The 72,089-nt window shown below is 33.8% G+C and overlaps 6 protein-coding genes across 8 annotated transcripts in view; all 6 read right to left on the reverse strand.

The window, feature by feature from the left end:
• Positions 1–4,518: 4,518 nt before the first annotated feature.
• LOC131602068 (F-box protein SKIP16) lies at positions 4,519–8,586 on the reverse strand. The gene is made up of 5 exons (XM_058874066.1): positions 8,298–8,586; positions 7,288–8,016; positions 6,701–6,919; positions 5,803–5,909; positions 4,519–4,928 (listed from the first exon to the last, which is right to left on the reverse strand). Exons 1-5 carry the CDS (start codon positions 8,499–8,501, stop codon positions 4,850–4,852), a joined length of 1,338 nt encoding a protein of 445 aa, XP_058730049.1. The 5' UTR covers positions 8,502–8,586; the 3' UTR covers positions 4,519–4,849.
• Positions 8,587–14,629: 6,043 nt separating this feature from the next.
• LOC131602069 (flowering time control protein FPA) lies at positions 14,630–24,046 on the reverse strand. 3 transcript variants are annotated; one of them, XM_058874068.1, is made up of 6 exons: positions 23,591–24,046; positions 20,497–20,742; positions 19,821–19,901; positions 18,663–19,591; positions 16,820–18,146; positions 14,630–14,888 (listed from the first exon to the last, which is right to left on the reverse strand). In XM_058874068.1, exons 1-5 carry the CDS (start codon positions 23,882–23,884, stop codon positions 16,832–16,834), a joined length of 2,865 nt encoding a protein of 954 aa, XP_058730051.1. In that variant the 5' UTR covers positions 23,885–24,046; the 3' UTR covers positions 14,630–14,888; positions 16,820–16,831. The 3 variants fall into 3 exon arrangements, with proteins under 3 accessions (XP_058730051.1, XP_058730050.1, XP_058730052.1); XM_058874067.1 differs by having other exon boundaries at positions 18,663–19,606; XM_058874069.1 differs by lacking the exon at positions 23,591–24,046 and adding an exon at positions 20,917–23,417 and having other exon boundaries at positions 18,663–19,606.
• A 9,762-nt stretch (positions 24,047–33,808) lies between these two features.
• LOC131605194 (uncharacterized) lies at positions 33,809–34,596 on the reverse strand. The gene is made up of 3 exons (XM_058877581.1): positions 34,441–34,596; positions 34,299–34,343; positions 33,809–34,219 (listed from the first exon to the last, which is right to left on the reverse strand). Exons 1-3 carry the CDS (start codon positions 34,594–34,596, stop codon positions 33,809–33,811), a joined length of 612 nt encoding a protein of 203 aa, XP_058733564.1.
• A 6,117-nt stretch (positions 34,597–40,713) lies between these two features.
• Positions 40,714–47,591, reverse strand: LOC131602070 (3beta-hydroxysteroid-dehydrogenase/decarboxylase). The gene is made up of 13 exons (XM_058874070.1): positions 47,392–47,591; positions 47,028–47,282; positions 46,827–46,919; positions 46,614–46,738; positions 46,318–46,488; positions 45,380–45,496; positions 45,214–45,293; positions 44,608–44,803; positions 43,988–44,105; positions 43,100–43,274; positions 42,520–42,676; positions 41,413–41,479; positions 40,714–41,330 (listed from the first exon to the last, which is right to left on the reverse strand). Exons 2-13 carry the CDS (start codon positions 47,272–47,274, stop codon positions 41,137–41,139), a joined length of 1,740 nt encoding a protein of 579 aa, XP_058730053.1. The 5' UTR covers positions 47,275–47,282; positions 47,392–47,591; the 3' UTR covers positions 40,714–41,136.
• A 747-nt stretch (positions 47,592–48,338) lies between these two features.
• On the reverse strand, positions 48,339–52,181 carry LOC131602071 (probable hydroxyacylglutathione hydrolase 2, chloroplastic). The gene is made up of 8 exons (XM_058874071.1): positions 51,832–52,181; positions 51,420–51,602; positions 51,133–51,336; positions 50,889–51,012; positions 50,002–50,102; positions 49,134–49,208; positions 48,940–49,038; positions 48,339–48,643 (listed from the first exon to the last, which is right to left on the reverse strand). The coding sequence occupies exons 1-8, from the start codon at positions 51,844–51,846 to the stop codon at positions 48,497–48,499; spliced, it is 948 nt and encodes a 315-aa protein (XP_058730054.1). The 5' UTR covers positions 51,847–52,181; the 3' UTR covers positions 48,339–48,496.
• Positions 52,182–70,737: 18,556 nt separating this feature from the next.
• The window catches only part of LOC131602072 (calreticulin-3-like), an 8,283-nt gene continuing 6,931 nt past the window's right edge, over positions 70,738–72,089 (reverse strand). The window contains exons 12-14 of the mRNA XM_058874072.1: positions 71,932–72,015; positions 71,688–71,723; positions 70,738–71,003 (exon numbers count right to left, since the gene is read on the reverse strand). Coding sequence (XP_058730055.1) covers positions 70,992–71,003; positions 71,688–71,723; positions 71,932–72,015 — 132 coding nt within the window. The 3' untranslated portion in view covers positions 70,738–70,991. The remainder of the gene's footprint in view (positions 71,004–71,687; positions 71,724–71,931; positions 72,016–72,089) is intronic.

The following is a 72,089-nucleotide window of genomic DNA, read 5'->3' on the forward strand; positions in this document are numbered from 1 at the left end:
AGCATGGTTTTGGCTATTCTCAAGGGAAATCTTAGAAAGACGAAGATTTTTGGGTAACCTTTGGAGTTATCTAAGAGAATTGGGAAACACTTGTTTACACCTTGGATTTGGGTTATTCATATATTGAAGGTTGGGTTATTCATATATTGAAGGTTGAAGAGGTTGGGAAACACTTGGATAGAAAATAGTGTTAATTTTTGGGCACCAAAGTTGTTCCTGGGAACGTGAAGGCAAAGGCTATTATTCTGTTATATTATCTGCATACGAATTATTATTGATGTGGACCATTTATTTTGGTTGCTATTATTCTTTTACTCACAAATTTATATTGAATTTTGTCGTAATTCACAACAAGTGGTGTCGTGAGCGTGGAGCAAAGAGGTATTGTTTACAAGTGAGCACCATGGTTAGATGGGAGATCGAGAAATTTTTCGGTAACAACGACTTCGGGTTGTGAAAAATTAAGAAGCAAGAAATTTTAATTCAAGAGAAGTGTATCGATATTTTGAAGAGTGAAGCATTGATGCCTGTAGGACTTACACAGGTACAAAATATAGTGGTATTGGATAAGGTTATGAGTGCTATTATCTTGTGCCTCGGGGAAAAAGTTCTAAGAGAAGTCGCCAGGGAGCAAACTCCGGTTGCTATGTGGGCAAAACTTGAATTATTGACAAAGTCTTTGGCTCACAGGTTGTATCTGAGACGACAACTATATTCATTCCGAATGGTGGAGAACAAATCCATAGCTGAATAGCTTACAAAATTTCACAAGATTATTGATGATCTTGAGAATATTGAAGTGAAGATTGATGATGAGGACAAGGCTTGTTGAGTTCATTATCCATATCTTTGGAGCATTTTAAGGATGCCCTTTTTTATGGTAAGGAAGGTACTATTACTTTGGATGAAGTCCAGACGGCGGTGAAATCCAAAGAATTTTCAAAGTCGAAAGATTAGAAGATTGAAGATAGTGGTGAAGGCTTAAATGTGTCAAGAGAATGAGGTGAGCGTAAAGGGATGTCCAAATCAAATAGGTCTGAAAAGTCAAAGGTAAAATGTTTTAATTATTTTAAAATCGGTCACTTTAAAAGAGATTGTCCTGAGACAAAGGTCAATGGAGATTCTGTTCAAGCTGCAGTTGCATTGAGTTAAGAAAGTTATGAGGATACCGATGTACTAGTAGTATCGAGTTTGGAAACTGAAGATAGTTGGGTCATTGACTCAGGTTGCTCTTATCACATGTCTCCAAGAATATAATACTTTGAAACTTTGAAGATGGTGCAAGGTGGAGTAGTTCGCCTTGGTGATAATAACGCATGCAAGGTTCATGGTATTGGTACAGTCAGATTTAAAATGTTTGATGACTGTGAACTTCTTATTCAAAATGTGAGGTATGTTCTAGAACTCGAGCGAAATTTGTTATCTATAAGTATGTTTGATGATCTAGGCTATTGTACTAGAGTTGAACATGTAGTGTTGATTTCGCGTGATGAAGTGATTATTGCTAAAGATTCTAAAATATGTGGTATATATTTAAGAAGATGCAAATATTGTCATACATTCATCAGTAACTAGTGGAGGCTTTCATGACAAGGAAGAACTGTGGGATTTGAGTTTAAGGCGTTATTAATGCCTTGAGAAAATTTCAGAGGAGTATAATGAATTTTGCAGGAATCAAGGGATAAAAATGCATGTTACAACTGAGTTATTATTGAGTTTTTGGGGAAGAGCTGAAGATAAAACAACATACTTAATTGGTAGAGAATTTCTTCAGAGGGAGAATAGTGAAAACCAAGGGAGAAACCTAGGAGAAACTATAATAAAGAAAACTCAGTTTGAGGTGGAGTTTCCTACTATGAATACTAGTAGGAGTGAGGGAACGACTACAGAGATCTCTGATTATCATTTAACTCATGATAAGGTAAAGAGGGTTATTGTAGCATCTCAAAGGGACGATTATGCTAGTTTTGAATATTATGTTTTAATGTGGCTGAAGGACTGCAAAATAAAAGAAGAAAAACTTCAGGGAGGCATTTGAAAATAGGTGGAGTCAAGGATGGTTGAAAAATCATACTTGTAGGCTTGTTAAATTATATAGAAAGAAAATGGTAACTTGAAACAAGTGGATGCAAGTGGAAAGATCAAGATTTAAGGGTTGTTTGAATTTGATCAGGATTATTGATTAGAGTTTCAACTTGGTAGAGAGCAATAATGTTGTTGATGGTTAAATTGGTATCAACACGGTTTAAAGTCAAGGTGGAGATTGTTGAAGTATGTCTTAAAACTTTTGTTGATGAAGAGAAAGAAAACATGTTTTGAGATTTCCAAAAATCAGAAAGCCGAAAAGTAATCTGGTTCGAGCGATTTACGGATATCGAGTTCGATCAGTTCGGTTCATTCATCCATTCATTAATGTTAAAATATTTTATATTAAATTGGAGATCATATAAATTAATATAAAAAGATATTATGAGATATTTATAATATTGTAAAAGATATTATAAGATATATATATATATATATATTAATAATAGTCTAAGAGATATTATAAGATTATAATAATATCTTTTATTCTAACAATTAACGAGATATGATTTGGGATTTGTTATGAATTTTTTGGATTTTGGTTATTATAAATATGTATCTCTTATGTTATTATAGTGTGACAATCTTAGAGCTTACAGCAACAAGGGAAAGCAAAGGTTTAAAGGCATAGCATAGGGTTTTTAGAAAACCTTTGGAGTTATCTAAGGGAATTGGGGAATTAGGAAACATTTGCTTACATCTTGGGTTTGGGTTATTCATATATTGAAGGTTGAAGATGTTGGAAACACTTGGGTAGAAAATAGGGTTAATTTTCAGGGTTGTTCTTGGGAACGTGAAGGCAAAGGCTATTTTCTTGTAACTCATCTGTAATCTCTTGTAACAATTTTCTGAGTATAGTGAATTGGATAGTTGCTCTCTCCCCCAGAGTAGATCGTTTGATCGAATTGGGTAAACAAACATTCGTCTGTTTCTCGCCTTATTCAGTTATATTATCTGTGTACAAATTATTATTGTTGTAGACCATTTATTTTGGTTGCTACTATTCTTTACCTCACAAATTAATATTGAATTTTGTCGTAATCCACAACAAGATTCACAACAGTCTTAATATAATTGGTGCACATGGGTGATTTTATTGCATTTGAAACAATCTTTCTAAAATTGAGAAAATTTAGTTTTTACGAGGAAATACATAGGTTGTTTTAGAAACCCCCTTCAAGAAATATGTGATTTTGGTGTACTCATGCTAATTCAAAGGGAATTGTTAATTTCATCTAAGTGGTGAAAAAACACTCACCGAAAAATTTAAAAATGTCTTTTTAATTCTGAAAATGCTTCTCCAAATGCACTTTGCATCTCACCAAATCACGCCCACTTGAATCTTACCTCATATTTTTTCAACATTGATTTCAGAGATTCATCTCTGAAACCATTTCATGTACCACATATGCATTCTTCAAAGAAACGTCGTTTTTTGTCATAACCTGATCCAAAGATGCATTTTTCGTATTCACACTAAACAGAATCCAAAGATGCATCTTCAGAACCACACCAGACAGTAATTTCTAACTCTTTTTTTTAGAGATTCTCAGATGAAATTGACGATATATTATAACTATAATATCATTTTCAATTTTGTATAAATTAAACCATACACTTTCGGAATAATATGAAAATGACATATAAATTAATAAATTTGAAGTACACACCGAAGTCAAAATAAGATAGAACCAAAAATAGTGCTTCTAATACAAATACTATATACTACTGCATATGACGGATTCGGGCCCCTTGTTCCTAGGTTTCCTCCTGTACTGTAGTGTCTCCTCCATCATAGCATCTAGAACGTCTCTCACCTTAGAGAAATTCGAAAAGAGTCCTCTGTCTAAACCTGTCTGTCCAATCTTCATGATACAACGACATATAGGCAACACATCAACAACATGATCTACCCTAACATGCTCCTCCTTTAGTATTTCCTAATGAGCTGACCTAGGTGGATCTCTCGTAGCATCCGCTGTCATATAAGGATGTAATTTCTTGAAATACCGTTGGATGTAGCCGTGTATAGCACTTCCGTCGCTAGGAACTATGTTACTCTGTGTCTCATCCGATACCAAATAATTAAAATAATCATCAAACATGATATCCATATTTCTACGTCATAGTGGGAGGAGCAAACTCGGAAGGGTCTCTGTGAATAAACCGTATGTAGCCAAATTACCACATGCCGCGCTCAAGAAGTTGAGGACACGTGCCTTGTCTCACGGTGATCAACATAAATATATGGAAGTGTATATCCAGCTGTCATGCGGTGATCAACCTCTAGGAATTGTGTGCCTAATCAAAGATTAATGCAGTAATACATCCATTTATTTTCTTTTGGGATGCAATAATAATATATCGACTTAGACAAGTACATGGAATTCAATCATATGTTTTACACTAACAGTAGATTGGATTCCCATAATATGAACAACAATACTTAATACTTCCATTTATGCATGCATTGCTCATACATTCAGACATCGAATTATTGTAACAAAGTTAGGAGACAAACCAGAGGTTGCGAGAAGTACCATATTACTAACCCTACAAATATATAGATAAATACATAGGGAAATAGTGCATTAGCAAGTTAAACTCTCGACAGCCAAGCATCTTATTTTACAAAGTAACATCATGCCCTCAAATCATCTCAAAGCTGCAATTAATCTTATTATACAAAGTAACATGATGCACTCAAATCATCCCAGAGCTGCAATTAACCATTAGAGATAGCTGAACCCCTTCACAAAGCAAATCAGAAAATATAGTCTGGCAGCTGAAGAGGGAAACGTGCAACTGTAGCTAGGAATGGATCTCCTCTTGGGTCTACCAATCTGAAATAAGACAAACAAAAACAACAGACATTAGATCATCGAGTCATCGACAATAGCAATTGAGTATGAAATTCACACCCCATGCCTCGGAATTCGGAAAGATTAAGGTTTGAATAGTGGGCATATCCCAAATGTTACATTTACTTAAATTTCATCCACACCGGCCAAGATAACTTCTCACCCATGAACAAAAGGAAGAAAAAAGATATGGACTTAATGATACTCATACTGCTAATAGCTAGTAATGAAATCCTGCTTATCAGTGAAGAAGGTAAACAAGTGATACTAACCCTAGAGGTCGACTTGACACCATAAGGATGTCGAAACATCATTGACCATAACCTTGTTTAAACCAAAAAAATACCATTAAGGCACATACTTCAATTTTCGGAAAATCTTATGCTTCCCAGCCCAATCCATCATTTATAACCAACTTAGCTTTCCTAAAGTCCCTAACAAGCAGCTATGTGTAATTCTCTTTCAGTGAAATTTTAATTTCATCCCAAGAGTTCAACCAGGTATCTTCACCCCCTACCCACCCATGGCTCAACAATCACATGCAGACAATTTTTTAGTAAGCCTTGAAAAAAACATCTCATGCATCAGATAAAAATGGGTTTCATTTTTTAAGCAAAGATAAAAGAGAGAGAATTACTCATCTCAGAATATGCAATTGTATTCTGTTTTTCATTGATAGTAACAAAACTGTTACAAGAGTTTAAGACTTTTACCTGACATTTGCATGTCATAGAAAATTCATCAAACCCCAACATATAGACTTCTATGTTGTCTAACTAATCAATGAAATTAAAATCAAATGGGAATGCCAACAGTGATAATAATAATAATAATAAATAATAAAAGAAAAGCATACCTTCCAGGTACAAAGGTAAATGAACCTTCAACGGTACCAGATGATGTTGGTAGAGATGCGCAACTCTGATAAACAAATTCTTTCTCACCTGGACGCAAAAGTGGGTACTGCAAAGACATTTATAAAAGTGAGTAGTTTTACCACTTCATTCAACTATAAATACTTAAATTCGAAAAGATGAAGACGGTTTTCTTGGTTTTCTAATAAAAGTTCTAAGATGCACTTCCATAACTACAAATAATAGGCCTTAACTCTCTAGAAACACCAAATAATCAGTACAATGTTTATGAGCCTTGCAAGGTTGAACTTGAGGAAGACTCATCTTCTAGCAAGCTATAAATCGCCAGTTCAACTGAGCTATCATTGAAGACACTCAACTAAAAATACATGCACCAAATATGAAAGCTCAAGAATTTTACGAGTCTTAGGGTTGCAACATCACGCGAGGCAACTATAGAGTGCCATTGCATAATTTTCTAGATATCCTAAAACTGATTCCCAGTTGGAAGAGAAACTTAAACTTCTGATTGTATAGCTTAACACAACAGAATACATGCAATCTTTTTATTAGAATCCAACAATCAGAACTTGATCAGTTAGAATGAACTTGGATCAACTTTTTCGTTTAAATTTTGATCTTAAAATGTGTAAAATCCAAGAGAAGCCGATGCAACTAAGTTAGTGCCCAAGAATCGAGGACCTACATAGCTAATATCTTGTCATAGATTTCAAGACAATTGATGCTGCTGAAATATAGGTATTACGAACTAATCCAGGAAGATAAACTATGATAGTGTAACATAAAATCGAAGATATTTAATATATTTTAAACAGACAGTACAATATAAAAATAATTACAATAAGGAAAATGATACTGGAGGGAAAAGGGGATTTATACCATTCCTATAACAGCTTCTCCATCGACATCAGATACTACAACATCATTAGCATGAATGATCCAGTGCCTCCAATACAGCTGGCAAGAGCGGTATGACATTCCATTGATCTCGCATCCTTGAGGTTGTAAGGACAAGCGGATGGAATAAGAAAATAGGTACTTCTCACGGTCATCTTGAACATCAACCAACTCAGGGATAACCAACGCAGAGGCACGAACCTCAAGAAATAAAACATACTTATAAGTCTTCACGTGAAAATTAATCACAAATAACCAACACTCATAAAAGTATCCAATGGTCATGAGAAATTGAGCAAGAACAAGTGAGTTGGAATATCCCATGCAACGCCAAAAAACCAAAAACCATCAACTGTTCTCTATTCAATGCAGCAAATTTCGGAAATTTCGATACAATAGAAATGGTAAAACATCATGGAGGCATGGTGTAACATGCTAATACAAATCTCATGCATCTCAATATGACTAGGAAAACCCCATCAAATATTATCACATAATTGTTCTTTTTCATGCCATAACAAACAAAGCTAATAGTGCAAGCACAAGGGTTAAAATATACACTCTCCTACCTGCACACCGTTGGTTACAGCAGTTGAACAGAGAGGGGATTCTTCTGGGAAAAGATTAATGCTTTTGTCATTTCCTTCTTCAATCAGTTTGATAAAGCCACGTTGTAAACGGCGACCATGTTCTTCTAACCACAGTAGCATGGCATCCTGTATATTTTCGCCATCCAACTCATGATGCAAACTAATCAAATTATGAGGAACACACGGCATCATGTCTCTATTGGTAAGAAGATTCCTGGTCCCAACATACAGTTGACCATTGGTACAGTTTAAGAAAAAAAACTTCTCACTATACGTGGACGAAGCAGCCACAAGAACATACTTAGACCTTCTTAAAAATCCCAAATTCTGCGAAATTTGCTGAGTCTCTTGGATTACTTGACTAATTGGTAACAAATAAACATTCACCAAATGATCATAGAAGGAGTAACCTCCGATTATCCCCAAACTAGTACCAAAGGTGTCGGTATCAATATCAAGATCTAGCTTTCCGATCTCTTGCCCATTATGAAAACGGTAAAGAATCCTCGTAGGAAGAGGCAATTTAACATGTAAAACATCCTCCAACTCCTGAATCTCAGCTTCCGTCGCACCTTCACAAAGAGTGTCCTTAGCTTCCGGAAAATTATCGGCGAGCCACGTTTTTATATTGTCCCAACACCTTTTCACACGCTTAACAAGCGACCAAGGATACATAACAAAAGCTTCTCTCCATGTTTGATAAGCTTCCTGCACAACAACAACAAAAAACAGTATGTTTAATTTCAAGCTGTAACAAAACTAATCAGCACCAACTCTTCAAATTGAAGACTGTTTGTCTAAAACAACATTGAGAATCTGTTATAAATCTGTTACAAATCTGTTATAAATCTGTTACAAGTCTGTTACGAGTTTGTTACGATTCAGTTACGAATTTGTTACATGTCTATAATTAATGTAATTTGAAAACAAGAGCTGTAATTATTAGTAGCAATAAATGAAATGAAGAAAAAGGATTGAGAAAGTGGGACCTTGAAGGAAGGGAGAGGGTTTCCGAGATGATCAATTGGTTGAGTGAGAGAGAGTTCAGTGGAGCAGATTTTGAACCAGAGAGAGTCATCGGAAGTGAAAGACCTAAACCTGTTGCTGACACAGGAAACGGTGGCAATGTCTTCGGGTTTTAGATTTTCCATAATCATGTGAATCGCTAAATCACCAACCGATTCCAAATCCATTTTTCTGATCAATCGCTCTTTTTTTCGCCAAAATGTATCTTGCTCACAAGTGCGTTCTGATCCTTCTATTCTACTAGTACGTATTAATTAATACTCGCTGTAAATAAAAGGTTATGCTAAATAAATATTTCAAATTTATTTTAATTTGTTTTAAACTTTGTTTCGGATTATAAATCTTTTATTTTTATTTTTTATTTCGATATTTGATTTTGAAAATGATATATTTTTCACACTCTTCTACATGTGAAAGAACTTACAAAAAAAATCTATTAACTCACAACTCATGTTAAGATAGTACACCTAGATCCTGTGGCTGAGATTACACCACCTTATCGTGTGGCTATTTTCTTATCCACAACTTTGTATATATACTACACTCTACCTTTTATTCTAAAAATCAAATCCTTTTGATTCAATAAAGTGTGGTAAAGTTGGTAGTTTTTCCAACTGTTTTCTGTTACGTTTTACTCATATTCTGTTATCATCTTCTTCTTCAATATGGTATCAATGCGCTTGTGAATCCATGGCTCCTCGCAATACCACCACCTCCGGTGGCAGCTCCACCGCAGATCATATATCTGATCCTACAAGTCCTTACTATGTTCATCCCAGCGACGGTCCTGCATCCGTTTCCATCACCCCTGTTCTCAATGGCTCCAATTACCATAGTTGGGCACGTTCAATGCGTCGTGCTCTTGGAGGCAAAATGAAGTATGATTTCATAGATGGAACGATTCCCGTACCGGTCGACACATTCGATTCGAGTTTTCGCGCTTGGAACCGCTGTAATATGCTTGTTCATTCATGGATTATGCGATCTGTTTCTGAATCCATCGGCCAATCCATCGTCTTCATGGAAAACGCCATTGATGTGTGGAACGACCTCAAAGAAAGATTTGCACAAGGCGATCTTGTTCGCGTTTCGGAGTTACAACAAGAAATCTACGCCTTGAAACAAGAAAATCGAAAGGTAACTGAATTCTTTTCACATCTCAAGATTCTTTGGGAGGAATTAGAAGTATACATGCCTGTTCCTAATTGCAGTTGCCGCATTCGATGTTCTTGCGAAGCTATGCGCACTGCCAGATTCAATCACAATCTTTTGCATGTTATCCGTTTTTTAACTGGATTGAATGAAGAATTTAACATGGTCAAGTCTCAGATTTTACTGCTAGATCCATTACCACCTTTAAACAAGATATTTTCTATGGTGATTCAACATGAACGACAACTCAATCCCATTCCCAGTACTTCTGATGATCCTAAGGTCCTAGCCAATGCTGCTGAGAATCGAAAATACATGGCTAGAAATCCCAAATATGAACAAAGAGTATGCACCTTTTGTGGTAAAATTGGACATACAGTCGATACTTGTTACAAAAAGCACGGAGTTCCCCCACACTTGCAGCGAAATTCTAGCTCCACTGCCCATAATGTCAACTCCAATGGCTCGGATGATACAAGTTCAGCAGAAGAATCACAGATTGTAACTCAATCTGCATCTCAACTCACCACTGAGCAATACAATAACTTGATGTCTTTACTTAAGTCTTCAACCATCAATAATTCCAATCAGGTAACAGCAGCACATCCAGCTGTTGCCAATCCAGGTAATCTATTTGTTTCATCATCCTTTGCTAACCACATTGCTCATGATTCCTGGATTATCGATTCAGGTGCTAGTGACCACATTTGTGGCTCTATTCATTGGTTCCATTCTTACCATGATATAAATCCTGTTCACATTAAATTACCAAATGGTAACTTTGCTGTTGCTAAACAGATTGGTACTACAAAATTCACCAATCATCTTTGTATCACCAATGTCCTTTTTGTTCCACAGTTCTCTTTGAATCTGATTTCTGTTTCCAAATTATGTCACGATATGCCTTGCATTGTTAATTTCACTAATCTCACTTGTTCTATTCAGGATCCTCAATCCTTGAAGATGATTGGTTCGGCTGAATTCATTGATGGGCTTTATCACCTTAATCTGCAAGATAAGCTCCACCCAGCCATACAACCTTCTGCTTATAATATGGTCACTATACCTGACACTGCTTTATGGCACTTTAGGTTAGGCCACATTTCCAATCCTAGGCTAGCCTTGTTAAAGTCTGACTTTCCTTATATTGTAGTAGATCACAAAAGTGTTTGTGATATATGTCACATGGCAAGACACAAAAATTTACCTTACCATACTAGGATATTCAGACTCTGACTGGGCAGGGTGCTTAGACTCCAGAAAATCCATCTCTGGATACTGTTTTTTCATTGGGGCTTCTCTAATCTCTTGGCGTGCCAAGAAACAACAAACCATCTCCCGGTCTTCGTCTGAGGCGGAGTACAGAGCACTTTCCACTGCTACCTGTGAATTGATTTGGTTATTGAAGCTGCTCCATGATCTAAACATCACACCAACAAGACAATCTGTTCTTTACTGTGATAATCAAAGCGCTCTCCACATTGCTTCAAACCCAGTTTTTCACGAAAGAACCAAGCACCTTGATATCGATTGCCACTTGGTTCGGGAAAAGGTTCAAGATGGAACTCTTCGGCTACTTCCTATTACCCCCCAAGAGCAGTTGGCTGACTTTCTTACTAAGGCTTTGGCAGCTCCTAAGTTCAATATGTTCATCTCCAAGCTTGGCATGATAGACATCTACAATGCTCAGCTTGAGGGAGGCTGTTAAGATAGTACACCTAGATCCTATGGCTGAGATTACACCACCTTATCGTGTGGCTATTTTCTTATCCACAACTTTGTATATATACTACACTCTCCCTTTTATTCTAAAAATCAAATCCTTTTGATTCAATAAAGTGTGGTAAAGTTGGTAGTTTTTCCAACTGTTTTCTGTTACGTTTTACTCATATTCTGTTATCATCTTCTTCTTCAATAACTCATCAATAAAAAATCATTTAAATTTATCAATGGTGCTATTAACTCTGCAGTCACTTTCACGGCAGAGAATCCAAATTCCAAAACTTTACACAAAATTAAAATTAAAGATAAAAACTATAAATTTAAAACAAAATCTATTTTATCATTATAATAAAAATAATAATTTGAAGAGTTTAAAAAATTATTAATTAGATTTTATTTAGATTCACATCTAATTTTAAATCATTAAAATTCAAGATGTTACAGAAGACAAAATAAGAAGAATATTTGGATTACTCTCAAACTCTTTGATATAATAGGAAAATTTTATTATGTATGCGATCAATTGTTCTTCTACCTTTATAAATATAAGTTTGAATTAAAATATCCTTGTATAAGTACTTAGATTACAATTTTTTTTCATTTTTTCCATTTCATTTACCTGCACCCCGAGTGTAAAAAACCAGAGAACACAACAGTTATTCTTTCGAACTATCCAAATCTCAAACCAAAGAACAAGGAAAGGAGACATCTGGTTGATAATTCACTCAAATCGAATAACTTACAAGTGAGTTACCCTGTTTTAAATCGTTCATTTCTACCAACCGTATAACATAGTAAAAGGTTTTCCATTTTTCAAATACTCAAATCGGATGACTTATGATGGTGTTCTCCGGTTCTAGTTTTTTTTTTGTTTCAGATAACTTCCTCATATGTCATTTGGTTCTCATTTTGTTACTTTTTTAGTGATTTGCAAAACAGATGGCCTGAGCGACGGGAGTATGCAACAAAGGGAAGGACGACAATGTCGACAAGCGGTTGAGGATGGAGAAGGACATCAGAGGGTTGCTCTTGAGGCTAGACTGCAGCACCCGAGGTTCCCTAGAGGACCGACCGATATGTCTCTTCTGTTGAGGAATTAGGGTTACGTTGCTCGGCATTTATGGTTCGGTGAGATAAGTTAATCTTGTCATTTATTGTTGAATCATTTTTATTATAAGTACTTATATTTTATAGCATCAATACTATAAATTCTTTTGAGGAAATACAATCGAAGTAAGAATTAAAAGTTGTTACACATGGCAACAAATTGATATGATGGGTTCCACATAGTCTCCCATTGGTGATAAAGTCTTGGTTGACTAACTCTGGTCTATCCTCCTAATGTTGACACACTTGATGTGGATGTTGAGTTGATTTGATATAACGTGAGCGTGATGGATGTGATCGATTGGCTTTTTTGCTACCACCTAATATGATGTTGATGATGGTTACTTCGACCGATACTATAGGGTGTCACATCCTCGTTAGGTAGCACCACCTCGGGATAAGCTGAGAGAAGTCATGGCTCTTGTCTATGACGAAGGACCGTCAGATCAGAGGTTAGCTTTTATTTCACATGAGTTTCATCGTTATTTGCAGAGTCACGAGGCAGATGAGGATGACGATGAGTTCGCCGAGATATTTTGGTAACTACGTGTAACTCATGGCGGACTAGTACCTAGGGGCATACCAATTACTTATGACGATGAGTCTGACACATGACATTTTTTACTTCTTTATTATTTTTTAGACTTGTGTATTATCTTAAGACTTATGTGTTATTTTGAGACTTATGTAATTTGAGACTTATGCAATTTGAGACTTATGCATTATGTTACTTTTGCGTTTTAAGACTTATGCAATAGAATTTAAAATATAACATGAAGTCATATGGCAATATAATCCAAACTATAACATGAAGTCAAATGTCAATATAATCCAAAATATAACATGAAGTTAAATGTTAATATGATCCAAAATATAACAACCGCATTACAATTATAATCCAACATATTAAGGCACTACAAGTGTAAGGTGCTGCCAATATTGTAACTGTATAACAAATCCTACCAACCAAGAAGTCACATCTCCCGTGCGAAATTTCTTCCAATTCAATGTGATCGCTGGCAACGCAAAACCTTCATTCATGTTTACCTGGATAGAAAAGAAATAAGTAAGGCATGAATAAAAATAAGTAATTAACTTAACATATTTGAATATTTAACTACCTAAAAGGAGATAATACTTATGTTGGACGTGGTATTGAGATTGCTACGATGATGACTAAATAGACAAAACAAGAATCGAGCAATGAAGAAGTGGTGATAAGTTAAGCGATTGGTTTTAAATATATAAGAGATGGAGGAAACCATATGGGATGGTTTGGATTTTCGCTCCAACATTCATCATGATTCTGTTAGAAAATTAATGACATGTTGTCCAAGCATGTGCATGATAAAGGACCAAATCAAATTGTTTATGCCAAGGAATATGAGTTAACTAAGGTCGTTTGATTAGCAACCTTCAAAATGAACCATTAAATGGAAAGCCTTAATTATTTTCAATCACATAATTGTAATTTCTTTCCCCAACATTTTAAAGTAAAAAAGGTCACAATGTCACAGAGTAACATCACATTCTTAATGACTTCGCACTTACAGATCTCGTGTTTGAGGGGTTAAGTTTATAATTTCTTGACCTTACAAACTTCATGCGTAAGAGATTGTGAATCTCATATATCTCCTTAATCATTTTATCCTTCACGCACGAGAGATCTTAAATTAGGTTCAACGTTAGACCACATGCTTGCCACGTGGGCTACATACATCACCATGTAATAGAATTTTCTCAATCCACCACCACCACGAACCCTAATTATGCAATTAAGCAGAGTCGACCTAGTCAAAGTTAACAAAATAGCCAAGACATATCCCATTAAGTATTAGACATAGCATGTCCCATTAAGTATTAGAAGGCTATATATACCTACCTAAAGGCATAGGGATAATTTTTTTTTTTACAAATCATAGTGTCATAAAGACCTCTTGATTTACACATCTCTTAAAGAACTCTTGCTTGACATATCTAAAACATGATCACTACAAATTATAAGTAGAACAACTACAATAGCAAATAATTTTTTAAGTATATAAAATTTATCAATTTAATTATGACTACTAGAATGCTAGAAATTAAATTTACAGATTTAATAAACCCCAAAAATGAAATTGATGAATTTTACCTAGTTTAAAAACAAATTTATCATATTTATACAATTGAGAGATTAAATTGGAGTGACAAATAATTTAATGATTAATTTTATAATTTATTCCAATTTTAATAGTTACAACAAAATGACACACAAAGTAACTAGAGAAAATCGCAATCGGTTTCCAATTGATATGGAAAAAATGGAATATAATTAAACAAAAACAAAAATAAAATAAATAAAAAATCAATTTCCATCTTACAATTTGATAGTTTGTAGATAGAACATATGCTAACCAAAAAATAAATAACACAAATATCCTTATTAGAAAATAAGATTTTAGAAATCTCGGCCGAATTCGTCAAATACTCGTTCGTCACCTTTGTCCCAAGCGTACAAGCGTCTCTCTGACCACACAACCTACGCGTCCATTCATTTAGCGTACAAAAATAATAAATGATTTTTCGCAAACCTGTTCAAAAAAAGTAATCTCGTTATTACCCAGAAACTATTTTACAATGTAAACAAATCATTATTAACTAGATAGTTATGTTAAAATGCGTAGAACCATTGTTAATTGACTTTCTTCCCACGTAAATTGGTTGTAATCTATATCATTCATTATTTTTTTGAAGAAAACTATTAAGAATTTTTAACTCCCATCTCCAATGCTACAAACTCAATAGGTTATTTGATACAAAGCCGGGTTTAACAAATTGGTTCGTATATATACGGAACTAACCCACATTGGTTTCTTTTACTTTTTAGTTATCAAGAAAACAGATATTTGTGGTTCCGAGTTTCATCGAAAGCTAAATAAATTCTAATCAAATTTGTTCACTTTTCTTTCAAAACTTACTTTAAATTATGAATTATTCAAATGTGCAAAAAGCCAAATAGAACAGGCTTGGTAAATGACAGAAACTTGGTTGCCAGATTCAATATTTTTCTAAAAACAACAAGAGTTTGTAGCAGATTCAATATTTATCTCTTTGTCACAGATACGCATTCGAAACAGCCTTGAAGGACAAACACTAACAGCACTGAGGACCGTTCGAAGAGCACGCAAAAATGAGGAGCAATTTTCATTTTACTTATTAATTTATTATTATACAATCTGATACACTCTTGTTTTTTAAGTTTTGTAAAATCTATTGAAATTGCCTCTGTTAATTTTCAGAGGGAAAGCTTATCAGTAAGTTTTATAAAATCTATGGCCTGTTAACTTAAGTTGGACTTTATATTTAGGAGTTAAGTTTAACTCAGCACATTCCAAAGGTATAGACTGCAATAATGAGACTAACCGCGTGAATATTTTAGAATATCCTTAAATTTCCGAAGTGAAGTTAGGACTTCAAGTTGGAAAAAAACGCTCAAATAAGTTGGAAAATTCATTAGGATTAGATTCACAGTCGCTATAAATTTCAGTTCGCATTATAGTTGAGTAAACAATGGCACCTTAAAGATACAAATTTAACCTGAGCAAATTATCTTCCAATAATCTTTAGAAGCACATTTAAGATCCTTACATAGTGCAAATTACACCTTACAGTAAAATTACACCTAAAAACTATCTTCCCAAGAGGGAGAAAAACAGGGGAGTTCACAGCCTATGTGGTTAAAAAATAATGGGATACAAAACTGAGAAGCAAAAGTAATTATCATGCATGTACATTAGAGCAGTGTTCAAAAATCTATGCAGAGACTTTATGTCACAATATTGTCATCTATGAGCAAGTTCAATTAAGATGGCAAACTAGAGAAATAATATAAACAAAGAGACAATATGATCAAAAAAGAAAATGAATAGAGCATAGGATAAAACTCAAAGCATAGTAAATCTAAATTAATCACAAATAAGCTGATACTGAATGAAGTACTTGCTACAACTATAGTAAGTTAAATTTTTGTGAATACTAAAGGAATTGGTACAGAGTTAATGTTTTGAAATTTGTAAATTCAGTCAGATTGATAACAGTTCTACCAAAGACTAGCAATGTTAGTTTGGTGTAAAATTATGTGAAAGGATGCAAAACCAAGTACATTATTCAATCCTCCTAACATGGCTTTGGACCATAACAGTTCATACTTTGTAGGTACTATATTCTATTTGTAGGTACTAAATTCTTATACTTAATAATTTTATACTACTCAAGTATATAGTTTACATGATGCAGGTTTAGAGCCCGCAGATCATTTACACTAACAGTTGCATCAAGCTATGTAACCAGAAATTCATATGTAACATAGTTACATGTTTCTGACAACAAGAATTTGGGAAAAGAATGTAAATATGGTCAGAATTTCTTTTGTTAAAAAATCCAGCTAAGGTAACTGAATAGCAGGGATGATCTATAAAGGATATCACTAGATCAAAAGAATTAACTGTGGGGTGTAACTTACAGAAAACAATTATCATTGTTGATTTCCTGGCCCATGTTCTCCTTGTGTTTGCTGCTGCTGTATTTGGAGTAGAAGATTGGCAGCAAACTGTAACGTTGACTGGTATCTCTGGTTCTTATCAGCCTCCAATTCTGGGGTGCCTTGACTAACTCCAAACGCAGGATGTTGCTGAATGGGAGGATTAGAGTTTATTTGGTCTGCTGTATATTGCATGACAGGTTGATGCGGAGGATTTGTGCTGCTAGGTTGCTGGAAAGGCTGAGAGTTATTATTAGGTTGCTGGAAAGGCTGGGGGTTATTATTAGGTTGTTGGAAAGCCTGAGAATTGGGGGGAACCTCAGCCTGATACTGATGACTGAAATGGGGGGATGCAGGTACATGTCCACTTTGACTAGGCGTAACAAAATTTGACATGTGTCTAGATGAAACAACTCCTTGCAGTTGCTGGCTAAGAGCACTGTCTTGAGTATGAGAACTTCCAGAAAACACTTGAGAAGTGTGACCAGGAGCTGATGCTGGCGGATAAGGCTGAAAATGAGCATTGTGACTGTTATACATATTCCTAAACTGCTGAGGTGGATGAATGGATTGATCTGCAATTTGATGATCCTGTTTCCATAATTGAGATTGGTTTCCATCATTAGGTGCCACAGGAGGAAATGGAGGCTTTACCGTTGAGGAGCCTACAGCCGACTTGGCGCCATCAATAGCAGATGATTGCGCATTTGTTGGAAGAAAAGAAGCTAAAGTCGCAATAAGCTCTGGTGTTAATGCGACTCCAGCTTGAGACCCAGAAGCAGTATTTGGAGCATAATCTGGAGCTGCAGATTGAACTGAAGGCCCACCTATAGGTGGATATACTTGCTTAGCAGGAAGCTTAGAATCTTCATGCAACATTCTGTTGTAGTCCATCGGTAAAACCCGGTCATCCTTTGCAGGATTCATATCATAGTCAGCCTGTGAAGGAGGAAACTGCTGCATATATTGATTAGACGGTGGTGTAGGCGTTTGTGAAGAGTGGTGCACAGGCACACCACTTGGTACTGGTGCAAACTTTAGAACGACACCATATAAACGTTCAGGTCCATTGACTTTCAAAACTTTTGTCAGGAAATCAGAAGGTGGTACCAAGAATAAAGTTGTATTGCCAAATTTGGCAACACCAGCACGATTTTTTGCACCAAGGTAGCGTAAGAATTCAGTGTACGCAGAAAAATCATCTTCGCTATCAGGCAGAAAGAAAACAATCTCAAAGTCAATTGCATCTGCATAGTGCTTTGCGAGTACATCCAATCCTGTCCTAGCTGAGCAATCAACAATTTCTGGACTGCAGTAAAAGAATAAAACAAACTTTAATACAGCCTCCAAACAAGATCCTCAAGACAGGTATACCTTTTGACTGATATGGCAAGACTGTTTTCAAGGAAAAAGTAAATGGGCCCATTTCTGAAAACTATGGGGCAATTGCTTTTATTTTAGAAAACACAAAGAGCTTGTTGGTTACCTTACCAAAAATAAATAACGTTAAGAATAGTCATTTTTAGAAATAAAAGTAAGGAGCAATAATAACAGCATTCTTCCTACTGATACAATGAACAAGTTTATACTAGAAAAGCTAGTTTGAAACACAAACAAATAAAATTCATAAAACCTAAATATTCCCCTTAGAAAATATATGATACGCTAATGAAATACCATCTGTTACGAGAGTTTTCCAGCAATAAGGGATGGAGAGGTAAAATGCAAAAGAAGGCAGCAGAAAGAAACTTATTGGAACAAAAAGTCCTCTTTCATATTTACCCAATTAAATTAAAACATAAAAAACCGTTAAAATTATACTCACAGCTCTGTCCCTATTCCTTTCCCAATAGGGATGCATCTAGCATGACAAACAGGAGATCCTCCTTTTGCAATAAGTCCACGCCATATATGATCCATATCACCTGGTGGGACAGAAGCATGTACTCCACCTGTTATCCTCGAGCCTCCTGGACCAAGAATACCCCTTCCATGAATGTCAGCATATGGAGCCTCATCATTACGTAATGTACCGTCTATCCTAGACCGCTTAGAATCTCTTGAAATGTTGTTTACATCAAGTACATCCCATGCACCAGAGGCTGATCTTGCAGGAAGCCGAGAACCAGTTGCAGGAGAAGAAAGCAACCCTGGTGCAGGAGGAGATGGCCTTTTCCAGTTTGGACCCATCTTATTTGTCAAGCTACTATCCTGAAATTTGTGTAAAGTACTACTCTCGTTAAAATCCGGGCCAGAAACAACAGATCCAGGACCACCTTGAGGACCAAAAGGCCGCATTGGCATGTTTGGACCAACAATACCACCAGTTGGCAAATGTCCAGGAAAATTATTTGGAACCATAGGACGATTATGACCGAAAAAATCCATTTGTAACGGTCCATATGGATGCTCATTTAGGAATAAATCAGGTCTTGGCCCATTACTACCAGGATAGAAGCCAGGGTAATCTTTGCCATGTACCTGGTCACCGTTGGAATAATTGATCGTTATGCGAGGATCATTGAAAAGGCGTCCTTGAAGGCCCTCTTTTGCACGTCGGGCTTCATCAACACTTCTAAATTCAACAAATGAATAATGCCTTGAAGGAAAACTCTTGATATTCTCAATTTCACCAAATAGAATCATGGCATTGTGGAGCATTTGCTCATCAATCTGAACATTGGGAGGATAACCGATCCACAAAATATTATTAGGTTGACCATCACCCTTCCTCCCCATTTGAGGTTGTGAATTCTGTTGACACGAGAACTATTTTTTATAAGTAAGACTAATAAAATTCAAGATACCAAAATAAAGAAAACATCAGCCATTATACAAGTAGGTGCATGCAAGTCCTAAAATTGTATGGTTTTTTAAATGGCAACACATCATATCAAACAAGGCAATGACAAATGACAAATAAATCAACAGGATTAATGCATGATTCACATCCAATTAGATGCACATAGCACAGCATTCTCACCAGTGGCCTTTTTTGTCCAGAATAGAAATCAGTAGGTCCCGAGCTTTTTCCTTGGAATTGCCCATAATCAAGAAATTGATCCTACAGAAAACAGAAAAGGAAATATTAGACATATTAAAACAAACAAAAGAGCAAAAATTACAAGCAGAAACAAATAAATGTTAGGCAACCCTCTTGGTTAGTAATATAGTCACAATAGGGAGAGAATATGATAGGTTACAAATAAGAGGGAGGGAAGGGAAAGTTCCAGGTCTCTCCAATGTCCAAGTGTATTAGAGTTTTTTCTCAATGAACATCACTTTTATTCTATATATTCCGAATCAGTGGCTAACACGGAATCCACCAATTTCTAAAAAACATCAATGAAAAAGTAATTGGAATGAAACTAATATATTACATCCAAAACACTACTAACCAAATCAGACAAACAAACCTTACGACACAATCAATCAAAGTCAATTTTAAAATGTAAAAAGCTTCACAAAGAGGTAGTTCACTCATATATGAATTATTTATTAACACAAAAAATTCCAGAATAAGCCATTTTCAAAAAGGTTGTTGAAATTATAGATCCTACCATTAGACATCAGGATGTGTGTACAACAATAAGCAACTAATTAACATAAGGAAGTTGAAGAACAAGAAACAAAAACAGCATTCTGAAATACAGACTTACTTTTCTTGTAGAATGTGAACGGAGGAAGTCAACACGAATATTTTCCCCACCAATACGTTTTCCATTCATGATTTTCATTGCCTGAATGGCATCGTCCAAATTGAAAAATTCAACACATGCAGTATTTCTGTCTCTGAGGAACTTGTAATCCTCGATTTTACCAAACTTCCGGAAGTCGGCTTCTAAGTCTTCCTTTGTAACAGCTGGGCTAATGCCACCCACCCAAAGCTGTTTGCATGGCTTTGCCTGAAAATAACAGCATTTTTGGTTAAACACAAATTAAAAGGCAACCATCACTTCTTAATTTAGCAGCACTCACTTCAAATTTAACAGTCAAATTGTTGAAAAGAAATTCATATCTTTAGGTGGCCAAGAATAAATAAATAAATAAAAATGGGTAGAAAAGGGAAAATATGGCACCATTGATCCATATGGTCGACTCCACCTAGTGCGAAAAGGCTATACATATGACATAGTTAAGGAAAATATTTTTTGTGATGGCTACATTTGTGGAAAAGGGTTAAAATATCTAAGGTTAAGTTCTAGCACGAAGTATTGTCCCAGCAGAGATTTGAAAACTATTAAAATATAACTAGGGTTTGAAGAGACAATAGTAGAGAATAGAACAGAAAGCACAAAGTACAGCCCCTGCAGAGATTCTAGCACAAAGTACTGCCCCTGTAGAGATTAAAGTATCTAAAACCAACAGTGTTGGGAGAGTTGGCAACTAGACTCTCTCAAGAAAAGAACTAGGAATTGATTCCTGGAGTAGCTCATTTGAAAGATAGTCACTGTCGTCAATGGTGGATGGAGGTCCATGGCAGAGCCAAAATCACACCATACTGGCCGCTTTGCGGCACCGCTATAGTGGATTATGGCAGAAAATACCATAATATTGGCCGATATGTACCATTGTGGCGAGTCCAAAAACCGCCATGTATATCTTATTGCAGCCATGGCACCGCTATTTGATAACACTGAAGGTAGTACATCGGCCCTGGTGAAAAAAATCAGTTGTCTTACTGCCAGCTTGATCGTACTTACATTAGATTTGTATGGTCTTAAAAAAAAAAATACAATCTATACTTTTTTTTTGATGCCAAAACTGAAAACAGTACGACAACAACTTGAGAGCTAGAATCCCTTGTGTATGACTGACTGTACAATCTCTTTCTACTATAATATTATTAATACAAAATTAAGTTTGCTTTTACTGGTAATAATATATAACGTATTTCCAGTTCCACTAATAAATCCCATAAACAAAATTATATCTTCTTCCATCAAGTCCTTAGGAAATTTAAAGCCCCTTCTACTGAAACTATTTAATGGAACAGCAGGACTTTTAAAAGAAAATGGTGCCTGTTATAATTAGATGCCAGGTTGCTAATTAGATTTGGTATTACGGATCAATACCATCAGTGTTATTTTTGTGTTTTACACTTTCAAGTCGTAGCATTTGAGGGACTAAGATTGTTTTGACGGTTGTCACATGGATTGTTCGAATTTGCTGAGTAATGCATGTCCTCTGTAAATTAGTCTGGAGCGTGTGAAAAGATAAAAAGTTGAAACCAGCTCTAGTTAGACGAAGAAATTTAGCATATAGATAGATGAATTGAAAACTAATACTTTATTTTGTATCTTTCACGTCAGGATTAAATGCACGCCTTTCTAATTAAGCCTTATTTACAGCAATCTCAGACCCAAAATGCATCATTGCCGATGCTCTGAATTATGTTCTCTAAATCTACCACTTTCTTTCAAAAAAAAATATATACATTTTTTTATAATTGGTCTTACACAAAGTTGAGTCCCACGACAGATATTTTTGGCTGATTAAATTGAGGAGTTTTGAGAGGAAAAAGGAAAAACAAGGCTAGGTAATTTGGCGTTGAACACTGTTGTTTAGTATTGTTTATGCTAATGATAATTTACAGCCCATGCACTTATTCTGTATTGATGTAAAATTTGCAGTGAGTTCGAATACTATTCCCATAAAGAATTAGAGTGTTGAGGACAATTTTGAATTGTCAAGATTCACAAACCAAATATTCAATTGCCGGTGTGGCAAATTCTGCTCTGCGAAGGGTTACAACTCTCAATTTTCGACGCAATGACGAATTCTGCTCTGCAAATGGTTACAACTTTCGACGCAATGACAAATTCTGCTCTACAAATGGTTACAATATTCGACGCAATGACAACGTACATGGCAATGACCAATTCTGCTCTACAAATGGTCACAACTTTCAACGCAATGACGGCTTGATTTTATTCGATTCTAACACCAGTTTGATTTCTAACAGCAGTTAGAACAAATGTTTTAAAGTTTGATTTCTAACCGCAGTTAGAGCAAATGTTTTAAAGCACTGCTAAATACCACATAGAAGGTTCATGAATTTATCACTTAAACATACACCAATGCTAAAACTTCGGATGGAATAGTTTTCATCTTCTTAAACATTTTACATCCTCCTGTGAAGAAACATTTCATACAACAAAATTTCGTGCATTAATAAATCAATCACAAAACAAGATCTCTTTGATATGTGAGATTTAGTTCGCTAAAGTATACCTTTCCGAATTCGATAATCAAATATTTGCACCTAAATTGAAAAGTACTTCGATATTATATAAATTATCCTTCAATTTTAAATTAATCAACACACGTTAATTTTTATATTTGCATATGAACATGAATTTGAGTCTAAAATTGCATCAGTAAATATGGAAAATGCGTGATTCTCGAGGTTAACGAACTATTAGATCTAAATCCAATCATGATTAACGAACTATCGAAACATACCCTAATTTTTTGGCGCAAAACGTGATTCTTGAGCTTTCATCGTTGAATTTTATGTGTAAATCGAATAAACTATGGATTCGGTTTGAGCACTGAGAGTGCACGGCGAGCAATTACGCAGGCAACGATAAAAATTTAAGAAAAATGCACGAAAACACTGAATGCAATATTGCAAAACGAATAATCGAATTGTTGAGATAAAAAAAATAAGATTAGATTAGAATAAACATTAATAATACATGAATCCGAAGGGAAAGTGAAATTTAAGAGAGCGCAAAAGTGAGAACGAACCGGTCTAGCAAACTCAATTTTCAATGAATTGCCGCGAAAATGGAAGCCTTGAAGCGCGTTTTTAGCGGCTTTTGCATCTTCAACGCGTTTGAAGAAGACGAAAGCGTAACTGCGAGCGGAATAAGAGGTGACGCTATCGAGGGCGCCGTGTTGAGCGAAAAGGTTCATCAGATCGGAATCGGAAACGTCCGGCGTTAGATTTCCAACCCATAGGTTATTGGAAGGGGTTGTCGATTCATCGGTGTCTCGGCCGGTTTCATGTGGTGGCCTCGTTGGTTTCGTCGGAAGCGGCATTGCGATTGGAAAACCCTAGAAGAAGTGCGCCTCGAAGAACGTGGTCGAATTTCGAGAGATTGCGGATGGGAATTTTTTAGGGGAAGAAACCCTAGAAGAGGGAATGAATGTTTGGGATGTGATGGAGAAAGAGAAACTGGATTTGGATTAGGATTGAGGTTAAAATAAATTTATATATATGCTCACTTTTCTTCCTTCATTCGTTTTTCTTTTTTTTTTACTAGCTCATTAGTTTTTCTATAAATTAAAAAGTTAGCTTTTTTTAAAGAAGAATAATATTAACTCATATCATTTATCAAATGAAATTCAATACAAGAAAAAACAACATTAGCGATACTACGCCTAGATCAAGAATTGACCGTTTTAACTAATGAGTCGGCAACCATATTCACTTGACGTTTAATAAATTTTACCTCAAAGTTCGGAATAAAAGCTAACAAACGTTTAATAGAAAGAAGAATACAGTTAAATTCAGAGCTACCAGTAGATATAGAATGAATGCCTTGAATTACCACTTGAGAGTCGCTTTCGAATATCACATGATCTAAATTCAAGGTAACAGCATGTTGAACAACTTTTTGCAATGCTAAAACCTCACATTCTCTCGAGGACATACTACCTATATCCCAAGCAACTCCTGCAGTAATGAATCTACCCATGTTATCGCAAAAACACCAGCCTCTGTTAGTAGAACGGTGAGGCCTGTTGAAGCCAACATCGGCATTACATTTCACCCAACCTTCAACAGGAGGAGACCACACTGAACAAATTTGATTGTCATTAATTCTTTCATGATTATCCTGAGCTGGGAACCAATCCTGCCACTTAAAATAGGCTTGCAAGCCTAATCTAGAGAGACTCTCCCTTTCATTATTTCATACTACATTGTTACGGTTCCTTTAAATCACCTCTACCATCATAGCAAATCGACCTACATCCGTCATATATTCTCTGCTACAGATATCGAGAATAAGAGATTTAGCATCACTAAGAGTGTGTTTGGATGAGGTCATTAAAATTTTTAAAGGAATTTAAAATTCAAAGCAATTTAAATGATTCAATCGAAATTCATTTATTTTTAAATTGTTTTGTTTGGATGGAGTATTAAGTTAATTCATTATTAGATTTTTGGGGTTATTTTTATAAAATTTAAAATTTTTGGACATAATAAAAAAATTGAAAAGTAGGGACCAATTTGCAATTTTTAAAAATTTGAAGGACTAAATTATGAATTTTAAAAATTATCAAAGATTAATTTGCAATTTTTTGGGGTAAATTTTGTAATTTTGGAAAATATGAGAACCAGTTTGTAAAATTTGAAGAAATAATAGTAACAAATACATTATATGAAGTATGAGAGGAATTTCAAATTCTTTGGTTTTTGGTGTCATTTCAAAATAATTAAATTTAACTTATATAAAATACTCTATAAATTTCCATCATTTTAACAATTCTTCATTTTTGTATCCAAACAATAAATTTTGTTCAAATAATTTTAAATTCCCTCAAAACATTACATTACCTCATTAAAATGCTTTATCCAAACACACTCTAAGAGATTTAGCATCACTAAAAGCTTGTAAGCGAGGCTCAATGATAGAAGACAAACATGTTACCCGCCAACACTGAATAATAGAAATACACCCAAAAAACACATGTCAATCCTCTTCTTCATTTACTTCGCAAACTGGGCATTCCGACGGACATTGAACAAAGTGTTGTCGGAGTCTAACCCACGATGGCAAGCAACCTCTACAAATTCTCCCCAAAAGGTGTTTAACTCTAGGCGGAGCCATAATGTTCCACAAATTCTGCAACGATCGTTTTTAGTTGTGTATTTTATTTAATTGTGTGCTATGTGAATTACTTGTGAATTATGTGTTAATTATGTGCTTATGTGATAATTGTGTTATTTATTGAGTATTAGCAAATAACATAAATTAGAGAGTTATTAGTTAATGGGCCTAGGATAGCATTAGTAGTTGAGGGGTGCTAATTAGAGTCCATTAGCAATTAGAAAGTTAGTGAGAGTTTAACAAAACAAGGGTTTTAGAGAATAGAAGATGAGAATCTCATTTGATGAAAATTGGGAAAAAGAAGAGAAAGAAGAGAAGAGTGAAGAGAAGATGAGAAAGAAAGATTGAAGGTAGAGTTGTCTTCAATCCAAAACCCAAGGTAAGGGTGGGGTTCTTTCATGCTAAAATGATGTATGATGATGTTTAGGGTGGGTTAGATTGTATGTAGAAACCATGGATTGGTTGTTATAGGATATTAGGGTTTTATGATGAAATTGCATGAATCTTTGGTTGAAAACATGTTTTGATTGATGATTGATGATGAATGATGATTGTTAGTATGATTATATGTGTCTAATTGCTGTTTGGAATAAGTTTTTGATGGTGGGTGTGTGATTTCGCAGTTCTGTATTTGCTGTTATTTTTCTGCATAATCGCACGTCCATTAAGCGACCTCGGCTCGCTAAGCGGATATTGAAAAAATAAAAGAGCTTGCTAAGCAGAGCTGGTCCGCTAAGCGGAGCTCAGATTTTGGTTCGCTTCTGGATTTAGTTTATAGAAGCGCACTTCAAGCTGGCTAGTGGAAAATTGAACTTCATCTAGCGCGCTGGAGGGACGCTCAGCGGACCCTACTGTGTAAAACTTGTTCAAACTTTGACATGATGTATCTTTTGATCCGTAACTCCTTTTTAAGTGTCGTTTGAACCTCCGTGAAGCTCTAATCTTTGTCTATCTAAAGTATATGAATTGAAAACCTTTGATTATATTGTTAAAACCTTTTCTTGAATTGTATTGTTTCATGTTGTGAATGTTGTTGTGAAGTGATGTATTGTTGTATGATGTTACAACATAGTGACGTGATTGTAAAGTGATGTATCGTTGTATGATGTTACAACATAGTGACGTAATTGTGAAGTGATGAATTACTATAAAAGTAATGATGTTTAGTCGATGTTTGTGATGTGTTGTAAATGATGTGTTTGTGTGGATGTTGCATTCATTGAGTCACATCCATTACATAAAGCGACAGTGACCTTAATGGCAAAAGCGACGGTGGCCTTAATGGAAAATAGCGATGGTGTGCCCAATGGCAAATTTTGAGACGGTGGGAGTTTTACTCCAAATGGTACCACATGCATTTGAATATGTCGAGTCACATTTAAATTACATTGAATTGTGTTTGAATTGTGAGATGATGAGATGATCATTGTGACGTGATGATGATATGTAATGCATTGATGTTATAATTGTGAATTGAGTATGTCATCCCTTTTGTTTGAATGTTACCCTTGTTGGTAACGTGCAGTTAACGATGTGGAGTAGCTGTTTACCTATTAGCCCGAGTCGGTATGTCTATGCTCTGGTACGTAGTACTCGGAGGATGTTTGTGTGTTTCTTAAGTTAGCTTGAGTAATGGGTCTATGTGTAAGATCCCATTGATATCATACGGCGAGAGAGGTTATTTGTTATTTTGTAACACTAGTAATCTTGTTTCAAAGAGAAAGTAAAGAATAGTAGTTTATAACCAATTTCATTGTGTTCTTCTTGCTACCCTCTTTCCTATCATTGTGGGTTACTTGCCAAGAAAAGAAACCTATTATTCTTTGTTCTTAGCATCGATTTTAAAACAGAACCTATACATAAAACACGATAGGATTAACAAAGCAAACAATTACATGCATGAGTCCATCTTAGCCAATGATCTGAAGAATGTATTTTCCTTTAACAAATTTGATTTTGCAATTACACGTTTTCCCTAACAATTATCGACTTCTCAAGTATGTGTTTCCTTCCTTGTATTTTTTGGCCCAACTCTAACATTCATTGCATGTAAAAACAGAAAACCTCTTCCATTCTTCCTTGAAATTTACCAAATTGTAATCACCCATTTGTTCTTAAACATGTTATTATAGATAAATTAAATTCAAATTCAAAAGATACAATATGAGAGTCTCAAGATATGGCCTGAAACTGAGTTTATATGTAGGAGAATCCCTTACCTCATTTGGTGAATATTGATATGCTCCAACAATAATGCTTGTACTTGCTCTTGAATTGTAAGTACATGTATCAAATGACAACTTCAATGAAATGTGAGCATCATGATGATGCTCACATCGTCAAATTTCCAGTCATTCATGTATCAGAGCCTTGATGTTACAAGGCTCACTTTAATATCACCTGATAGCATTGACACCACACGTGACATCGATGGTCGTAAGTTCATGTGTTTATTGCATGCCTTCTTCATCATTATTCATTAATCTATGAGTCTCATCATAAAGTGTGCAACAAGATAACATCATTTCATGGTCTTAGATGCTTCATCATGCCTTAGATAGCAAGCAAAGTTCAAAAGACTCAAAGTTGATTCAAGATGTTTGACCTAATTTGGCAAATTGTTGATCCCATGATTAATAGGGCATAATTCTCTCAACTTTCAACATTTTTAGTGCCTCTTTTTGCAAATGACTCTCCTTGACATCCCTAAAAATTTCTCTTCACAAGATATGAGATATAAACAAAGTCAGGGAGATCACACTTTGTTTACTAAGCATTCAGCCTTAGGGGGGCTATTGCACTACTTGTTTTTGTGGATGATATAATTGTAATAAGAAATCTTCAAGCAAAAATGGATAGCCTAAAAGTGTGTTTTCTAAAAGAGTTTGAAGTAAAAGAGTTGGGCAAGTTAAAAAATTGGGCCTTGAAGTGGCACACTCTCGTCATGGTATTTTCATCTCTCAACAGAAATATGTGTTGGCTTATCATCTGAAACTGGTAAATTGGGATGCAAACCAGTAGAAAAGTTAGTTGGAAAGTTAATATATTTATCTCAGACTAGGCCAGACATAGCTTATGCAGTGGGAGTGATGAGTCAATTCATGCATAATCCCAAAGAAAATCATCTTAGAGTTGTTTATCGAATTTTGCAATACTTGAAGCGCACTTCTGGAAAACAAATCTGATTTTCAAAGGGTCAAGGAATTACTTTGGAAGCTTATACATATGCTGATTATGCTGGATCAGTAGATGATAAAAGATTCACATCTGGATATTTTACTTTTCTTAGAGGAAACTTGGCGACTTGAGGACCAAAAAACAAAACGTTGTGAGGTAAAGTGCAAAAGCAAAATTTTGGGCTATGGCTTTAGGTATTTGTGAACTCCTATGGTTGAAAATAATTCTACATGACCTAAAGATTGAATGGATTGGACCCATGAAACTATATTGTGATAACAAGTCTGTAATAAACATTGCATATAATCCAGAGCAACATGATAGAATGAAACATGTCAAAGTAGACAGGCAATTAATCAAGGAAAAACTGGATAGTGGGACAATATGTATACCATTCGTATCAACTGGAAATCAGCTGGCAGATGTTCTTACAAAAGGATTAAGTGGTTCTATGTTTCAATTTATTATCGGCAAGTTGGGAATGGGTAACATCCACTCTCCAACTTGAGGGGGAGTGTCAGAACCAGTTGTACATGTGTTAATTAGATGTATATTTTATATTTAAATTGGATTAAAATCCCATAAATAGGATTTGATTAGCTGAATAATGTGTATGTATTTATAGAAATTATCGACCCTTAATTATAGAATTGACTGAGGGAAATGATGAGTATTTATTAAGAATTTCCTTTTCTAAGTAGATTGTATTCTATTTAAGAGCACATGCTACTCTATCATAATATAAGAAAAATTATCTATGTCAATCATAAGTTTTCAAAATGGAAATTTAAGATATATAGTCGTTGTATAGAATCAATGTGCATTCAAACTATCTTGGGCATCAAGTTTGAGCCTTTTAAATCGATTGGATATTTGTTCTAATCAATTTAAAAAGTCAAAATTTCGCCCATGGCTATTTTTATTGCTCTTTATTCATTTGATATAACTTCCATATCTTTTTCAAAGTGTTTTCTTTTGGTAAAGCATTTGAATTTTTTTTTGTGTTTGGGTGTGTGTGTGCACGCGCGCGGGGGCTTATACCTTATACTTTTACAAAAAAGTATTTTTGCTTACATAAGTTCACTCACTTATTAAATTAAGAGATTACCTCCTTTTCTACAAGCCATTTTGTCAAATACTATCATTTGTGTTTACACAGCTTGAGGTTAATTGATGCTTTAGATTATTTTCACTTTGTTTGCCTTCTTCGGATGGTCAAATTCATCAAACCATAACACTTAGGTTTGCATCTTTAACTGCTTTAAGTATTGTGGTTGACTTATCATTATTTTTCCTTATAGTTGTCATCATCAAAAGTTGATGTCTTGGTTAAAATGTCTATTACCTGCAAAACAAGGTTCCATAAACATTCTTCTATATTTTGAAATCAAAATGAGCAAAAGAAGTTGGATTTTCATGTAATAGAGATGTGTTACATTTCTCATTGCTTTAGATCATCTGGTATTTCGAGCTGAAATATGTATGTTGCGCCTGAATTTCAAAACTCTAATTATATCATAATGTGAGTGAAATCCAAATTGTTCTGATATGAAATTTGAATTGTGTTCTGTTACGATTGGTTGTAGTTATTGTGTACCCTGATATTGTCCATGACACGACTATGTTAGTTGATGTTAAATTGGGTGATGTTTACGTAAATGTTGGAAAATAATTTACAAATAAACTTGAGTTTGCTATACATAAACATATGCTTCTATGGATTTGCACATAAGCTTCTGAATTAGGATTGAGAGAAATTGGAATGTTCTATACCACGGACATCTCATGAGTGGACATTCCATTCCACAAAAGAAACTAAAAGTTGGTCAAATAATTTTGTGGATATGATGGAAGTGTTCGCAAGCAGAGCAAAATTGAAAGAGAATCAAATCAAAAAAGCCAAAGGTGAAACCACATATAAATATAAATTTCGATGGTGACACATGTTTTGATACATTTTAGTTTAACTTGCCATGAATTTTAGGACTTGACACATTTTTGTATATAATGTTGGATTGTTATTTTCAATGTAATCCAAATAAATATGGACTTTAAATTTCCCATATTAAAAGACATGTTTGATTTATGTATAAAATTGTTTGCCTACAAAATCAGCCTGTGTAATGGCTAACTTTGGATTTCAAAATCCAGACAAAATCATATTTCTTGTGTTATTTCAAACATAAAATGGTCACTCAGGATTTCAATATCTAGACAAACATTTATTTATATATAAATACAATATACCTTTTTGTATGGTTCTTATTTATCTAAAACATGTATCAATATGTCTATATGATAACAAATATTTATGTTAATTTATGTTTTCTTTATCTCTTGTATGAAATTGGTTATGTGTTTCTAATTAAAGGATATACTCCGAATGTCAACATCTGAAAAAACTCATGGGATGAGTTTGTGTTCTTGTCTAAATTTTTTTCTAATTTTCTGATAACAGAGTATATTTCAATTTTCAACATCCGAAAAAAATTGGGACGAATTTGTGTTCTTGTCTGAATTTTTTTAATTTCTGGTAGCATAGTATATTTCGAATTTCAATATTTAAAACCACTTCTGAGATGACTTTGGGTGTCATTAAGCAGAATTAACATGAAATACTTTAGATTTTAAAATCCAAATTTGTCTTTGAGATTTACTTTAGCGTGTTTTAGGATGTATGGTATATTTCAGGCGCATGCGAATTTTAAAACACAAAAATTAAGGATATATTTGAGAGTAGCGCATGGGGTTAGTTGATAATAAAGCCCAAAACAATTCAAATGAAGCGGCTACTAATAATTGAGAACCCAGCAACAGCCAACGGTTAATTCTTCTTCAACCAAATTAACCAGTGCATCCTTGGAAGAGATTTTTTTTATGTTCCAGAGACAACGTCGTTGAGAACAAATTCAAACAAATCAAACATGACTAAAAAACACCGATCATCATCATCATCTGAATCTGCTTCGTATTTTCCCGCCACTGTCCCCAAATCCAAACATCGAAACAGAATCCAAAAACAAATGGTATTAAAAGAAGAAGACGATGAAAACAATAACTATAGTGATGCAGAAGCTGTTGATTCTGAATATAACAGTGAATCTCAGGAAGATGATCACCAACAGTTCGAATATGAAATAGAAGAAGAAAAAGTGAAATATGAAGAAGAGGAAGAAAATAGTGATGATGGTGGTGATGATGATGCCGTTTCTGAATCTATTGCACTGCATGGTGACCCGTCTTTCTCACAAGAAGCACACAGTAGTGATGTTCCAGAAAGCCCTTCAATTTCTTCTTCTAATGTACCTATTCCACCACAAACTATGAATGCATCTTCATACATAAAAGTCGCTCCTTTACCCATTTTTCGTGGCACTCCAAATGAATCCCCAATAACCCATTTGAGTCGTTTCAACAAAGTATGCAGAGCCAACAATGCATCCTCTATTGAAATGCAAAATAATATCTTCCCCGTCACACTTGAAGAAGAATCTGCACTATGGTACGACCTTAACATCGAGCCTTACTACCTTTCTCTTTCATGGGAGGAAATCAAGTTGTCGTTTTTGCAAGCATATTACGAAATTGAACCCGTTGAGGAGTTAAAGTCAGAGCTTATGGGGATTCGTCAAGGTGAGAAGGAACGTGTTAGATCCTACTTTCTGAGACTTCAATGGATTTTGAAGCGGTGGCCAGAACATGGGTTAGAAGATGTTGTTATCAAAGGGGTATTTGTGAATGGATTGAAGGAAGAGTTTCGTGATTGGGTTCTCATGCAGAAACCTGAATCTTTGAATGATGCGTTGAGATTAGCCTTTGATTTTGAGCATGTGAGAAGGATTAGGGGAAAGAAGGAAATGGTTTTTACTTGTGGGTTTTGTGAGGGACCGCATGAAGAGAGTAGTTGTGCAGTTAAGGAAAGGATGAGAGAATTATGGAGACAAAGTGGGAAGAAAGAGGAGAGTGATAAGGCTGCTAAGGATCTTTTGAGGTAGTTTTCTATGGGAGAAAGTAGTGGTACGGGGAAGGTTGAAATGAATGAGGGTGAACACTGAAAAGGGTGGTGAATCTTTGGTGGTGGGGAGAATGAAAAAAGACCTGAGTCAATGCACAAAACGTATGTGTTAGAAGAAAACCCTTTCAATGAACAAGAGCCATGAATCTAAGATTTCTTATTATGAACAATAAATTTGGAAATTGTGTTCTACACATAATAGGTCTATTTAATTAGTGGAGAAGTTGTTTTGTATATAGATTTTGATTAGAAGATATTTCAATAGGTCTGTTAATGTACAACAACGTGTACACTATATGGTGTATAAGAATTCTGATTTTGATTGTTATTCAGTTCATTATCTCCCATTGTATTGTTTTTGTTTCTTGTTGATTGGCCACAATTCCTAGCAGGGGAATGAAAATAAACTTCATTTCTACCATATTGTATGGCCTATTACATCCCTAAGTTTTAACTCTTGCCACAAAATGTAAACTCAAAGGGAGAAGCTGATATTTCTGTTTTGAGTACCTCATAGTATAAATACACTTGTATGCTTAAATTAGGAAAATACACATTATTATTGAATCTTCTATAAGTGGTCAAATACTTCAGTCCAACATGGTGAATCTTCCATAAAAGGCTATGTCTTACTAGCAAGAACAAAAAGCAAGTAAAACAAACAGAAAAATAAGAACAAATCTTATTTAATATTTATCATCTTAGTGAAAGGATTCAAAGTAAAATCACTATTTAATTCAAATGTGGTAAATCCTAGAGAATAATATCTTGATTCTCTAACTCACCAAACATGTATAATACTGGTATACTATGAAGCATGAAGTTCACTCTCTCTTTACATCTTCATAATCCAATTCTAACATTGGTTAAAAGAAACAACAGAGGATATACTATATAGCTAAAAGAGAAAAAAGCAAGAGAATGATAGTCATTTTTTCAGCATGAAGAGAGAGAAACAGAATCCACAATTGAAGTGGACGAGTGAAGAGCATGAATACTGCTCTTCTTTCGCCTTGGCACCATTTTCGTAACTCCTAACCTACGCTTTAAAGTTTCATGGATCATACCACCGGTTTCATCTCTTTTACTCTGGTGAATGCAACTTTGCGACTGCAAATGATTCACATCTCCAAGATTCTGATCAGAGAAAGCAGGAAACGATCTCCGATCATCACAGCAGCCAAATTTCTGGATAGAGGTAACACAACAATCTTGCCAGTTGAGATCACCGAGATCTGCATTTGCCTCCTCCACAGTCAAATCAGCAAACGCGCAAACACTCTCTGTGAGCGTCGATCGCGGTAGATCCAGCAGATCTAGCACGTCCACAGCATCAGTCAACACTTTCTGCGAGTTAAAACAGATTTCGCATATCTTCGGAAATCACTGAAATCACTTAAACAGAAAGAATTCATTTCATTCATACCTTTGTAACATGGTGAATTTTCTTGAAGCCGTGAATACGGATGACCTGATACAGTTGTAAGGAGTAAAAGAGATGAAGAATACGAGTAGAATTTTGGAATTGGAAATTAGGTTTGATTTGGTAAATGTAGAGGGAATGGAACCTGATTGAGTTGATTCATGGTGAGATCAATGGCGTGACGGGAGTTAAGGAGGTGAATGTAATCTTCGAGAGAGAGCTTATCGTTCTTGATCGGTCGTTTCCTCGAGGAGATTGTGTGTGCTACCATTGGCGTTTCTGTTGTTAGTTCCTCTGCCATTGCAATCTCAATTCAATCTAAAAAGGAGGGAACCGCCAACCTTTTATGCTCGCGCGCTATTTCACCAGTGTGCAATTTTATTTATTTATTTATTTGTGGAATAAGGGACTGTGTAAATCATACCATGTAATAAAACAAGATGGTTTTTTTTTTTTTTGGCAAGTTTGCCAAATGTCATCATCTTACAAGTCTTACAATTTTAAAAATTGCTATTAATAGTAATCTTATTATAATTAATTTTAATTATTTTATTATTATTATTTAATTAATTAATTCACTAATTTCTAACCACTATTTTTTATTATTTCTTATTTATGATTCATTATTCATTAATTGGCCATGTAAACAAACACTCATTCACATAAATTAATGTAATTTCTTTAATTTTTTTATTATTAAATAATTTCTTTATTGTTCCTAACTATTATTTTTTATTCTTTATTATTCATTAATACTACTAATAATTGATTAGTTTAAGCCTTGGAAACATAAAAAAAAAACTATCGTTTCCCATCAATTTGATATCTTAATACATAAGTGAACTATTTGGGAACGTGAAAACAAATAAGTTTGTTCACTTTCAAATTGGTTTTCCAATATAAACCCTAGAATTCCACCCATGGATACAAATAACACTGCCGCTTTACTTCCAAATTGAGTTTCTCAATACAAGTTCATCTCATCATTAATGTCATTTCTTCGATTTTTCAGGTAATTCAATTCAATTTCTATTGATTTCAATTATATAAATAGGACAAATTTCTTATCCTATCTCACACTTCTTTCGTTTCTTTCATCTCTGGTAAAATTGGGGAATGAGCAATGGTTAATAGGAATGAATAACATCAAATAATTTCACTTTCGATTCTTTTGAAGCGCGAATCGATGAATGAGAAAATTGAGAAACCTAAAATTGTTGATGGTCAAGTTGGGCAAAGTAATAAAAGGATAGAATTTTACATTGCTGAAGTCTGAGTGCTAAAGGATGGTTTATGATGGATTCTATACATATTCTATTTATGGGGTATGGTATTTAATGTTTCTCATACATTGTTGCTTACAGGCTTTAATTTGATGTATTTTACATATATGTGAATTTGTTTAATTTCTAAGTTATATCAGCAAATGAAATCTTTGTTTTTTCTTTGGTAAAAAATCCAGATATATGCTTATAGAAGTGATTAATTAGAGAGAACTTATTAAGCCTGAGATGTAAAACCTAAATTCAATTTATAAAAGTAATTTTTGTTTGAAATACTTATAGTAATTACATGATTAGTGTTCAAAAAGTTTAACTGAATCAGCACTAAAGTCATTATTGCATTGCGATGTTTGGTTATTTCGTGAACATAATATCAATTGATTCAATTCCCTATTGCTATGTTTGATTATGCTAGCATTAATGATCCAATTTACATGAATGAATTGTCTATCATTTTATATCTTTTGCAATGTTATTTTTATATTTTTGTTAATTGATTCTAACTCTTAAAATTGCTTATAATGCTTAATTTTACTATGTAGGCATTTCATGATATCAGAAATGAAAGGGGTTGGACTAAAATATTTGACTCAGTTCTTGATGGAGCAGGGATTTATCTTTCTGCTTCTGCTATCTATTAGTAAGACACTCCAAGACTTAATGTCAGAATGTTAACTATTTCTTTTTCAATAGGCAGTAGAACGACCCTGGATGAAAGTGTTATGGCTAATGATTTTCAAAATTCAGGAAATTCCATATAATATTTAACATAAGTTGGTTGACTGAAAGAGTTGCGAGATGGCTCTCTTAGGATTGAACAACACTTTGTTACTAATAAATTAAGCCAACACGAGTTTCTCATAAGGAAGAATGGCTCAAAAATTAGGTTCCTTTTTCTTCGGCATTTTCCTTAGAAAATTTTGCGATTGTTATCCCAATTTCATTTGATTATGATATGACATTATTGTATTGATTTGATATGGACTCATTCATCTTCTCTGCCTCCATTAAGTGAAGAGTTAATTGGGCATCATTGTGTTGGAAGTAGTAACCTATTTGTTGTAACACATTTGTTTGTTTATGTTTATTTAATAGGATATTCAGAATAGAAGCTAACAAAGAGCTAAGAACCATTGGAAAATCACTTTAGTTAAAATTTTGATAATGGATTAAATCTTATAAATAATCATCAATATTTGAATGATGATAGCCCGCACATGTTAAGACTTCACCAATCGTAAAAACTTCATGCTTATAATATGCTTCAGGTTGTTAATGTTATGGGAGAAGCTGGTTTGAAATCATCACATTTAATAATTGATCTTTTTCTTTAAAGATCTCATCAAATACTATTATGGACGGTTACTTTTGTTTTCTATGCTTTAATTTTAATTTCTATAATTCTTGAGAAATCTCTCAAAAGATATGCTACTCATTCGATGTTTTTTTTAAATATTAACTTCTTTATATAATTCATGCAATAAAAATTACTTAATGACCTTACTTCATTTTTATAATAATATAAATATAAATACTTTAGGTTTAGTTTTTCCTTTTGACTTTGCTATTTTGATTTTTTTTAATGAAAATGACTACTTCAACCAAAATATCAATTATTCATATTATAATATAATTACTTTTAGAAATATCAAATAATAATTTGATGAATGTTATATGAAATCTTTGAACCGTGTATTAAAGCTAATAAATTTGTAAATTGTTGTGATTTTTTTAATATTAATTTTATTGTGGTCCAATGCATTGAGATATTTAAATAAATTTATATTTTTAATTATTTATAAATATTAAATAATCATAAGCGAAAAAAGTTATATTCTGACTAATGATAAGTGAAAAAAATTAAAATAACCATCTTATAAATAATTATTATTTTTTTTTTAGATTATTGACATTGTTTTTAGAGTTCATCTTTCAATTAATATTGTTTTTATAATAAGATTTAATTAATGTTTTTTAGCGGCTCAATAATTTGTCAATTATTAATTTAAAAATGAAATATAAAATTCAATTTAAATTTGTCAAGCATATATTTTTTTTAAAAGTATTCATATTGTATGAATCGAAATAATTAACCTCTAATAAAAATACTATATTTTATTTAAATCTCAATTATATCATAATTATTAATGAGTTATTAATAATAAATAAATATTTATTAAAATATCAATTATATTATAATTATTAATGAGTTATTAATAATAAATAAATATTTAATTGTGTAACTAAAAGAAAATACAATCTTTTCAAAAATAATTGAAAGATAATCTTTAGTTTGTTATTGTGTAAATAGAAGAAGTTGAAATATAAATTAATTATATAAATTCATATTTTTATGCAAACATCAAAAGAAATAATGTCATTTTTTACATTATAATATATAACTAAATGTTTAGTTATTATTTTTATATCAATTCAAAATACTCAATTATTTTAACTTTTTTGGTACGACAATTTATAATGGTTCAAAATACAATAAAAAATTTCTTTACAATATAGATTATATAGTCATTGCTAAATAGTTAAGTTAATTATTTATATGTACTACTAATAACTTATCATAATTTCATTGGTAAATTTTATAAATAATTACAAAGTAATTTTTTTAGCATTTTTATCCCGTGCAAAGAGTTTACTTACTAGTATAAATTAAAAACAATACAAACTCCTTCACATATAAATTATGATATTAATTAAGTACACAATTCTTACAAAGAGTAAAGAGAATCTCTCATCTCACCGATTGAGGTTCTCACGCACCATGTTGGTTTCTAAAAATGTCTTTGCTTTCGAATGTGTATTTTTGAAAGCATCTTTCTTTTTTAAATTTTTTCGTAGATGTATCTATGGAACTTTTTTTACGTTGGTTAAATGATTCGGTACATATATCTGCGGAAGAATTCAATATAAAATAAAAAAATATTTTCGGAAATACACCTCCGAAAATAAAGGCGCAAAAATGAAATTTCGACAAATGCCCAAAAATATTATGGAGTGTATTGAGATATTCTCAAGAATAAATATGAAGCTTTGATAAAATTTTATTTTGATGTTAATAAGAAATTCGCTCAAATTTACACTTTTTTTTAAAGAAAGAAGAGTCTATTATTGAATATTTGGCTGGGCCTCGTTTTGTTTTAATTCTAACACGGGAATTTCTTTTTCAATACTTAGAGTGTGTCTCATATAATTGAAAATTCAAAATTATTCTCAAGAATTTCGAGAGGTGCATCTCCGGACGCACTTTAAATTATTACATCCTTCGTAAATTAATCAGTCACTTCATTTCTACTAAAAATTAGTCTGGAGATGTATCTCCATAATTTTATAGGGTGAATTCAGCGATGCATCTTTAAAAATACCCCCGAACTCATTTACGACGCGATTTTCATTGATGTGATCTTGATACGATTTAATACATAAGTAATATATATTCAACAGTGATGGTGTAAATATCGATTATTTCTGTTTACAAATTTTATGGTTTACATCTTTTGTTTATGCTTTCATAGTTTCTGCTTTGTTTCTGGTTCTGGGGTGATTCATAATATGCCTATCCGAATACACCTCATACTAAATAAAAAAAATACAACATGACACTTTATAGATGTGCATATCCTAAAAAACTTTTTTCGTAAAAAAAGGGTGTATTCGAACAGGCATCTCTGAAAAGTCTCCTAATGACATAATAAGGTTGCTAAAATTTAAAGTGATCCAAAACTTGTATAATCGGATAATGAATGCATATCTCTTAGGGGTGGCAAAACGGACCGTCCGTCTCGCCTTGTCTTAAGCCCGCCAAAAAAAGAGCGGGACGGACAAGCTCGCCAAGTGAAAATGGGCATAAAAATCAAGTCCGTCCCGCCAAGGTGGCGGGTTGGCGGGCGGCATGCTTATCCGCCTATTTATTTATTTATTTATTTATTTATTTATTTATTTATTTATTTTAATTTTTTTACCTTTCAATTAAATCTTACACTTATTTTTTAGAATAATTTTTTATAAAACATCTTTTTAACAAATTCTACTTAAAAAAATGTTGCATATATTCATAAATAAATGTATAAAATAAAATCATCAAAAATCAAAATTACTATAATTAATTAAAAAATAGTGGACTTAAGGCGGGACAGACTAAACGAATAGTTGAGGGCGGGCTTCAGCAGACTTTAGTGAATTTTGCGAGACAAGCTTTGGTGGACGGTGGGTTTTGGCGGGATGGGCTTTGAAACATATATCCATCCTCTTTAACTTTTATTTTTCACTTATTCAATTATATCTTTTTCTCCAAAATAAACTAAAATTATTTTAAAATTTTATTTTTAATAGGACAGTCCGAAGCTCGTTTGGCCAGCCCAGCTCGATCCACGAAAAACATAGGCCCTGTGGGCTGGCCCAAATAATTAGAATTGTATTTTTAAAGGTTTTTTGTGGCCTGGCCACGTTAAAATATACGGCTCGTGAGCCGGCCCGATCTCATTTTATTTTCACATATTGTAGCCGTGTTCTTTTCTCTTGAATAAATTGATTTTGATTTTACAACAACTAGATGACGTAGATTTTTCTCTTGAATAAATTGATTTTGAAAGTAACAGGGCGTGATTACAAAAGACTTCCTCAACTCCTCTCATAGGTTGAATAGTTAGCGATGAAATATAAGTAACCCCGTCTTCTGAGATGGGATATCAAATGATGTTGTGGCGTCATATATGTATAATGAGATAAGAGGAACTCAGTTCATAGACCACGCCATTAATCTGAGATAGATCAAGAAGTTTGGTTTAATTAGCTATCAAAATCTTAGTTAGATGGAGAAGTTTGATTGAATTGATGATCAAAATCAAAGATAGATTGAGAAGTTTGATTGAGTGGTATGTGCAAACACTATGCTCAAGTCAATACAAGTACAAAATGAAAGTGATAAGCGTGAGGATGAGAAATTGTGTAACTTTAAATTGATGTTGTGATAATAAATGAAGAATGAGGTGTTGCAAATGTGTGAAGATTCCATTAAAAGACAACTGTGAAACGACATGGACATCCTCGGTATGTCTTGGGTGAGGGATTGTGCTACATGTTGGCAGGAGACGTGGACTTTTAAGTCAAACCCAGAACAATTTTAAAGTCAAATATTTATTACGGTCTAACAATTATAGATGACTAACAATGTAAAATATACTAGAGTTTAAAAGCAATTTACATAACTACTTTAAGAAACCACTACTATTATACATATTTGACTGAATTTTGTACTGGCAATAGAATGGCATGTTCCTTTAGCACGATTATTGATCTCAACGAATCATCAATCTGTCTATCTGTTAATATTTCACCCGTTAAAAGACAGTACCATGGCACTGTCAAACAGCATCATCACCTTCAGCCTGATTCACTAGTAAGAATACCTGTGATTACAAAAGATAGAACGAGGGAGATAGGCCATTCTTAAAAACATTATATATTCCAAATTTCCCTCCGAAGGTGCACAACTCCACTTTTGTGAGTCATGTATAGCCTATGGGATGTCAAAGATCGCAGAGCTACGAAGAAACCTCTTTTTGGTAACGCTGAAAGTTGTCACCATAATGCAGAAGTCGCGATACAGAAAGAGGTAAGTTTCCCATCAAATATATCGTGAACTCCTTTAAACTAGTAGTTAGAAGACCTGCTAGTCCATCAATTTCTGATTCATATTGCTCATAGACAAAGAATGCCATAAATGCAAGGACCAGACCTGCATAAAATTCTGTCAGTGTGTGTAATAATGAAAGAGGGCAAACCATTAAAGTTCAGCAACTTTAAACAAAATCTCATACCTGTGCCTATTAATGTTGTCAAGAACTTTGAGATGATCAACTTCAGAAGGTATATAAGAACCGCAACCTACAATGTTTTAGATATGTCATGAGAAGGAAGAGAATCCAAGAATCTAAATCACTCCAAAAATTTATTCGTATATAAATCATTCATTGTTTCAAGACTGCCTCTCTAAGTCTACCTTTGTTTTGAGAGAAAATGAAGGAAAGAAACTAGAGTGGAAAGAAAATGAGTTCGGAGATATAAAATAAATGATGGGATTCATAACAAGTTTTTCTTGCTAGAGAAATGAGTTAAAATACTTTGTTAATATGAGATAATAACACATCTAACCAACCTTATATTATATATCACATGATATAAAAGTTAATATATTGTCATCTCGCTTGTTCGCTTCCTTTCCAACCAATAAAAGGAGAAGGAATGTTTCATCACTTTCTCATTTTTCTTTATCCAAACAATAGAAAACTATTTTTCTCTGGTTTTCAGTATATTTATCGTATTTACTTTCCCTTTTTTGGCATTTAAACAAAGCCAAGTATCAGCATGTCTGGATTCAAATAAAAATCCTCATTCTTATGTCCCAGTATTATTTTACCACGACTTTGAGAAGCTAGAAAATGGAGCTTCTCAGTCACCATGTGGTGAGTGGTGATACCCTTGAAACAAAAGTCTCCAAACACAATAACACAAAAATAGAAATAGTGATTCACAGGCTTATTGGAAGAATAGAAACTTAGAAGTCTTTTTCAAACAATCTCTTACTCCTTTCGTAGTCCTTTCTCTAACATCTCTCCTTACACCTCTTCTTACTTTCTAACACTCTATTCCTAATCATTTCCATCACATCATACATCACATATCCCAGTTTTATTTTTTCTTCCCTATACGGCTATACCGCTCAAACCCCCCAATAAAGGGGTGTTGGACAATCTTTATCCTTTTCAAAAACCCAAATAAAAGATCATGACATTGAATAGAGTGCATACATTCTCATTAAATGGATAATGTCGACATCATATATTTAAAAGAAAACATAATAAATTTAATTAGGGACTTGTTTAAAATAAATAATAAGTAATAATAATACGGACCACATGTTTTACCTTGAAAAATTTAGACCAATCATCCCCTTGGGCCAGTCCCTTTATATTTTGAAACCCCTTGTTCCATATATGTACTGTAATTGCAACTGAATCTTTCACCACCGTATTAGAGATCTTAAAATTAGATTCGGGCAGTCTCTGTGTAGGGGGACCAAACCTGAAGCAAAGTGTTGTACAGTTAGTCATTAGATAAGATTTTTCAGCGACATGAAGGAAAATATGAGCCAAAATTCCTAAAACAATCTTCGTATCTTCATTAAATTTAGAAATATGAAGCAATTCCTGTACTTTGCACTGATTTGTGGTGAGATATAAGTATCCTTTATGGCTAGGAAATAAACCATATCACTCTTGAAATAACTTGACTAAATATATTAGCCATAAACAACTATTATCAAATCTAGTTGTGCCAAAGATGTAACCGGCAGGAATGAAAACAGAGAAAGGGCCCAACTTCTGAATAACAGAACAGGCTTTTCATTGAAAAAATTGAGCTATACTGTGTCCAGGATACAAAGTTCCCTAAATTTCTTAAATATGCAAAAATATAAAGTAACTTCATATGAACATATATACGTACAGCTTTGATGGCAGAAAACCATGTCCGCATAGTAGTAAAGTGGCAAGCAGCAAAAGCCTTGCACCAGATGATATAAAACTGCTTGCAGAAAGGAAAAACCAATAAAACAAAAAAACCAGCCCAAGAAAATATGCGAAGGATGCTTTCTCGTCTCTCCATAACAAAATGTCAGCCACTGCAACAACAAAATGTGATATCATTCAATTATTTGGTATGACAAACTGATACTTAGTTGCATTGATTCAAAATAGTATGCACCACAAAATATTCAATTGCATCCATGTAATATGAATGACTCAAATTGTATCCTACCTACATGGTTTTGTAATGATAAAAGTCCATTTGCTCAACAATTTTTTACGCATTCAGGTTTCTGACTAAAAGACACTAACAAGAGAAAAGTACATAAGTGATGCAATCCGAAAGTATGCTTGGAAGGGGAGATAGAAACTAAAGAGGGTGGAAAAGATGTTTATTTTCATTCCTTGGTGTGTGGTCAAGAGTGGAAGAACATCCGTGAAAAATAATTTTCAGTCCACTTCATACTAATGGAGGACAGTCAATATTTCAGTATAGGTGCAAATGAGATGTTTTATTTTCCTCGCCCTTACTGTATCTTGTACCAATACAAGTGTAAGAAAGATATCATTACAAAATTTTGCAACTGAGTTAGTTAAACTTATGTCAGGATATACTTGCAGGTTATGTGTTAGTTAAACAAAGAAGATGCCACCAATTCATGCATAAGACATGCCTAACAATGTGCTCTAAGTCATTCCATTTCCACTAAAAGTTGCTACCATTTTAATTAATTTAAGAAAACAAAACTTCATTGGTGTAGAACTGTGGATATAAACATTTTAACACAAGAAAGCGTTATGTTCCAACCTTTTCCACAGCCAAGCAGCTTATCTGCTTTTGACCGATCGACACACCCGGAGCAACTTGAAAAAGATGAATCTTTAGCTAAATGAGCAAATGATTCGATGGTTAACGTGACACCTTCCTGTATTATAGAATATCAGTAAATATAAAGGCAAATCTTAATAGTAAGAATGTCAGTACCATAGAGTCTGCCTAAACAATATATTTTATTCTGTTTAGAGCAGTTCTAAAGTAAAATAAATGAAGGAAAAGAAGGTGATTGCTTCTGGTTTATCATTTGCTAATTTTATACTGTTTTCAGCTTTTATAAATCACTCAATAAATAATTTGGAAGCAAAATTTTGTTATTGATGAATGGTAAGAATCCATCTCTAACTAATATTCCAGAAGTGCCTTGGTTAACAGAAGGATTGACGAAAATAAATTAAAAGGCCCTCTAATGCATTTGTGTGAAGTCTGGGATCCAAACAGTATGAAGGAATCAATCATTTTGATTGAATTAGACATTATTCGATAGATAATATTTTATCGTTGAGCTAGTTGCATGTTATATCCCATAAAGTAGGTTGTCACTAAGTTCAAACAGGAAAGAACAAGTATACAGAATATAAGTAACTTAAAACCTCAAGGGAGACTATAGGCGAGTATCCAATATCTTTTTGAGCTGCTGAGCAGTTGAATGTTTGGGTGTGTGATGCTAACTGAAAAAAACGAACTAATAAAGGATAATTGAAGCATCTGGGTCCCAACTTCTCATGTAACCAAACTAAAACTGAGAGAATGTATTGCACCAAATTGCCAGGAAGTTTGATGAATGGCCTGCGATTATAGGAAGGATTTCTATATCTTGGTTAACAGCACAAGAGTTAAAAAAACTAGTAATATAGAAAAGCAAGAAATATTGTTTATGCCTCCTGCAGCCAATGAAGTAGCAAACCAAATGAGCAAACTACCAAAAAACATCACAAAAACAATTATAGAAAACCAAAAAAAAAAACAGTTCTTCAATAAATAGAGTCAAGATGGTATGCCATCTCCTAGAGCTTGTGGCTATATTTTTCCTAACGATATGAGCAGGGTAAATATAATTCAGAGAGTTTTGTTTTTCACCAAAAACGCTCATATACTATATATCACATAATCATGTCAGTCAAACATATATAACTAAGAATCAGCAATATTTTAGACAATGTTATGCCATCATTACGAAAACAAGTTCCAATTCTTACCTTTGGTATCCAAGCCCTTCCAATAAAAGTGAGAGAAATTCCCAGAACTTCATAGGCTCAAGATTCGTGATAAAAAATGCCTGCAGATAAAGTAGAAAAACGTTTGGTATGCTTAAATATCAAACAAAGCAGTTAAGACAACCTCATTGGCATTCAATATATACACCTTTCCAGCCACAGAGACAGTTTGAAAATTTAAGGCTTCTTCAGCACAGATATGGGCATGAGCAACATTCTCATAAAAGGTGAAGTCTGACAGATTATCACCAGCCCCTATAATAAACTGAAATGAGAAATTGTTACTCCAAAAAAAGGTTGACATTCAGAATTGATAATCAGCAATGTTAAGCTAACCAATGTAAATCACGCACCACATGTAAACTACTAAGAGAGTAGGAGATTTAGAACTCAGCTTCATGGTATAACTCAATAGTATTTACAGGATATCCAATAATTGCTGGTAATCAAGGAGGATCATAATTGTGGATTTCAGAGATTGCCTCAAGCACAAGAGTCAGTATGAAATTATCTTTACTAACATATATTCTATGAAATGGGTTTCAGATCAAACAGTTCTAACTTCAAGTACAAAAACCGGCGGAAAAGGCATCACAAAGAAATATATGTATGAATCAAGTTTCCTATTTTAGTGAAGTTGAAATTCAGAAAAAGCCATAGACAAGTATTAAATTGGTACAAATAAATGTTTATTCATGAAAAGTTAAAATTTTACATTTTAGAATAAAGAAAAAAAAGGAACAGAAAACAACTTGTTTTGTGTTTCCTTAAGAACCTAAAATCTTTAGGCACATGAAAAAACTCCTAGATGTTGAATGAGACCAAATGTCCATCTGCCATGATCCTTTGAGAGGGAAAACTTGAAAAGGGAAGATTTACCAAACCAATAATCTCTTTTCATGTGTTAACAAGGAAGATTTAACTTAATTTCAACCTTAATACAAGACCTGTAAAGCAACTAGGTTAAGCTTTGTAAAGCTTATGTTACTATTAACTTATTGAGAACAATTTTTCAGCTACATTTAACAAACAGAATATGAACATACAACTATTAACCAGAAAAAAATCTGATGCAAAGGAATGTACCTTTGTAAAACCGTATCTTGCTAACTTGAGAAAATACGGCACAATTTCTGTGTCACCAGGACCAAAGACATTACTAGGACGAAGTGAGCATGTCAATACTCCATCAATATCATTAGCATCCAAGATTAAAGCTTCTGCATGAGCCTTAAGATCTATTAACATATTACCAACCTGCAAATTCGTTTCCCCTTTTAAAAACACTGATTTAATTGTGAACGAAAAACACCAAATCCAGTCTCTCCTTTTCTTTTTCAAATTGAAAAACAAGGAAAGAAGCAATGTAAACAAAATCTTACTTTCCACTGATATGCCGATGATTTAACTCCATTATGCAAATCATCAAATACAACATCTGCAGAACTATTGTATACTAGTCGTTTCACTTTACATTCTCTGCACGCACTAATCACATTCTTCGCACCTGAATTAAACATCAAATTACATTATTGAAAAAATGAAACCAATGCAATTACCAATCAGAGCTATTGCAAACGGAAGTGTACTAGTACCTTGAACTATCAACTTATAGCAGCTGTAGAAATCATTGTCATAATTGATGCCATCAATATCCAAATAAAAAACAACGGAAGAACCTTCAAGAACTGCACAAAAGAGCGTTAGTTTCTTCAACTATGTCTATTACATTTCAATGGATGAAATAGAAAAATCGAAACAAAACCGCATCGATTACGGATTGGATTAAACGGTACCTTTAGCGACGCGGTGTTTATCGGTAATGTCGAGATGGAAGTACGAGGCGCGAGAAGAAGAGAGAGCTTCAGCGAGGAGTGACTCGGAGCTGTGAAGTTGGAGTGAGTGAGTGGAATCGGCAACTCGGACGATCCAGTTACCGAGTTTCAACAGGCGTAAAACCAACGCTTTTCCTATGAATCCTCTTCCGCCTAAAACCACGCACGTTTTAGTTTTAGGGTTCAAATCGGAGAAGCGATCGTCCATTGATGCGACTGTGAAACGACGAATGTTAATGTCGTATTCAATCAAGAGCAATGTTGGTTAATAATGAGAGAAGAGAAAGCGAAAAGAGCAAAGAAAACGCGAGAGATGAGTAGTTACTTGAACACAAGAAGAAAAAGAAGAAGAATTCTTTGTTTTCTTTGCTTTGGCGCGGAAAATGTTACTCGCACGAGTGGGGACCCTGGCTAGAATCTTTTTTGGACAATGGAAGAGAGCGATTAATCTGATTATAACCTTGATGTTGATGCATTATACATTTTGTATAGTATTAATGAACCTTTCAATAGTCTATTAATGAAATTTTTGAGCAATTAAATAATAATAATGAAATACAAATAATAAGCATTAGGTAAAATTTACTTAAACTGGGATGATGTTTTGATGATCACATCACAGTTTATGGTGGGGAGTGAGACCTACCAAACTGTCACCATCTTGTACATTTTATGTGCTTTTATGATTCCTATAACAGGACGTGAACATTAAGACATGTCCAACTGCGCCAGATTGGAAGTGGTTAACCAAATTAATTGCAAATATATTATAAGGAATAGAAAAATGATAGATCATGGTAGTGTTATACAAGTGGTGTTAAGTGACGATGAGCTGCTTAAGTTTTGGTGTTTAGGTGGAATTCATCCATCAACTTATAAATGTGAGAAAGTTACCATCTACCTTACTTTAATTAAAAGGTGCACTTTTCAATTAATTTCTTCCTCTAAAGTTTACTCAATTCACCTTCATCTTGAAGCAAGAAAACATACCCAAACCGAAATATTTATAATATACACTATAGCCAACGGCGAGTAACAGACCAAAAAAATGATCTCCCACTAAAGTTAATAATTTGAAGTTAATAATTTGAAGCTGATTTCATACTTGAAAACTAAGCTACCGTCACAAGCTCACACAGAAGCTACAGCTACTTGCTTTAAAAGCATTGCAGCATTAGCATTCTCAACATATGCGGTAAGGCAGAAGTCTGTGACGGGCTTCTTCAATACATCATTTCACCTTTATTGTTACTCAATTTGACAACAAAAAAATTGATCTAATTTTTTATCAATAAATCTGGAATGAACTTAGAGAGAATCGAGAAAGTATGTTAAGACACCGAAAATTAGATGTCGGTGGCTTCAATAACCTAATATCTATACACAATACACATTTGTATAAATGAAAATTTGTATTTGAAAAAAAAAATTTAAAAATTATCCTCTGCTTGTCGAATAACACCCAGGGCTTTTGCTTCATCTGCTGTTGCTGCAACATTTAGTTTTTGTCGGATTTCTGTGCTCCATGTGCGAAGAAATGGGTTGCAAGCCTTTTCCGTCTTCAGTGTAGTTGGAACCTGAGATACATCAATAATCTGTTAGAAGCATAATGCAGTGCTTTCAAACATATTGATAACTAATGGATTTGGATTCCCTCCTCTTAAATCACACACTTGCTAAAGGAAAAAGCAATCGGACCCATGGAATCAAAAACAGGCAGCTCACATTTCAAGTTTGCATTTTTAACCGAACGTATCAAAGTTGAAATGTGAGTAGTCTGATCTTAATTCAACAGTACTGATCTCTTGGCTGCAGTGACTTTGTACTTTTATAACAATGAGTTTTGACAGATTGGTACAGTTCGTGAACTTACCGTGGGCAAGCCTTTATTTCTAAGGTGAGCTACATGTGAAGCATAGGACTGAAGTTCTTTGTTTTCAGGCTCTATGGATAATGCAAACTTTGAATTATTCTGCCAAATTTTAATGAAGCAAAGTTAGATCTAAAGCTCCAATGCTTAGAAAAACAAAATGCAGGAAACGTAAAGGATGAAATAAAAAAACAAACCAATGTATATTCATGACCGCAATATATACTTGTATCATCTGACAACGACATGATCTTGTTAAGTGAAGACAGCATCTGTAACACAGAATAAATTCTCAATAATTGGAAATAAAATGCATTACAACAGAATCAAGTATCTGACTTGACAGTGACACAGTGGACGAATTAGCTAAATCATTAGGACATTGCACATCAGTAACATATTAAAAAATCCACACCTAATATTCAAATTTAAATAATATAGACAGACAGCATTTGATAAAGTAAAAGAATTGTGTATCTATATCAACATATATTCAAAGTTGTAATACAAAAACACTATTATACCACCAAATATGTATTATAGTAAAATCTGACAGTGATACTAACATGGTAATGAGCAAGAAAAGGCACAGCAGGATAAATTTAATTAGCATTGCTCCAAGTCAATGTTTCAATACTTCAATTTAAATGTTCCTGCACTAAGACTGCATACGTAGGGAATTTATCTATCGAAATATTTTATATCCATAGACTACAACTAAAAATAAAAACGTGGGTAACCTCAATTCAGACAGTACCTTACAGTAATAAGTTTAATAAGTGTATATCATATATGGTACAGGAACTTAATATTTACCAGTTGTGAATTATTGGAAAAGAATACAAGTTTGATTTTATCATACAGTTACAATCTAATGGCAAACTAAAAACCATGGATCAAGTCTTTTTTTAGCAGGTGTTTCCAGATTTTAGTACTTCTGGTGACTGGAAAAATCAAGACATGCAAAATAGAATGAAATATTTGCAAGATTTTGTCACTAAAGATAGAAATCTAAACCTGGAAGAGAAAAACAAAATGGAAAAACTTAATGTAATCTAAATCAACCTGTTCCGGGGTTCCTTCATAAATTTTGCCACAAGATAAGCTAAACAAGGTGTCTCCTGTAAAAATGGCCCCAGATCCAGGAAAGTGAAAGCTTATATGACCTGTAACAAATTGCATATTGGGAAAGTGAGCTACCGAACACAATAACTTGAAAATATTTCATAGAAAGTCCTACAACACGGTATTGACAAAATAAATCAAGGTGTAAAACCAGATAAAATGAAGGAAAATGGATAATACCTGTTTTAAATTCAAAAAATTCAGAACTGCTTTACAAAACTGTTTCTAAAAACTAAGGCTTTGTTTGGGAGTTTGGAGGGAAAAGAGAGAGGAGGGCTTAGGGAGGAAATGAGTAGAGAGAAAAAGAGATAAATTTGTAACTTTTTTGAGAGAGAGCTTCTGTATACTTATTTTGAATATGTTTTTAATATAGATTATTATAACAACATAGATTAGATTTCAAATTTTCATCTAAACCCTCAAAAGTCTCCCAAAACCCTCCTCCAATACAATTTTTTAGTTCCCCTGAACATAGAGGATTTTGTGTTATGGAGAAAAATAAGCCCTCACCCCTCAATTCCTTTAATTCTTTCCACTTCATCCTTCAAACTCCCAAACAAAGCCTAACTGTCTCAAGCATGGTATATAGGTACAAACACACCAGTAAGAAGAATATACCCATCAGTAAGAGTTAAGGAATAGAGTGATAAGAGTGGTATAGGGTTTCATTCCCACTTCCACCAAATACTAACATTAAGCAAGGAGCAAGAGACTAAAAGAGCCAAAGTGCTAAACACATGAAATTGAGCTGATCTTGAATCAACTAAGAAATTTTAATAAATGTCAACAAGTAAGAAGCACTTATGCAAATAGACCGTGAATACAACCTCGGGTGACGCCAGGAGTAGCCATTATATGCACCTCATGACCAGCAAACATCCACTTATCTCCATCACTCAAATAGATATCAATACCAGGAATTCTTTCCTTGTCTACATTAGAACCAATTACCTATATCACAGCATGAAAATACTTTCAAGTTAAGCAAAGCAAACCTCACTTTAAAGCATATTACACCATTAACAAAAATAAAACGAAAAGCAAAAGCTAAAAAAAAAATATATATCATACCTTTGCCCCATACCTTTCTTTCAACTCAGCATTTCCATCCGTGTGATCATGATGGTGGTGTGTATTCAATATGTACGTCAAATTCAGGTTTTTCTTAGTCAAAGCATCTATAATCGGCGCAGCTTCAGACGGATCAACAACACCAACAGTCCCCGTATCCACATCATATAAAAGATACGCGTAATTGTCCCTTAAGCACGGAACCTGAAATTCAATTCAAAGAAAAGATTAAGATTTTCGCGTATTATGTAGTACTTCAATTTTGCATCCTGGATAGATCTGCTCACCACTTCAATCATTAACGAGGACGAAATATTGACAACACTGCAGAATTGATCTACCCGAAGCGACCGACTAGCGCCACGGAGTGTTTTCAATGGTATGGAAAATACTCGACTGAATCCATATAGAAGCCCTTTTCTAAAGCAAATTTGTCTCACATCTGGCAACATACAAAAGCTACTTCTTCCCTATATACAACAGAGATTAATTCAAAATCACTTCTAAATCATAATCAATAATCACACCTACATTCCCTATATACAACACTAACTCTTACTGATATATATATTTTCATGAACAAGTTAAGACTTAAGAACATAAAAAAGTGATTAATTACAGATATACTAGTAAATTTCCATGAACTTGGATTCTCCTGGGTAAAGAAATTTGAAGCTAATCAAAAATGAAAAACTGTACCTTAATATCGCTCATCGAGTTTGGTGAAAGATAGAGAGAGGATCAGAGGAAAAAAACGAGAAGCGAAAAAACGCGCTTAAGAAAAGTAGGTGAAAAAAGTGAAAATGTCAGCAACGAAATTTGTGTTCTTCAATAATTGAATATAGGTTTATTTTTTGTTGTGTTTTAATTTAGCGCAATTTGCGAGATGAATTTATGTTTATAAAAGAATAATTTAATTTAAAAGAGAGAAGAAGAAGAAGAAGAACAAAAATGGAAGGTGGGTATGGTAGAAAAGGGGTTTTGAGAGCATCTAGAGAGAGAAAGAGAAAGAGAAAGAGAGAGAAAGTTATGTTGTAGTTACGTTGGCACACTCAACTAAACTCTCTTTACTTTACTTTACTGTTGTTCCCTTGAAAACGATTTTGCTTTCTTTCCTCCTCCCCACCACTTTTCTATGCTCATTTACTTATATTCATAAAATTATTTTTGCACACCTAAACACTCCATTTGTACAAAGATAATAGATCTTATATATAACAGAAAGTAAGAGAAAGAAATGAGATTTTTAACTCATGTCTTGATATTTAATTTTTTCTATCATGTTTTTTAATTCATGTCTTACAGGACCGGCACAATACATCTTGAGATTAGAGAAAAATTTAATATTAAATATTTTGAATATTATAAAAAAATTAAAATTAATATAATTTAGATGTTTTAAGGTGTAAAATATTAAATTTATTTAATATTTAATTTTAATTAATAATAAAATTAGTTCATTTAAACACCCATCTCATTATTTGAAAATCATAATTGGAAAACAATCTTACAATTATAAAAAATATTGTTTAAAAATCATAATTGAAAAACAATCTCACAATTATAAAAAAAATAGTTAGATATCAAATCTCGAACTAAAAAAACTTAGGTTTGGTTTCTTAAATAACAAATCAAACAATATACAATGTATATGTTTGTTATTATTAAATATTCTAAATACGTATTATTATTTAATTGATTTATAATATAATTTAAAAATTCATCTAAAAAAATTCAATTAAAAAAATTATATAAATATGTGAGACCCTAGGGGGTCTACCCCTAGGGTCAGCCCTAATGTTTTGATATTTAATTTTTTATCATAGTTTAAGAGATATCTCTTAGAATAATTGTATATTATATTAGAGATTAAAAGTAGTGAACTGATTTTATTATTTTAAAAATGGATTGATTGATTGTCATCCGATAAAAATTTATTAATTTCCATATCGTCGACGTAGTTTTAAAAGAAAATCATACTAATTTGGTTTTACACTGTTGATACATATTTTTTTCATATTGTATTATATTATAATTTAATTTAATTTTTTATAGTATACTATAATGTATTTATTTTAAAATTTACTCCATTGTGTCTCTCTATTGAAAAAAATTATTTTAAATTTAAGTTGGATTAAGAAATAACATAATATGATAAAAAAAAATAGTTATTAATTTATCCATAAAAGTAAAATACAAAAAATATTATATTTAATTAAGAAATCGATAATTAGTTTTTCAAAATTAGAATATTTATACGTAAACTTATTATTAAAAATATGAATTCCATTTTTTAATTAAATGTTATTTTTTCTATATACTTTTACAATTTCCATATAACTTATATCATATCTTCATTTCCATAGAATATTTTTAATTATTCATGATTCATTTCAAAAAAAATAAAATCAGTTTTTTATTAATATTAATGTATTGTTAATTACTTTTAAATATTTTTTGATTAACTAATTTTTAAAATATTAAATAATTTATCAATTTTATTTTATATATATATATATATATATATATATATATATATATATATATATATATATGTATTATATATGGTTAAATAAATTTTTGGTCCCTATAAATATTGCAGTTTCATTTTTAGTCCCTCCTGAGTTTTGGCAACGGTTTTAGCTGGTTTTGACAATGGTTTTTTTAGTAAAAACCGTTGCCTAAAGGCAGGGAGAGACTAAAAATGAAAACTGCAATATTTATAGGACCAAAAATTTATTTAACCCATATATATATATATATATATATATATATATATATATATATATATATATCATTATTGGACGTAATAATAGTAAGGATTTTGTTTTGTATTAACCAAAGTTTCGGGAGCCACTGTTGTGCATCGTCAAAGGCCTAATAGCACGAGGCTCATTATCTAACTTACTCTGTCAGGTCCAAGGTATAAATACTTTCGCAAAGGATTCTCTGGTACATAATCTCTAATCTCCACTTTCACTACGATTATCTCGAAACCTAAGCTGACTTAAATGTTGGAGTGCTAACCATGCAGGTAGCTTCCCTGAGGTACACCGCATCAGAGATAGCAAACACCCGTTATCACCATTGCACTAAGCCTGATACCTCTGGCCCAAGAAGTATCGTGATCACAACCTTCGGTTCATAATGTCACATTGACATAGTGCATCAGAAGCTCTGCTCCACCAGAGTTTTCGCAATCATCACCATTTTTTGTTCTCCAACAAAACAGTTGTGTCATCTGTGGGAATCGACTTTCGATTCATACAATTTCTACGATTCTATGTTTGATCCTCAAATATGAGCTCCAGAGACACCTTTGGCGAAGAAATTGAAGTTTCATGAAGCCAAAATTTCATATTTACCTCATTTTGATCCACCGAACAAGTAGTTACGTCAATTTCGAACCACTTCGGAATGATGCCAATGGAAGCCTCGGATTAAAATCCTATACGGGAAAACCATGACCTATCATAGGCGTCAACCTCAAGTTCTCGAGAAATTCGGTCGATAGACCCCTTTAGATCCACATTTACAAACGGGGGGTCAGTCGAGTGTTGTGCCGCCCTCGGCTGAGCGACGTCACGGGTCCAACCCCAACAAACGTTTTTCCGTCCGAGCCTCATCAAATCCAAATCAAAGTTTAGCTTGGAAACATGCAAGATCAGTACAGATCACCGTCAAGAGATATGACAGATGCAACATTACCCTGAACAACCACCGTCAGGTATCTCATCATTGTAAAGGCCTCACACCGGGTACCTCATCTTCGTAACCACAAGAACCCAATATTGGACAATCAACAATGCTTTAGGATCCTAGATTGTTAAGGGAGTTACGATGTGACACGAACCCCTGACTAACTCGTGAGGTAGAGCTACCAGTTAAGCACCACCTATCGACCATATCCTTCTTTCAACGCCCCAGATCTCTTATAAGAGATTGACGCGACACAGAACTAGGAAACAACCTCTAAAGATGGGTGTCGGTCTAATCTAACCACCAAATACATCTCGAGTCAAGGGTCTGGACCTCTGAACCTGCCATGCATCCAGCCACTAGGATACCATATATATGGAAAAGCGTCTGGTACAAACTTGTGGTTGACCGTAATGTTTAATTAATGTATTTGTAAGTTAATTATATACACACACACACACACATAATTATCATATTCTTGTTACTCTGCTTTCTGCCCTGTGCTCTTTTTATAGAGCACCAAAACACAAATGCATGTTGTAGTGAACCGGGGAACAACCAATATAGTTGATTCCCATCTTAAGGACCTGAGAGTGCTATTGGAGACGATTTGCCCATCTGAATTCATCAATCAAAACCCTTCAGCACTTTGCACACGTGAAAATTCAGGGGTGCTGATTAATACACTTCGAGCGCCCGACTATGTAACGACCGTTTTATTTCCGTATTTTATTTAATTGTGTGATATGTGAATTAATTGTGAATTATGTGTTTAATATGTGTTTAAGTGATTTTGTGTAATTTATTGAGTATTATTAGTAAATAGCATAAGTTAGTAAGTGTTATGAGTTATTGGGCCTAAGTCGGTATTAGTAATTGAGAGGTGTTAATTAGGGCCCATTAGCATTATGAGAAAGTTAGTAAGGGTTTAACAAAACAAGGGTTTTAGAGAAATAGAAGTTAGAATCTCATTTGGGGAAAATAGAGAAAGAAGAGAAGAGTGAAGAGAAGAGGAGAATTCAAGATTAAAGCTAGAGTTGTCTTCAATCCAAAACCCAAGGTAATGGTGGCTCTTTAATGCTAAAGGGATGTATGATGATGTTTATGGTGGGCTTAAATTGTATGTAGAAACCATGGATTTAATGTTGTAGAATCTTAGGGTTTTATGATGAAATTGCATGAATTTGTGGTTAAAAACATGTTTAGACTGATGATTGATAATGAATGATGATTGTTGATGTTATTATATGTCTTTAAATGTTGATTGGAATGGGTTTGGTATGGCGGAAGTGGGATTGTGCAGGTCTGTTCGCTCTATTATTTTTCTACACAATCGTGCGTCCGCTAAGCGACCCTAACTCGCTAAGCGGATGCTGAGTGAAAATTCAAAAATACACGAGCTCGCTAAGCGGAGCTAGTTCGCTATGCGGAGTTGCGATTTTGGTTAGTCTCTGGATTTAGTTAGTAGAAGCGTGCTTCAAGCTGGATTGTGGAAAATTGAACTTCATCAAGCGCGCTGGAGGGTCGCTAAGCGGACTCTGTTGAGCAAAACTTGTTCAAACTTTGAAATGATGAATCTTTTGATCCGTAACTCCTTTCTAAGTGTCGTTTGAACCTCCGTGAAGCTCTAATTGATGTCATTCTAATGCATATGAATTGGAAATATTTGGATATATTTTTAAAGTCTTCTCTTGAATTGTATTAGTTAATATTGTAATTGTTGTGCGAAGTGAAGTATTGTTGTATGATGGTACAACATAGCGACGTGATTATGAAGTGAAGCATTCTTATGAATGGTGATGATTTTGTTGTTGTTGTTGTTGTTGAAGTTCGACATTTAATTGATTATGTTTGATTGTTTTTTAGACGATGTTGTGACGTATTGTTTATGTTGTATTTATGGATGTGCATCATTTGAGTCGCATCCATTACATAGCCTGAAACTTATGGCAAACACGACGGCATGAAAACTATGGCAAACACGACGGCCTTATTGGCAAATAGCAACAATGTGCCTAATGGCAAATTTTGAGACGAAGGGAGTTTTACTCCAAATGGTACCACATGCATTTGCATAAGTCGAGTCACATTGAATTGCATTTGAAGTTTGCTTTGAATGTGTGGTCGTTGTGATGTGGTGATGAGATGTTATTGTGATGTATTGAAATTATACTTGTGAATTGGATAAATTGTCATAAACGATTATTGACATCATTGTCGATTGGTAAATTGTTAGTGATGATAAGTGTTGTAAGATGTTATGTGATGAGAGGTGGTGATATATGTATAATCTTTACTATGCTTTGAATATTATCATACGTTTCTTTATAATGAATGATATCCCACCCCTTCTGTTTGAATGCTACCCACTGTTGGTAACATGCAGGTAACGACGTAGAGTATCCGTTTATTTGTTAGCTCGAGTCGGTGTGCCTATGCTTTGATACGTAGCACTCGGGGAACGTTTACATTGCTTGTCGTTTCATGTCGTTATATTTGGAATGGATTTGTTATCATATATTGGATTATGTTGTTATGTCCTTATGAGACATGTTGAATTTGTTGTTGTCATGATTGACATAAATATTATGATTTCGAATTATGATGTTGATGAATTCCGCTGCGATATTATGAACTATACGAGTTGAATGTTTAATGAATTATGAGTTTCTTCCGATATAGGTTTTATGTATCCATGTTTTATGAGCATGATTTGTGATTTGCTTAAGTTGAATATGTGACGCCTCAAATTTGTTGCTTGTTTTGATGTATTGCACTCTGATTTTCCTTATGAATTACAGGGTAGATTTGGGGTGTTACAGGCTACATCATTCAATTCTCCAAAATTCCTTGTGCACTTTCAGAATACAGAGGGTGTTGTCACATAAGCTTCGAACGCCTGACTGCAGTGATCAACTCCCCACAGCGCCTCATGCGCCTTCAGAATCCAATAGAATCCAATAGACTCAAACCCTAAAAATCATAATATAAAAGCCTAATGAAAACCCTATATTCTAACTCAAATACCTTTCACTTGTGGTTGTTACTGACTTGGGTATTAGAGGGTTTGTAGAAATCTTTGTCGCCAAACCATAATTGAAGGACATTAGACATTCAACATAATCCACCATTAAAAATTAATTGACACTCATCTTTGTAAAATCAAAAAGGTCTATCACACATATCATAAGTTACTATGATTTATATTATGTTTTAAGAGGAGTGTTTATTTGATATAATTAATATATTATGAAAATTTTGAAAATTTATTTTGTTTAGTAAATAGTGGATATTTTAAAAGGACTATAAATTTCAAGAGTTAAAACCACAACATAAATGATTTTTTTCACTTTCACGAGGAGGAGAAAAAAGGTGGTGGTGAGAGATTGTAATGGATGACATGTTTGTGAAATCATGAAAATAATAGTTGCGGTGCAAGTAAATGTGCCCAAGTATATATATTAGATTTCACGTCTAGAACACTCAAAATTGTTCTAATCATGTATATTTGATTTTAACATGTTAAATCGCTTTCGAGTAAAATTGATGGGAAAATTGATTTTGTGTATGTTCGGTTTACCTTTTGTAAAAGTCAAAAATAATTTTAAAGTTGCAAAATTAATTTTAAAATGATTTACAGGTGTTTAATTCTTTTAAAGTGAAATTGATTTTGTCTCAATAGTTAATTATAATTGAAGTTAAAATATGTAATTTTTGAGTTTAAACGTTATTCTCACATTCAAATTTATTGTTTAACTCAATCTCCATACAATTATCTAAACATAAACCAGTTTATATTCAATTCATTTTTAATCTGAATTAATTTTACATAATCAATTCATTCAAAATCAGTTTTTTTACCACTAAACGAAACATTGTTACTTTTAAGTTTAAACGTAATTTTTATACTTGATTTTATCATTCAATTCACTTTTACAACAATTCATTAAAATATATTATTTTATCTTTAGTTTACTTTTAGTCGAAATCAATTTGCACAATATTAATTTTTTTCACCGCGGAACCTTGGCGTGACACCAACTTCTTTGCAATGGATGACATGTTTATAGTTATTTGATATATACGCAAAGGTCAATATTGTTTAATTAAAATAAATTAATGTGTGCGTATATGTGATCTAGCGGTGAAACGTTTGGGTCTTGAGAGTGTGTTTCTCTCAAAGACTCAAATTTAAATTCCGCTAAATACAAATTGCTTATTAAAAAAAAATAACCTTAATTTATATATACTTCAATATCATATCAATTTTTTTTGAACCCTACATATATATCAAATGATTTAAAATATATTTTTATAAAGAATTTATAGGATATAAATGTTCAATCCAACAACACATGTCAACATATATATCAAATGATATTAGATATGTAGTAAACGCTATCTAAGTATTTTATATGAATTCTATATTAGCATTTTTCATAAAAGGCCGGCGGCCAACTACATGTGATGCGTCGTAAAGCCGAATTTCGTAATGTTTTTATTAGCATCGAAATGGCACAATATTGGTAGCTCAACAATAATTATTAACCAATCAATGATTTCAACAAACTATATTCAATTCCTCTACCTTTTCTTCCTTCCTTGTTATTTACGATTGTTTTGATTTTTTTTTTTTTATCTTAGTAGACCCCATTGTCTTTACAAGAGTTGTAATCATTATGTTTGTTCTATTATTGTATATTTTACAAAAGTAAAATATTACTAACTAAGAGGGCATTTGATTCTACAAAATATGAAAATTGATTTAGGTTAAAAGTGAATATAAATTTTTTTTTATTTTATATACATTATATGATAATTATAAAAAAAAAAATTTGACAATTATAAATTTTAATTTCAAATAGAATAGATTGTTTGTGAAGACATAATTAAATTTATTTTAAAAATAAAACAAACCAAAATCAACTTGATTTAAATAAATGTAATTTGTTGATGGAATATTTGATCATTGACAATAATATTTATTTCTATTTATGTGTTAATGTAAATAAATTATTATTATTTATTATTTTTTAAGAAAAAAGAGTTTTAAAATTTCTTTTTGATTATTCTAAAGTATAAATCGAACTTACACTAAAAAGAGATTTCACTGTAAATAGCTTAGGTGTAATGAAAGATGTTAAATTATTACTACAATATAGTAAAATAACGATTAGGTATTAAATAAAAGTTTTATTTATATTTAGTATTTAATTGATGTTTTAAAATTTGATTTGATAATTAATTAGTTGAAGTTGATTTATGATTAGACTCACGTAATTAATTAAACTCGTAAAGCAAATATGTATAACTACTGAAACCATTATAGATTTATCCTAATTTTATATGAGTAACCTATATGATAATATATTTCAATTCAATGGTTGATTTTAAAAAATATTTATCTGATGTGAGTTTATTTAACGAGTGTAACTCTTGATATCTCCTGATGTAACTCTTGATGTTAGAAATCTATAATGGATAAATATTTATGAGTGTCCTAATCTAGGGTGTCCTCGCCCAAGAGTGGTTCTGCCTAGGCGATGTCCTCAGGGCTCGCCCATGACACTAATAGCGTGTGTAATGCCGTTAATCAAAGGAGATTGAGTCCACCACTAACCCTCGAAGGATAGGTGATCAACAACTTCTCCTGATCATAAAGGAGCGGTTGTCGCCCCTTAGGGTTAACCCAGACCCTAGGCCCAAAAGCCTCTATAAATACTCCTTTCCATGCGGGGAAAGACAGGTCTTAAGCCATGCAAATCACACTCCATATATGCTTATACATAAGTACACCACTTAATAACCGATTTTCTCACCTCACATGAGCATGACCTCTAAACCACCGTAAAACACCACCATATAAGGCTTCTTGCCGCCGTGGGCAAGCCCTAACCACCACACAACATAATATACCTGCTAAGGCCTCTGAGCCCCATTCCCTTGTAGTAAGAAGACACACACTTATACTTTTTGACCAGTACAGTGGTGCCCACCGTAGGCCCTTAGTAAAACTAACCTAGGCCACACCTTCTTCATCACCTTCACCTTACTCTCTATTACCCTTCACTCTTACACATAACAACTTTCAACCATGGTTAACAAGATTGCTCCATCCCCTACGCCAGAAGGTACCAGCGGTAGCGGTGATGCTAACTCCCTAGCAGAGATGTGTGCTGCCATGAACGAGTTACGCCGCCATAACTAGACATTGGATGACGATGTTCACAACATCAGACAACGCTAATAGGAGTCCAACCCCCAGAGGAGATGGAATTTTTGGACCCCTAGCCACTATCCCACGAGATATGGGGCGCATGTCTTCCGGGGCTTCAAAACTTCCTCCTTGGCCAAGTTTGATAGGCGCAGCAATCCCTACGAGTACGCCGATTCCATTAACACGCATATGACTATCATAGGAGCTTCTGACTCCCTGAATTGCAAGTTATTATCTTACAATTTCAAGGACTCCGCCCTTCAATGGTATATGGGTTTACCCTGTGCCTCCATCAATAACTATCAGGAGCTGATAAAGAAGCTTATGCATCAGTTCGCTACCAATTACCACAGGAAAATGTCCACCACCACCCTATTCAACATACACCTGAGTCTATCAAAGTCACTGAGGGACTACCTCGCCCGTTATAACAAATCCACCATTTGGGTCTTCCCACCAAATCAAGAAATATTTATGGGTCATTCCAAAATGGACTCAAGGCGAGACACTATAACGATCCCCTCACCCAACAGTCAGCGCTTTCATTCACAGAAGTGGTCACAAGAGTAGAGTATTACATAAAGGACGAGGAGAGAAACACCAATAAAAAGGCGCGCGATGTCAAGGAGCATGTTCCCAATGCTGAGGGTTCACATCACCAAAGGAAGAGCAATTATACCTCACTTATAAAGGACAATATTATGTTTAAAAGGGTAGGCAAGGCGACAAACTTCACTCCTCTAAACACTCGCTGTAAGCAGATATGAGGCGGGGTTCTTCACTTGCACAACATCCCTACACCGCCTGCTCCAAAAGCGGATATAATGGGTCATAAACCGATGAGGTGGTGCAAGTTCCATAGAATCAAGGGACACCCCATTAAATATTGTTACTAGTTCAAGAAGAAAATAAATAGACTAATCCAAGAAGGGCGCCTTAAGAAATACATGAAGGGAGACTCCTACTATACGTCAGACAAGTCTAACTCGTGAGGGAACGACACCTTAATAAATAGGTGAAGGGTGACTCCTACTATGCGTCAGACAAGTCTAACTCACAAGGGAGACATGACGTAAGAAGCCCGCGGTCCAAAAAAATAAATAAGTGTCCCAAGGTGAGGGTAGTAAAACTATGCGTCACACACTAAATGCATACGAAAATGACGATGCAAGTGAAAGTGCAACATTTGTTGAAGCTTCTGGATGATGATCATTGTGTTTCTAGGTACAACGTGTGTAAGGATGAAATCAATGTTTGAGATATATTTTGGGCTCATATTGATTCTATCAAGTTATTCAACACATTTTCCAATGTGCTCATAATTGACTCAACATTCAAGACCAATACGTATAAGCTTCCACTTTTGGAAATTATTGGTGTTACTTCGACGGAGAAGACTTTTCAGTGAGTTTTGCATTTTTTTGAAAAGTGAAAAAGAGAACAATGTTACATGGGTTTTAGAAGTGTGCAAGACTGTGTTGAAGGACCGAGAAAACATGCCAAGGGTAATTGTAACCAGTCGTGATACCGCACTGATGAATTTGGTTGCAAAAGTGTTTCCTACATCCTATGCATTAATTTGTAGGTATCACATGACCAAAAATATGAAAAGCATACTTAAATCTGTGGTAGGGACAAAAAAAATCAAGGATGAAGATGAAAAAATGGTCAAAGTTGGCGTGGTATATGAAAACATAATGGATGTCTGAAATGGTATAATAAATTCTTCCACAAAAGAGTTATATGCAGAATCTGTAATACATTTCAGAAGTGTGTGTGCGAGATATCCAAATTTCTTAAAATATGATGAAAGTACAGTTCTAGACCAGGCGAAGGAGAAAATTGTATGGGCTTGGACCAATCAAGTTAGAAACTTTGGCAATGCAACAACTAACATAGCTGAATTTGCACATGCTACACTAAATAATAGGTTGAGAAATAGTAAAGGTCATTTTTGTAAGAGTTAAGACTCCATGAATCCGCACGATGCTTTGATTCTTTGTGTTAGCGGTCCGACAGTGATGGAAAAATAGATGTGATTCCCTGAAATGAGTCATCTTATAGCAAATGTATATAATAGGGTGTGTATTGATCTGACAAGATATGGTTTCTCGGAAATATTTTTTCCACTTCGGAGTAGCCCACCTCAAAATCCATTCGAAAGCATGATGTGTATTGGGTGACTTTTAAAATCACTACATTTTGTTAAAGTTTATTCAAAGACATCACCTAAGATAACAACACATTCCATAAAAGAGGCCGAAACTTGGCCGGGTCAGTTTCTGGAAAGGATGGAAATGTTCACCAAGTTAAGCGAGATTGAAAGAGAGTCAAATCAGGAAAAGTCAAAGTCGACACCACATGTTGAAATAAGTTTAGGTGGTGACACATGTTTTGATGTTTTTATTTTTTACTTAACTATGTATACTCATTTTTTGCATGTATTATGGTCAATGATGTAATCAGAATACAATTTGATACATATGTAATGTATATTTAAAATTAATTATATAACAATTGGGGTCAGCTTTAGACAAAATAAATTGTTTCAAACTATTAACAAATTTGTCCGCGCATATAACCGTTTTTGTATGAACAATAGGTCTGTGAGGCGATTTCGAAGATGTACTTCCGGTTGCACCCCATTTTAATTGCAAAAACTACTAAACATGGGGTAGTTCGAAAATGTATCTTCGTAGAAACCCTTATTTTGAAGGAAAAAAAAGTGAGTCTGAAAATGCATATCTAGAATATCCTCTGAGACACAAGAGGATTTCTGATGTCCATAATGATCTAAAACTTGTATAAATATGAGATCTCTCATCTCATGTTGTTTACAAAAACACGCCACACGAAAATAAATACATATTGCCATCTTGCATTTGTGTATTTCAATGGTGCAAAACCTCCACTTCAATTTAGGTTCACCAAGGACACCTCTCGCAAATCAAAAACCCAAACTGGATAATCTCCTGTAATATCCAGATAATCGAAGAGTTGTTAAGTTTCAGTATCATACACCCTCGATTGACGACGAATAAAAGATAAATTTATCCAGTTTGAGTTGAAGACGGATGAAAATTTAAGGTTTATGTGGAGTACATTTTACCATTACGCAAAAAAGGTCCAATTGAAGTGGATGTGATGATTACAAGATCGACCAAAGATATTCTAAAATTGTTGAAACGTCCGGAATCATCCATTCGTAATGAAATATAATGTTAAATTTATGTTAATGAATATCTATGTAATGTTAAGCATTTTGATGTTAATTTATGTTGTTCTTCAAAAATTGTATAATTGTTTCTAATTTGACAAAACAAGGCCTATTACAAAGATACATCTCTGTATAATTCATTGAGTTTTGAAATCAGAGTTATTACGGAAGTGCACTTATGGAATCACCCTAACATTGTTACGGAGATACATCTCCAGATTATTTTTGGGCAAAATGGAGGTGACTCACTTACGAAGTACTGAGGTGTGTGTATTATAGATGTGTTCGGAGTTACATTTTCAAAATTCAGAGGCATTTTTGGTTTTTCACTTGGGTGCGCTAGCACTCCATGAAGTGTACAAAATAACCGCTTATTTTTAAAACAAATTCACTCTCTCTATAATATGGTTATTATTGAAGGTCATACAAATAGGGATGTAAATGGATATTCATGGGATGAATAATAGGATATAAGTGTTCCTCCGTTGGATAAATATGATATCCGTATCCGCCCCACATCTCTGTGGGTGTCCACGAGTTGTAAGATACCCACATATATTTACAAATATTTATGGATAACATTTTTTATTTAAATTAATTTTTGAAAAAATATATTTTTAACTTCTTTTAAAGACACAAAAAAATTATTATCACATAACATCTATACAATCCACTCTCAATTTAATAACAAAATTTTATCAAGTTAATTTCCTTCTTTTTCCCCAAACATAATAACATCCAAATATAATATCCATACATTTTATTTTTAACCAAAACAAATGAAATATATTGTGATTATGAATTATGGTGGAAGAGCAAACGACGGAGGAGTAGGAAGGGAGACACTCATTGGACGGAGGAGTAGGAAGGGAGACACTCATTGGACGGAGGAAATGCGATACTAGTTGGTTGAACGACAAAATTGTTAAAGTGATATTTGAATTATAAAAGAAGCTTAAATATGAAATGGCCAAATATGATTTGTATGAAATATGAAAAAATTTCTTTAAAAAAATAAAAGTTAAAAAAAAAGACTAAATATTTTAGAAAATGAAAAGACAAAGTATAATAAAAAATGATATTTAAATAATTTTTATGATTTACTAATGCGCACTAATATCTACAGGACATGTATTATTAAACCTGCATCTGTATCCATTAAAAAACAAATATTTAAATATTTATTTATTGTATCCACATATATCTATTAAACTATCCACTCTATATTTGTTACAGAATTTATCCACGAATACTTAATTCTACTTAGTAGTCAAGATTAAATAATACTATTTACTTCTCTTAGAAAAATAAATAAATGCACTCATTTAATGTACAATATGAACATGAGATTTGTAATTTATATTCTCTTTTAATGTCTAATGGTGAATATTTCAATGAACAATGCTATTTTTACACTACTTCTTACATCTACGTCGTATTTACTATTTACAAATACGGTAAATAGTGACATAAACATTGAACAATGACAAGAACAATGAATAGTAACATGAACGATGATGTAAATAATGACATGAATAGTGCATGAACAAAGTTCGTTAATGATTAAGTGTTAATTATTTGATTAATAAACACTTAGATATTAAAAATAATTTTTAATAGTAAAATAAAATTGATTAAAAAAATATAAAATGTTGATTAATGAAGTGATGACGTTGGTTGATCACACAATTTTATATGCATGAATAGTGTATGAACAAAGTTAGTTAATGATTTATAAAAATTAGTTAATATTGTTCATTATTGGTTAATAAACGATCAAATATTAAAAATAATTTTTAGTAGTAAAATAAAGTTGATTAATGATATATAAAATGTTGGTTAATGAAGTGATAAAGTTGGTTAATCACACAATTTTATATACAAGAACGGTATATGGACAAAGTTAGTTAATGATGTGTAAAATATATAAGTTAATATTGTTCATAATTGGTTAATTAACGCCCAAATTAAAACAAGATTAGTTAATAAAATATAATAAAATGTTGATTAATGAAGTGATAAAGTTGGTTAATCACACCATTTTATAAAAAAATTCTTAATTTCCAAAAAAAGTTTAAAAAATTAAAAAAATATTTTTTAAATTAACAATACTTTTTTATAATAAAACATTATGATGGACAAAGAATTTACAATAGTAGTGTATACTTTGGTATAAGAATATCATTATTGTATTTCAATTCCTGATTATTGAGTTGATATAATTTGTTCTCCTTTATAAAAAAAAAGAAAGAGAAAATGGGTGATGCATTGATAGTGTAAAATAGTTTTACATTATCAACCAATCACAATCATGTATCCAATTAAATTACTTTTTTATTTTAAAAAACTTTTAATGACATGGCAGATTTGGGGTTTTTTATTGGATGACAGTGTAAAGTTATTTTACACTGTCAGTGCATGTCCATTAAACCAAAAAAAAAATTTCAACTTTTTCCTTCTTAAAGTAAGACAATTTCTCAATGCACCCCATAGATCTCTTAGACACTACGCGAAATTCCAAATTTGCCCATGCTTCCGTAGATGTACACCCGGAAGCACCCTTATTTTGCACTCCTTTCGTAGATGCATCCATGGAACCGAAAAAAAACATAATATAGAAGAGTTAAATTCAACTTATTTCAGTTTAGCAATCATTCTGTAGATGCACCTACGGAACGTGGTGAAAACAGAGTGTTTTGTAGATGCACCTACGGAACAGTCTGCTATATTTTCAAATCATGTTCATTTCACTCCAAAACTTGATGCTTATTGCAAAAATGTAAAATTAGAGTAATGCATTTTAAAGACAATAGTAGGTAGACAAAAAAATACATCGTATAAATAATGTCGGTCATAATGTCGAATACATCATCAAAATAACATACATAAACGAAATAAAAATACAAACATAAAAAAACAACGGGCATCACTACTGTGTATGTCGGACATCATCATGCGCCTCTCCTCTGCCTCTGGCCCCGCCTCCGCCTCTGCGTCCACCACGCCCTCTGCTGGCTCTGCCTCTAGCGTCAAGTGCCCCACCAGTCCTGGCACGATGTCTATGATACATAAATGCCTCCTTTGCCAGCCTAATCATAACATCCAACACACGCCTCTGCTCAGACCCCTCGGGGAATACATCATTTGCAATGGCTTCTAGGCCCGTGTCAGCTATCTGACGACACCAGGGAAGAAGATCCTGAGTGTGGTCCAACTCAGCCTGATGAGCCCGCAGAATCTCCTCGTGGGATGGTCTGGGCGGATCTCCAGGTGCAATGGGAAGCATGTACGAGTGTGACACTCTGTAGTACCAGGTGATGTACCCCTCGGCACAACTCCAGTCGTGCTCTGCTATCGTCGCTCGAGCCTCCTCAGGAACCATGTGATGCTCCTAGTCTGCAAAGACCTCATTTAACTGCTGACATGTCATGATGATAGGAGCAGAGACATTAGGGTTGCGAAGTATCGTTTGTGCGTAGCCAAACTGGCGCATGACACGCTCTGGAAAATAACATACAATAATGGCTGAGCTGGCGGCCAACCATCCAAAATATAGTGATATCTCATCAAACGGAACCGTCTCACGGTGCTCAGCATAACAGTCATAACGTATGTCCTCGGTAACCATGCGATCAAGTGCGCGCCTGTAACGATCCGACACCTAGTTCCCTCTCAAGGGACTGAATGCACTGGCACACAGCATGAGCTCAGTGTAGGTAGGCACCTCTCCCCAGCCAATAATTTCTGGGAAGTGCTGTAGTATCCAAGCCTGAAAAAAACACGGTTATTTTAATGTACTGTCACAAACATATAATAAGTTGGAAGGGTATAAGATTGTTACCACCAAAAGGGTACAACTACCTGCCACTGTCCTTGCCTTCCACATGCATCCCTCTCTGAGTCTAGAGTAGTTGTACGCTAGTACAACTTCTCCCCAGTTTCACTCTCGGATATGTGTTGTATCCGATAAGTACTTGAGATAAACAACGTCTATGTACGTCGAGCTCGTGTCCACAAAGAGCTGAGTACCTATCTGTTAGTTCTCTGTTTTTAGGATTGACTTAATTTTAGTAAAACAAATAACAGTATCGATAATGTAATGTATAAGAAAAACAGGTACTGCAAGAAGTCCCACTGAAATGCTAAGAATATGTTATGTTGAAGAATTTCAACATCTGGAATAACATGTCACATAGGATGTCACGGCATTATGCCTGAGCTGAAGTGAAGAGTTTTAGTTAAATCAGTTACGATTTAACTACTATAGAAGAGTGTAGAATATTCATGAATATTGTGCAAATCATATACGGCGTGATTTATTGAACAGGTCCAAAGAGTCAAGAAGAATATTGAAGAATAAATATTTTCTATAATTGGAGACAATTTAGAAAGATTTGATTGAATACCTATTTTTTAGCAGAAGATTTTGATTTGTAACAGCAAATATGCTGCGATTAGAAGCCCAAGTCCAGTTGGGTATAGGTTATGTTTAGGCTATAAATATAACAAGTTGTAACCTAGGTCGATAAGGATTGAAGATGTAGAATCCTAGGGTTTGGAAGGGTGAACCCCGGGTTGTGGGACGGTCACCATGTCTATCTCGAAGCTGTGAAGCAAGAGAAATATTGTAATGCTCGAAGCCTGTAGGTAAGAGGTGTATTGTTCTTGGAGGAAGCTTTTAAGTAACTCTAATTTCTTGCTCTTAGTCAAGAGTCTTGACTAGGTATTGTCTTGTAGAGTGTGTCATTCGGTTGTTGTTCAAATAACTGTTACCGAGTTGTAGCAGCTAGATATCACTAGGGAGTGAGCGGAGGTTCTCTTGTCTTGGATGGGTTTCAGAGATAAAGGTTGCATTAGGTAGTGACTAGGTAAACCGGAGGTTGTTTATATAAAATAGTACTACTGATAGTGGAATCTTCTTCCTGGCTTGGTAGCCCCTAGAGTAGGTGTGTCTGTCGCTGAACTAGGTCAACAATTGACTGTGTTCTTTACTTTTCAGTACTGCGAAAAACTGTATATCTTGCCTGTGCTTTTCATGACAGATTAGATGTCTCGACATCTCTCACGACATATGAGTCTGCTATACTAGAATTTCACTATCAAATATAGGAAGTAACATCTCAGCGCCTGCTCTTTGTGTATATCCGCCTCTACCTCGTCACCAGAAGCCTCATGTGCCGCACTCAGCGCCTCATCATATCTCCGCTGCAAGAAGGGAAATCTCAAGTGCGCCCCACGGATCCTCTCCACCTCATCAAGCGCGTCAGAAGGATCAGCCCCCAGCTCCGCAATTAGCATCTCCATCGCTTCCTCCTTCGTCAGCCTACCGTGACAAGGAGGGTACCCCTGATAGGTAGATGCAGGAGGCATGCCACATCATCAAGTGTGATGGAAAATCACCGTGAGGAAGATGAAATAAGGAAGTCTTCGGATGCCATCTCTCTGCAAATACCATCAACATCCCGTTAAGTATCGTCACGTAGCCGACCTGACAGAGGTCCCTCAAGCCAAAAGCTGATAGTACATCCTGGAACCACGGCTGGTCAGGCTGCGCAAGACTGGAAATCTTTCGGGCGTGGTTGAAGAACCTCTGGGGACCCCTCTCCTTAAATTATTAAAAAATAAAAACGGTTATTAATAAGCAAAGTCAGAAACTAAAGAAAATAAATTAATAAGTAATTACTAAAGAAAACTTAGAAGTTTGATATTTGGGGTTGAGAGAGTTTGAGAGTTTGAGTGTTTGAAATGTGAAGAATGAGGGAGGAGAAAGGTCTGGCGTGAAAATTAGATGCATCCACGGAAGCTTCCGTATTTGCATCTACGAAACAAAACAATATTAAATAAAAAAGAAGTGCTTCCGGAGATGCATCTACGGAAGCTGAAGAACATTTTTGCCAATTCAGTGGTGCGTGAGAGATGCATGGGGTAAGATGAGAAATTTTCTAAAGTAATAAATGACTCACACCAAAATCTTAAAACCATCATAAAAATTAGTACAAAACTAAATCCCAACACATGCAACAAATAGTTATACATTACTACATTTCATGGCCTTCCCCTTAAGCCAAACTTCACCAAAAAAAGAAAATTATTAATCATTACTTCAACTCAAACCAAGTTATTACTTTTAGTTATCACTTTACAAAATTTACATAACAATAAAGGGGACAACTTCACTACCCATCACAAAAAGTTGGGTAGTGTACCTTCCACCAATCACATTACATCATTTAGTTTTATCTTATTTAATTAATTATTAAATAGTATATTTTTTGGCTGTTTCTAAGACATTTTACATTGAATGTAACTTTACCCAACTTTTTGAATTTGATAAATAAGAATTCACCAACAATAAATATTAGTTTTCTATAAATACTCTTACATCTATTAATACCATAATACCATAACATGGATAGTAAATTAGAAAATAATTCTTTATATATTAAAATCGTCTTATTTTAAAAAACCCATGGAATCTTATAATCAAATCTTATAATAATAGGCAGAAGGGGCAGATTTGTTCTTACACAAAAGAAATAAAGTTGACATAATGACTGATATGCTCATTTCAACTTGGTTGGTAAACTAGTTATGGTTAGTGCACAATTCATACTCTGGTCCTAAAATTCACAAAACACTAAAAATTTCAAACTTCATAATTGGCATTAAATTGAAGATTGCTGCAGCAATTATGCAGTGTCCAACTACCCCCTCACATTGCCCATTTCAAAGTTCATCCTGTAACACATGACAATACACATCAAATTAGAACAATGAAAACCAAATTCACACTTATCCAAAAAAAGAGAAGAAGTTGTTTTTTATAGTTACACATATTTTAGTACATCAATGATTTTCTTGTCATAATGCTCCATTGCAGTTTATTTTCAATCATTGCATATTTTGTCTTTTTTTCATTATTTGAGTTCTGAACAAATAAAGACTTTACCAATGACATTTGTGGTAGGTCACAGGTACAAAGTACTATGAATATAATAATAAGTCATAAATAATTTTATTTTATTTAGTAATTTTAAGATTCTACTAATAATTTTTACTCTTATGATACATATTTGAATAACTTTGCCTCATTAACTAGATGCTTTTCTTAAAAGGTGTGTGAGGTAGTTTTCTTTTTTCTTGTTTTGTCTATATTAGATAAAGTTAAAAAAATGATTGTATTTTTTGGGGTACTTTTGCTTTTTTCTTTGTTGTGTGTAACCAAGTAGGGTCTTTCTTATGCAAATATCATGGTTGTGTTTAGCTGGATATAGAAAAAGTTGATTTTCAAATCAAGTGACAAAGAGGTATGGACAAATTGTCAAACCCAGCTCACTCTTAGCAGCTCCAGCAGGAATAACAGAAAGCAATAATGCATAACAAGACATCCAAATAAGAACAAATTGCAGAGTCTTAGCTTACATGTTCGTAATCGTCCATGTATTCGTGGGGATCCGACTGCAAAACAAAGTCCTCAAATCAGATTTTGTGGCCCACGTGTAATGATGATTAATCATAATAAGAAAACCCTGACACTGACACATTTGCACCGATAATAATTTGAAAAAGTTGAATATTTGAATCTACATGTACTGGTGTCCGACACCATACACGCGTTCAGAATCAGAACAAAACTTTGGACAATAATTCAGAGAAAAAAATTTACCCTTCTACGACGCCTCTTATCTCCGTATCTACTGCCCCTCTCTCTCCTCCTTTTTTCGCCCTCTTCTCTTGCCCTTTGTGCCTCCTGCATAGTCGTAACATCAAACAGTGCCCCTTTAGAAACAAATATGATTACTGCATTATGTCAGAATAGTGCAG

Source organism: Vicia villosa, linkage group LG5 (assembly GCF_029867415.1).
Source record: "Vicia villosa cultivar HV-30 ecotype Madison, WI linkage group LG5, Vvil1.0, whole genome shotgun sequence".
In the NCBI taxonomy this organism is placed as follows: Eukaryota; Viridiplantae; Streptophyta; class Magnoliopsida; order Fabales; family Fabaceae; genus Vicia; species Vicia villosa.

Excerpts from the sequence above, each read along its gene's own strand:
- LOC131602068 (XM_058874066.1), bottom strand. The coding sequence starts at position 8,501 with ATGGATTTGGAATCGGTTGGTGATTTAGCGATTCACATGATTATGGAA. Across the intron at positions 8,017-8,297 it reads ACCCTCTCCCTTCCTTCAAG|GAAGCTTATCAAACATGGAG; the intron begins GTCCCACTTTCT and ends GTTGTTGTGCAG. Across the intron at positions 6,920-7,287 it reads CTGTAACCAACGGTGTGCAG|GTTCGTGCCTCTGCGTTGGT; the intron begins GTAGGAGAGTGT and ends TTATTTCTTGAG.
- LOC131602069 (XM_058874067.1), bottom strand. The coding sequence starts at position 23,884 with ATGCCGCTTCCGACGAAACCAACGAGGCCACCACATGAAACCGGCCGA. Across the intron at positions 19,607-19,820 it reads CTGGACAAAAAAGGCCACTG|TTCTCGTGTCAACAGAATTC; the intron begins GTGAGAATGCTG and ends TATAAAAAATAG. Across the intron at positions 18,147-18,662 it reads AAAGGAATAGGGACAGAGCT|TCCAGAAATTGTTGATTGCT; the intron begins GTGAGTATAATT and ends CTTTTACTGCAG.
- LOC131605194 (XM_058877581.1), bottom strand. The coding sequence starts at position 34,596 with ATGGCAGAGGAACTAACAACAGAAACGCCAATGGTAGCACACACAATC. Across the intron at positions 34,344-34,440 it reads CCATGAATCAACTCAATCAG|GTCATCCGTATTCACGGCTT; the intron begins GTTCCATTCCCT and ends CAACTGTATCAG. Across the intron at positions 34,220-34,298 it reads AAATTCACCATGTTACAAAG|AAAGTGTTGACTGATGCTGT; the intron begins GTATGAATGAAA and ends TTTAACTCGCAG.
- LOC131602070 (XM_058874070.1), bottom strand. The coding sequence starts at position 47,274 with ATGGACGATCGCTTCTCCGATTTGAACCCTAAAACTAAAACGTGCGTG. Across the intron at positions 44,106-44,607 it reads CGCCTATAGTCTCCCTTGAG|GAAGGTGTCACGTTAACCAT; the intron begins GTTTTAAGTTAC and ends TCTATAATACAG. Across the intron at positions 41,480-42,519 it reads ATTGGTCTAAATTTTTCAAG|GTTGCGGTTCTTATATACCT; the intron begins GTAAAACATGTG and ends AAAACATTGTAG.
- LOC131602071 (XM_058874071.1), bottom strand. Across the intron at positions 51,013-51,132 it reads AAGAAAGGTATGGGGCAAAG|GTAATTGGTTCTAATGTAGA; the intron begins GTATGATATATA and ends GCTGTGATATAG. Across the intron at positions 49,039-49,133 it reads GCGGTCATGAATATACATTG|AATAATTCAAAGTTTGCATT; the intron begins GTTTGTTTTTTT and ends AAAATTTGGCAG.